The sequence below is a fragment of the Crassostrea angulata genome, chromosome 1 (genome assembly GCF_025612915.1).
Source record: "Crassostrea angulata isolate pt1a10 chromosome 1, ASM2561291v2, whole genome shotgun sequence".
NCBI lineage: Eukaryota > Metazoa > Mollusca > Bivalvia > Ostreida > Ostreidae > Magallana > Magallana angulata.
Genome location: NC_069111.1, coordinates 14,730,573 through 14,802,661, shown reverse-complemented (window position 1 = coordinate 14,802,661; position 72,089 = coordinate 14,730,573). Strand labels below are relative to the sequence as shown.

Sequence of the window (72,089 nt, the reverse complement as noted above, 5' to 3'; positions counted from 1 at the left end):
AATAAAGCTGGTGGAATTTAAATTGTCTATTCCGATGAAACCTATTCGGTTGTGCAAAACGATAAGGCATATTATCAGAAATAGAAAGCGAAACATTCTCCAGATTAATTAGACCGAATAATGTGTTCATCTATGACGCAGACGGCGAAACGTTCGTCGAATAGTTACATGTGTTGTTTAGCAAAGTCATTATTAAGAATTGTCGAAGTCCTTGTTTTGAAATGTTTTCATAAAAAACTGCTGTATCCAAGGGTACGCAAAATATTCAATCAGCTGGGTAGCAGGCTTTCATTTTGTAAATCAAATAAATGTAGATAGGATTTGGAATTACTTTCGTCCGTGGTGTACGCTCCACTAAGAATAAATAACATTTGCGAGAATTCAATGATATGATTACAACGTGATAATTTTATCAATATAACCATAAGGCATTTGAAATTTCTTTAAATTAGATTTTTAACTCTATTTAAAACCGTCTTTTTTATATTAAACAATACATCTTGTCTATTTTCTTATTTCAAAAATACATGCAGCACTCCACGCCCTGCTCGTTGGGACGCTATACAGTATCACTGCAGAACCTTTTTATCTTGATATTTATCCTTTTTATCGACGCTTATATTTTTAAATCCTGTAATCTACTTTAGTTTGGTTATTTGTGATTATAATCTGTTTTATAATATGAATAACGAAGTGATATGTATCTTTTAAGTTTAAAGATTTACACATTCGATTCACGATTCTATGAACCGATTTATGACATTTACACAGAGACTGGTGCAATTGTAGTATGCCATTTCCTTAAATCCATCTGACTGCCTAATATGTAGTTCATCTAGCAATAAACGTGTCTACAGGTATGATATGCTAAGAATTATATGTACAGCATATTTTGTAATTTTAAAGAATACCTTTCTAAACACGATTTATCACAAATTTGACGTAAATTATTGGAACACATCTATCCCCAAAAGAAAATCATTGATAAATGCTCACAGCTAATTCCATAAATCTAATTTACAATGGTACAAGTATAACGAAATATCTAACCTTAACAATTTGTTTAATCTAAGAAAAGTAATTTTTGAAGAAGAATTATCTTTTGTTTCGTAGAAAAAAATTACAATACAGTGTACTTTATATGGGAGTGCGCCTCGGGAACGTAATGGGCATTGCGCCCTGTTGATAGACGAAAATTGAGTACAAAGTGAAAATTGACTGTAATAAAGTAACTGATGGACAGAAATAGCCGAACAATTGAAATTGAGAGAATGTGATCAATTGCAGACTATTTCAATGTTAGGAGGTAACTACAGTAAGGAATATCTGAGTATCATTTAATATTTTACAAAATGACAGACAATGAATTTGGAAGGTAACCTTTGCATTCAATGAAACGTATCTTTTTGTACTGAATTTGCAATTGGCAAATAACACAACATCAATAAAAAAGGGCAAGAATAAATTAAATAACGATCAAATAGACGCGTGAATTTAATATTATAAAATAATAGTAAAAATTATTGCATATAATGTCATTTCCTCTATTCTTACAATTTTAAACAATGCTAAAGCCTCTGATAAAAAAGAAGTTAAGGTTGAAATGACTGAATTCGATACGATTTTTATCAAAATAAATGGCTGCAAAACAAAACAAACAACGTATCCAGCCAACGGAGAAGCATCAAGATTTCTTAATTGCTTGCGTAATTGTACGGATACAGCCACCTTTACCGCTGCCACCACTGCTGCCTATGATAAAGGTTTAGAGGCAATTATTCCTCCCCAACCTCGCGTCCTTACACTGTCACAGAAAATTAATACGGGCGTCCCATTTCACTTGTCAAAAAAAGATTTATGTGCACTAGTTTGAATGGTGGCTAATTATTATCTTTCTATATTCATAATCACATTTCATCGGTTCAGGAGAGGGTGTTCGAATCGCAGGAAATGATAGGATCACACAGTGGTCAGGTGAAATTCGTAAACAAGGCCAAAAACAACGAAATTGAAAAAATAATCCATACTAGGTAAAACATGCTATCTGCTAAAGTTAAAACTGTACAATTATTTATTTTTAAAAAGCATTTTTTATCTAATTTTTTTTTGGTTAAAATCACAAAACTACAGATAGTCAGACCAATTAAAGTTATTACTCATTATTAAGATATTTTGTTGATTCAATTATTAACAAATGCATGCACACGAATAAAAGTGCTGGTTGGGCACCTAAAGCCAAACATATTTTAACCGAAATATTGACAGTCATTTATCTTTATATCTATTTCAAGTTGTAGTCCCTTTGACGCATACTCAACTATAATCGCAAACAGTCATTGCGTGCTAATAAGCAGTATTCACTTCTCCTGTTACTAATGTTGACTAACCCTGAAATATGTGATCATGGCAAAATCTAAAATCAAGAGGGAATACTTTTTAATAAAGCTTCCGGCTGACTTACGATAATCAGTTTTTCCCACACAAATTAAAACGAGGTGATAGTAAGCTCCAGTATATCTAGAAATAAAGAATTTCTGAGACAAACTTAATTCCCAATACATTTTCAGCCAGTTTCGTCACAATTCTATGACACTATCAAATTACGCTAAGTCTGAAATCATGATTTGAAAAATTCCTCCAACTCGATGACACATATTACGTTCTCTGCTGAATAAGAAAACCACCTTTAGCTCTCTGAAACAAAAAGGGTGTGCGTGGCGATATGTCAGGTGGACATCTGCAATTTTTTTTTCTTATCCATAACATAGTACAAGTATAAAATATATTGGCGTGTGTCTGTGTCATGTTACAATGTATATACCCGGTACAATTGATGGCATTGTAGAATTTTTATAATTTGAAAGAACCAAATATGATATGAGTTAAATTTGGCCCCCATTATTTGCCATTTTTTAAGTGTTTCGGGTACAATAAAATGTTAACTTATTTTTAAGAAGAGTTGATATAATATTATATTTTTCAACTATTTATTTGATTTATTTGCACTCACTGGCAGTATATGACGTCAGAAGTAACATTTTTCTTATCTTTTTACGAATGGGGAACATAGAGCGCATGCTTGAACAAGATAAACATTTTTGTCATTTTTTAGTCCTGGTTAGATACATCTCTGATTAAAATATTTTGTTTGTTCAAGCATGCGCTCTATGTTTTCTGAAAGAAAAACTGCTTGAAAACAAGCTGTTTTATGCTAAAAATGCAAAAATTGCGGGAAAAGGTTGTCTTTACGATGTCATATTTCTAAATTGTGGGCACTTGAACCAAAATGAATATTATGTAAACACATCACATATATATCTCTACTAAAATAACAAAGAATTACAGAAAAATGATGATGTTCATTTTAGGGGGCAATTTTAGGCCCATATCATATATAGTCCTTTGAAATCCAGTTATAAAATGCAACGCATTCGATATCATGATACCACTTATAAGAATATTAATTGTGATATCAAACTGTTTATGTAATTGGGCATCAATTCTCGATTTTTTTTTTCAAAAGAAACATGCATGTTGTAAATAATTAACCCTTTTTTGTACTAATTTTTATGATTGCCAAATATAAATCCAAAGAGTTGACATAGGTTATTTTTTTCTTCATCTTAACAGCTTCAAATACATATTTCTTCACATGTTGAATTTAACAGGTCGAGATAGAAGCACGAGTACCAAAACACAATGAATAACGAGAGAGATACTGAAGTAAAAAAACGAATAACTTTAAAGAAATCTTTTATCATACATTTTTGCCGACAATGAAAACAAATTGAATAGGACCCAGCTTTCGCTTTTGTCACGTCCGGTTTTCTTTCACTTGGTGTGGAGGTTTGTTCAGCATATCTCCCAGAACTCATTGTTATTAATTGATTTCGAGAAATGTTGGTAGTCTCATGTTTTGAAACAGAATGCCCAATTAAGAGTCTTTTGCTACGTATTCGGTTCGTTTTACGGAAGTCATGAATTGTATGCGTTCACAATTTGCTTCGACACCTTGCCAGCGATAAGATGTTGCAATGCAATTTCATCTTTTCTATTTGTGGGTGGGAGATAAAGTCAAGTCTTGTACTGATGGTCAGTACTTTTCGCTGGTTTTTGGTTATTGTTTGAATAGCAAGAGTTCAGTTCTTGTGTGTTTGATTAACAAACTGTTATGATCTCAAATGCATCTCGGGATGGATAACCAGGAACCAGATAATATTAAGTAATTTCAATTCTATCAATGAAGCAGTATCAGCACTGCCAAAGAAGAAACTATAATTACCAAAGGGAAGTTGAACTCCTTTGTATAAGCAAAATACAGAGAAAAAAACAGGTTTATGGGCAAAATCGCTCACTTATGCAATAACGTGTAATTTCGACTAAAGTGTTAGCTAACTTGCTTTACGTAACTTAAAACACCCAATTCAAACCCCTCATTTTAAAAGTGGCATGTGCATATCTCTGCCCAGAGTAACTAAGAGCCTATGTTTACATTGTGCTTTATCATGGAAACTCTTCATACTAACTTACATTTATTTAACAAATCAAATTGTCAAAATAAATATCCTCTAAATTTTCAGAAAAAAAAATTTCCATATAATTTTTTTTCCCGAAATTAGACTTTACTCAAAGCTTTAATTCTACATCCATATTCGTCTCCAAATTAATTATATTAAAATGTAAATTTATATATTTTCTTCAAACACTAGAAGTGTTTTGTTCTAAAGGCCAAGTACAATTAAATTTAACATAATCTGACCATTACACGAAGTATTAACTGTGAAGCACATTTATACAAGAATTACAAACTTCATGAACTATGAGGAGGTGGTATTAGGCAAGCAAGGTGTGAAATAAATATTTTATAATCTATTTGGCTTTAATCTAAAATTTGTCAGATAAACATAATCAAAAGTTATTATATATGGTGTGTGTCTTTAAAAAAAAAATCAAGTACATGTGTTCATCATAATCTGATTATATATATATATATATATATATATATATATATATATATATATATATATATATATATATATATATATATATATATATATATATATATATATATATACTTTGGAAATTCGGATATGTTTAGTAGCATTTGTTATGGCTTGATTGACACGTCCTTAATACAACTCTGAAATGTTCTCACTTCCAATATACTTTTGAATGAGTGCTATGTTACAAATACATATATATATCTGATGTAATACTTATTGTGAAAGATAAAATTTCATTTATAAAAAAATCCTTTTAAATACGTTCAACCTGTAAATTGCATTTATCACTACTTTTTCATTACATAGCATTATGAAATATCGGGGTTTTTTTTAACATGAAGTAAAAGTATATAGATGTATTTTTGCATCAGAACATGTTTGACAACTTTATTCAGGACGACAATTTTGTATGGTTCATTTGAATTCCTCAGAAACATCTTCACTTAAATTTCTAATTAAAAATTGATTATTAAGCATAACATTTGGCACTACGGTGCAATAAACTTGTCATGACCTTTCTACACTGAAATTCAAACCTACCAATAAAAGGCTTTTTTCTCTGTTATCTTGTTATATAAAAATTCGTAGTACAAAATACAAATAAAAACCATTTTTTGTAAACTAAATAAATCACTAAACTCAAAATTTTTGAAAGAAAATAATTCACAGCACTCAGCCCGGTTAGTTAGGTAACATTTGTGGACCCATGAAATACCTTTTTAGCAAACAGATTTACAAGCAACGACAATTTGTGTTAGAAAAGTCTAAAGATTTACAAAGCTTATAACAGACTGCCTAGATAGAATCATTCTGCAGAGGAAACATATGAAAAACAAAGGAAGCGTGGGTAAATTTTGAAAATTACGAAAAATTGCATTATTATTGTGAAACTTTTATGAGATGTATTTTACGCTCTTAAATTATGCCGCAAATATGTGCAATCATGGTGATTCTGAATGTGACATAAATCATCATGGTAAATAAGGTGAAAACGAGTTAATATTTTAACAATAAAAAGATAACATACGATCGCTGCTATTCCAAAAAATTGACGCTTGGCTATTTTAACCCTTATTCATTGATCTTTGATCCTTTTATTCGCCCCTGTCATTCAAAATACTCACCTTTGGCTTGAATACACGTTTTTGACAATCAATCCACATCTGGAAACATTTTGCATGCTCCTTTATAGGGACACGCATCATATACTTTTAAATTGCAGACCCAAGGGCTTTTCGTGATTTGTATCTTTTGCCAGATAGGTGGAATTTAAGTTTTGGGAACAGAAAGAAATCGCACGGTAATCTTTTCTGCCTAAATACTTAACTCGGTCACAAGACTTATTTTGTGTGCAGGCGCATTATTGTGCGAATGTTGGAGATTCTTCATAACCGTTTAGGGAAAACTTGCGTATATTTTTTGTTTTTTAATAACAACCCTTTTATAGAAGTTATCTGTGACTGTTTTGCCTTTTGACACAGAAATAAGCATGAGAAAGCTTTTATTTTTTAAGAAAATAAAATATACAAGTTGCTGTCCTTTAAAAAGGGACCACAATACGTGGACCATTTGCATGTGTTTCCAACGAAAACGTGAAAGCTTTAAGATTATCAGAGATTCCACCGACTCTAGCCCTCTGCTTTTAACCACTAAATTTGTACGTTGTTTTACGTATACATGTATGTATAGCCCTGACATTTTACCTCAAAATTTAAAGGGTTCATACTTCTAAAATAATTATGATCTATCTATGAATGAAGTTTGCATGTATAGTATCAGGCATTCGGTGAATTCTACTATTTGCGCACACATTACGAATCGCACTACTTTGTTGACTATGCAGTGACAGCTTTGTGTAAATTAAAAGTTTCATATTTTAATGCATATTTCTTGAGATTTACACTTTCATACAGTGACATAATTCTGCAATCATACTTAAATGCTTAAAAAAATTAATGGGGAAGTTCTCTAGCCTCGCCTACTATAAAAGTAAAAAGTTAAGTTACATGTGTATTCGGAAAACAACAAAACATTGCAAATTATGATATTTGATGCATGTTGTAGTTTCGGTATAACATTAACTTATTTCATAATACTGATAGTTCATATCACATGCCAATCATTTCTTTAAAAGGAATACTTTGTTTCTGTACTGTTTACCGACAACTTTACAATTACAGCGCCTTTGAACTTATGTGTGCATATGGCACGGAATCCCGATCCCGGTTCAGGTAAACGTGTGCTAGCCTGGTTCCCAGAGCTACCCATTACGCACAGGAACCAGGCTAGCTCATGCGCAGGTTGAATTTTCCCCATAGCATCCGGTTTAACCTCGCTTATAAATATTTGCGTGGACCTCAGGGTCCACGCAAAAACCTTTTTTATTGTTTGTTATCCTTAAGCAAATACTCTATGACGTTATGCATTCTCTGATGCCTGGATTCTGTTAGAACTTTTATGTTATGCAGGTCTCATTACTAGGAACTAAATTATCACAACTCTTTTAGGTATATATTGATACAATTTTAGTAATTCCTTTGCAATTTTAACACGGACTTTCTTTTGTTCATCACTAAGTAAATGAGGTATCCACCGAGCGTTTATTCCTTTAAGCTTTAGATTTTTTTTCTTCAAAATCCCATGAACACGTGCTAACAACAAGTTTGTAATGCGAGCCAATATCCTCATGGTATATTTTACGTATTTTGATTTGGTAAATTTTTCATGATGACATTATATTAGTTTAAGCTCTTGTCAGTGCCATGCAAGGTCATCAACTGACCAAAGCTAGCTAAGTATCATAATTGAAAATCACTGGAGTGGAAGTCCCCACTTTATGTCAACCTCATTGACTATGAGAAAGCGTTTGACAGTTAGAACAAGAGAGGCTCTGTGGAAGATAAAGATAATGAGGCATTATGGAGTGCCCGAAAAAACTTGTTTCCCTAATTCGTATCACATACCTAGGCATGAAATGCAGAGTTACCCATGCTGGTCAGATATTTGACAGTTTCGAAGTCAAAACAGGAGTTCGGTAAGGATGTTTGCTGTCGCCATTTTTCTTCCTCCTTGTTATCGACTTGATTCTGAAGACTGCCACATCAGACAGGAGTGATGGAATACAGTGGACAAGAAAACGGAACTGATGAAGATAAACACCACTGCCCAGATACCAGTAACAGTTGGTGATAAGTCCATCAAAGAAGCTGAATCCTTCATCTACCTTGGGAGTGTGGTGAACAGACTGGGTGGCAAAGACTCTGACATCAAGTCACGAATTGGCAAGGGAAGAACTGCATTTTCCATGCTTAAAAACATATGGACCTCTAAGAAAATCTTACAAGCTGCGGATCCTTAACTCCAACGTTAAGTCCATCCTCCTACTGTATGGAGCGGATACCTTGAGGACAACTAAAACATCCCTGTAGAGGACGGATCCAGACCTTCTACAACATCTGTCTCAAGTGCGTCTTCAACATCAGATGGCCTGAGAGGATCTCAAATGAAGACCTTTGGAGGAAAGCAGGACAAGAACCAATGGAAATGCAAATAAGACGTCAGAAGTGGGGCTGGATAGGACACGCCTTGAGGAAACCACTGTCCAGCTCTACACGCCAAGCCCTTACCTTGAACTCACAGGGCAAGAGGAAAAGGGGACGTCCAGGAAACCTCTGGAGGCGGGATGCAGAGGCAGAGGTACAAGCACTAGATATGACTTGGAACGGTGCCGTCAGAGCAGCCCAGAACCGTGTTCGTTGGAGGACTGTTGTTTATGGCCTATGTTCCTCACTGGACGAGAGGCCAAAGTAAGTTAGTAAGTATTATATTGGTTGTAACTGTTACAAAGGCGACCTTTGCAAGCAGTATCTCTGAGGTGTTCGTAATCTGTTTTAAATTTAGCAACCCACCTACAAACAAACCTATGAGACATTTGACCATTCCCATAGATATCATAGACCTCACAATTAAAATCTGCGGGTTTAATGCAAAATAAGTACCTACCTTTTATATAGGCCCTAATTTCAAGTTAATTGTTTGCCCTTTTTCAGTAATTTTGAATAAAGTGTAATGAATACGCTGTTAAGCAAAGTACACTGTAGCTAGATCAGTGATATTGTGAACTGGAAATTTTCTTCCGCTTTGATTCAAGTATAAATCTAACGTATCAATGTGGTTTCAGAAAGATATTTACACGATTTTAACACGAAGAAGGTGAAATGACAGTTTTTTGGAACACTCCTGGTATGTAAAACCGATTTATGTGTGGAATGACAGTAATGAAATGTTGCTTCAATCTGTGCATCTAAATAGCTTTTCACACAAATCTATGATTAACAGAAGGTTCTAATCAACAATCATTTTTCTCATATAAGAATACAAATACTATTTAACGCTTAAATTTCCGACATGAAAATGAAAGCTCATATTGTATTAACTTAGACTGAAATTGGATTTGCTATGTACTCTCACGATATATTTAATGCTTTCTGAATGAGATTCATATGATAGTTGTTTGGTACGAAATTTGAGGTCAGGAAATGAATAAATGAATAAATATTTTTAATGAAATGTATAAAGAAGCCACACGTGCAGTTTTCTAAATATATTGTAATTACAAAAATTATTTATTTTTTTTCTCTAAAACTTTCGCAACAAAACATATGTTCTCACGTATTTCATTTCCTTCCAAGATGTCAGAGAATAAGTTTTATTTTTATGTCGCGGAAATATGGAATAAGTCTTTGTCATATTTCTTATCTAAATTTTCAGTGTATTTTTGAATTTGATAAAAATGATTTTGCTTGCAAAGGACACATGATCCTGACTAATGACAGCAGATTTATCAAAATTAAACATGATCATCTTATATATAACACTAGATAGAACTGCCAGCGACTATCTCGATTTTTTGTTTTTAAAAGTGCCCCTTATACACTTTCACGGGTCCCGAACCAGCCTCCAGTCCAGAGGAGCTGTCATAAATTACCATTAGAATTGTAAGTTTATGTCTAACCATGCAAATAATCACAAAGTTTCTTGGGGGGGGGGGGGGGGGGAGGGGGTCAATTATCTTTTATTCGAGTGAAATTTTGTGTTTTGTACCCAACCTCTTTTTCAAGCACAATACCAAAAGTGAAAGTTTTGGCCACAATTTCGCAAAAGTGCTACTAAAAAGCACTAATATGAAATGGACATGTGCTCCACTTCTCGCAAAATGGTTGATATAAATAATCTCATAATTTATACCCCTCAAATAACCATACAAACTTCATGTTCTCCTCTTATTTAAAAATTTTCAGCACTGCAGAATTCAAATATTTATGTTTGATATAGACATTTTTAGTCGTATTTTTTAAATCTTCTATAAGGATGAGGAACGAACCGCGTCAAAACGGATTTAGAATGAAACAAATTAAACGTTTTTGCTCTTGAACTTGGTTTTTATTGTTGTTGTTGTTTTTTTTTTTTGTTTTTTTTTTATTTTTCTGGTAAATTTTGAAAGAATCTAATCTCTTTTCATCATAAATACTAGTATTCAAAGGTATGAGTATTTACAAAGAGACCTGTAATGAAACAAAATGTAAACGGGATGTGGCACAGGCACACCCTATATCTAATAATACATTATGTCTAACACATAAAGTATTCTTATAAATTAAGACTTTTTGCAAATATACTACAAAATGCCTGCAAAACGTGTCAGATGATGTCCGTAAGCGATAATTGAATTTTATCTAACATTATAAAAATAAACAATTATAAAGTAATACAAATCATATTGAAATTTGACCTTAAGTGCCAAGTTAAGGGAGAGATACACTAAATACACACTCGCTGGTTTGATATGAAATAATAAAAAGTTTTATGTGCTCTTAAATCCTGGTAACCCTACATTACTATTACTGTTGAATATAACCTGAAGCACATTTGCAGCTCTGTTCTGCTGCTACCTTGATAAAGAAAAACTATGGCTTGTGTGAAGAGCATTTATTAAAAATGCCAGATGAAGTTATACTGAATATAAGAATGAAAATGTGAGACTGCATACATTTAGTAAATTATCAACAATGCAGCAGAAGGTGGGGCCCAAAAAATGATTTGGAGCCAAAATTGAAATATTTAGGATCAGGCTAATAGCCTGAAAATGCTCTTACCGGTATGAGTATAAAAACCCCAAAAGACCCTTTAAATCCTCATACTGTACAAATATGACTAATTAAATGTAACATAGTAGAAAACTATATAATACCTAAACTATAAGTATTTAGATCACATAAATTCCTTTATATACATGTACATAAATACACAACTTTTTCAGTCAGCTGCAACAGACAGAATTAGGGCCACGTACATGCATCTATTATCCATTTCAGTTTAGATTTCTCTTCCCTGTCCGCTCCTCTTAATATCCAGCCATGCAATATATTTTTTTAAATTAAATTTTAAAGAATAGGTTAAGAACGCAATTAAAAGGAAAAGTCGGAAAAAAGTATTTAAAAAAAATGAAAAAAGGGTTCAACATTTTTAAAAGCATTGTATCATATTGCTTATGAGCGGGGTTTCATCAATTAGGGTATATATTTTTATTATGAGAAAAATATGTGAGTCAGGTGCGTGTAGTTTGTGGGTTTCTTGTTTTGTTGATTCTCTTTTATAGAAAGAGTGCATTTACTATAAAGTTTTTATCTCATGATTGGTTGGTGTCTTTTTATTCGAGGGTAAGAAGCACCAAGCGCAAAACTTGATCAATCCTAATGATTCCATCATACCCCGTGAATGCATATGATGTTTTCTGGAATTTACCTGAGACAATAAATAGTAAATAATAGAGAGAAAAAAGAAATTATGTGAATATTTGTAAAGCAATCCTAGTAAAATTATTGATTTGTGTACGTCACATTTTGTCTTGGTGTCAAGGGAAAAGGGGGTTGATTTTATACCGATTTATTTTAGGAATTTCTTAATACGTAACTAAAGCAAAACAACCTTATTGCGTGGAAAAGGAATATATTATTGGTAATTTCATTGTATTGTTGCCCCTTTAGTCGTCATTGTTTATAAAATTCCCAAGGGTTGTTCATTACCTGAGTGGAAAGTCGAACTAACTTACATTGTAGTAAAAGTATTTATTTGTTTTAGTATACTGGTAATGTCTATCCTGAAAACGCCAGTACAACACTACGATAATCAAACTCTATTAAGTCTTTTTGCTATTTGTCTATGACTTGTATTTTCAAATGTTGTATCTGTTGAAAATCATAAATCGTGTTTTGCATTTAAAAAACATCGTATGAAACCCACGGGTGATCGCTTCTTTTACTTATCACTGTTACTGATAAGTAAAAGAAGCGATCACCCGTGGGTATATATTCGACGATGAAAAAAAATCATTTACATTTATATTCCATCTGTTAAACGAATGATTAATTGAAGATTTAATTAGAAATTAAGAGAAGGTGATGGAGATATAATATTTAGAGATAATAATTCAATTAAATAACGATGAAAATAAAATAACCGTAATGAATCCAAACAATGTGTTATTTTGTATTCCTTCGAGTTATCATATCCTTTGGTTTTTTGTACAATATAAATGCATCATTTTCATGTACATGTATGTTTCCTGAAGTGAAAGATTACATGACATTTAGATCAGAAAATACATGTTTCAATGATTTGTAAGAATAATCCAACCAATATAACAACTTCAAACAGTCAGTAATGTTTCACCGTGAATTTCTAGTATTTACCAAAAGACAACATTTCGATCTATCTTTTCGGATAAACTTTCTAGGAAATCAATCTTACTGCCTTTAGTTTCAAGTTACCGTTCTACTGCCTCCTAAGTGTTGACCAATCATTTGATTTCATTAATATTTATCGATAACGACGCCTTGTGCGACGCGCCTTCGCACTGAGGATCGTACGCACACTATGCTACCTTTGGGCACAGATATAAGAGCGATTCAGAAAGTTTATTACGAGATAATTTGAAGAGATTTTTACCAAAGATTTTAAGGTAGGTGAAAATGAAATAGTTCTTGCGTTTATGTTTCATGAAGCTTGGTACAGGGTTAAACAGAAACATGTTTATATGAGTGGAGTTTCAAATAAGGTAAGTAAAGTAAGAAATAAAGAATTTTCATCAAAACTTAAATCTATATTTTCGAATAAGGAATTTAAAATATAGCTTTCCATTTAACAATGATTTTCTATGTTAACTTATGATCGAGTTCATAAAATCATATGAAATAACTTCGACATCTTTGGTTTGCCACAGAGCTACTTCTAACTGTATAAATTGGATCTATCCTTTTAGGAGTTCATTCAAAGGCTTTTTAGAGAGATTAATGGCTGGTTGTCTTTATTCATTAACAATTGACACCATAACGGGCCGTGAAATAACTAATTTTCATCTTAACTTTTATCAAGAGCTTTATACCACATAATATGTACTAGAAAGATCGTTTAAAATTGGGACAAGGACTACTCTCTCTCTCTCTCTCTCTCTCTCTCTTTCTCTCTCTCATTTTTTTTAGTAAAATTTTTTAATAAATCAAACCCAGACAAATCTATTCGATTTAACAGGCGTCTGCATTTTGATAGAAATTTTGATAGAAAGTACAATGTGTTTAAATTAAGATGATTTTATTGTTCTCTTTTCGGTATAAAGTTGATTTTAATCTCTATTCGTAATTTCAATAACAACTTGTTAAAAGATGTTATACGATATTTGAATCATACAGTTTTGTTTATATTTTTTATTATACACAATGGTTTCAAAAGCCAGCGAAATAATCCATCTCATTTCACTCTACTTTTTTTAACCCCGATTATCAAACCTCGAAGACATATTTCTTTTTCATTTATGTTTGTCTAACTGTATGTCCGTCTTCAATAGTTTGGATATTTCGACATTATATTGTAACAGTATCTAACCAAATTTTCAGGTTTGGCAATTATAGTTTACAATATATGCAATACTTATTTAGATGATCTCACATCTGTCTTTTTTTATTCTACACTTATAAATCTTCCTTACTGCGATCCCACAAGATACATGCCTGACATTTCTCCTGATAAAACAAATATAGTTTTTCGAATATTTATCACACATTAGTTTAGTTTGCTGCTGTTGATAGGCAGTTCTATACGACAAACACTTAATTATTGTTGCTATAGACTAAGAAGGTTGGCAGCAAGTGTTGTTTTGTAATACTTTAGATTAACTCTGCGCTTCGCACAACCATTCAGTCGACAGTACCAGAATACGGTATATATATTATCATTCAAATAAACATATTATAACAAGTCTGTCATCCATATACGTCAATTATCCATGTCTCTGTAACTTCCGCATCCTAGTAAATGGAATAATGAGATCTTTTTTAATACCATTCGACGTTATTAATACTTATGGTCGTTAATTATGGTTTAAATTAGAGTGCGCCATAAGCTTGTCTATGATACACAAGCAGCACAATATACATTATACAGGAAAAATTTTCGCCCCGATTTATTTTCGCTCCTTAAAATCGTCAGCGGACGATTTAAGACTGGGCGAATTCGGATATCTTAAATTATCTCAGTACTTTCATTACGCATCTTAAAATCTCTTCTTTCAAAAGTCTGTGAAAAAGTCTTAAACTATTTTTCAAGAACAACGTACAAATCATTCAAACTCCATATACGTTTACTCCTATGATTTTGGTTTAACATCAGCACTAAATGTAGGCATTTTCTTAAAACCCTGTTCACGCACTTTACTTTTCATACAGAGTATCTACACATAGTATGGCTTTCAGTGAATTTGAAATTTTCAACACCACCAAATTCTAGTACCATACCGCTTTCAATATGATTTAAGACCAGTGAAATGTGACACCATTGAATACACACATTTATAAAGATATAACAATATAGATATATCGATCACATTGTCGTTCTGTGGTTTCGCACTTGTAACTCTATATTTTGATCAATTCCGTAGCCCTTGTCATGTACCCTTTATGCGATGTAAGTCTTAAAAGGTCACACGTGATCGATGACTAGGGGGGATGATAATTGCTAGATCTCGTTTCAAGACGCCTTGCAATGCGATATTCTGCAAATTGATATGCATCGACCAATTTGACCAACTGACCAAGTGCTTTAACATTATGCTTACTTTCTCGGACCATGATTATCAAACTGACACATTTCATGATATGATAAAAATAAAGATTTCAATTACAATCTTAATTGAATTTTCTCAGATTAAATATTTGTTTGCAAGTTGAAATGACTGATAATCGGTAGGACGTTTTAGAATGGACGGCAACGGTAGAGGGCTCTTGCATCGAAAGAAGCGCTTTCTAGTACATGTTTGAATATAAATTATTTCATGTATTGCAACAGCAAATTCTAATGAATATGTTTATTTCTTGTTTTTACAGTTTTTCAAATAGAGTTACCAAGCAAGAAATTTGTAGAATGGTGTACTTACAGCGAGCTCTTTTTTCCTTGGTGTTCCTTATTACGTATTCCGTGACGTCAGCAACCAAAGGTCAGCTCTGGGACTCTGTAGTAAGTAACATTCACTTCTTGTTCTTTATTGCGTTTAGCAGTTTTATATACGTGTACATCTACATATAAAATGGGTGCAATGGTTTCTTCTGCATTGAACATTCAAGATTTGGCCAAGGGTATTTCGAATAAGACCTACAAAACGAGTCAACCGTCTAAGATGAATTACGGAGATCTTAAAAAATATGGATTATTTTTATGCAGAATAGAAGAAAAAGACTTACAACGGTGTTCTTTATAAATGTGTCTTCAGATATTAAAAGATGCATCCAATTCACTGTCAAAATAAAAATGAAGACTTTCAATAGAATACCTGCTTCGTGTTTTCGTGTTTCAGCCGAGTATTCAGTAAGTTACATCATATAGGCGATCCTCAATGCACTTGGTGACGGTGATTTGAGGAAAACCTCAATTAAGGAAACCTCGCAACTAATGTCAGTGTTGGTCAATGACATTTTCAATATATCATAGAACGAAACATCACAAGTCCATATTACATGATTTGTAACAACATAAGACAAAATCACATGAATTTGGAAATGAATATTGTCAGCATTTTATTATTTTGGTTATTTCATAAACAAGATAAAATATGCTTAGCATCAACATGTAAAATGTTGTGCTACCCCTTTAATTATGTTTACATCGTAGAGCAACTAAACACTGTAATATGCATTCATATATATAGTTGTACATGGATAATTATTCATTTATTTTGCTTTTCCTTTAATCAAGTCTTCATCGGATAAATGTCAGCTATTATCCGAAATAGCTGATGCAAAACCCCTTCAATTTTGTATTTATTTCACATTAATTCGACCGATGCGTACATTTCCCTTATAATAAAAGACCGAAAAATCAATTCTTGAAAAATATATATACGATGTACTTTTTATCAGTGGAATAGACGCATCTGTCAGAAATGTTTTACTTTTTTTTCTATTTCTTTTAAAAAATGGAAATATTTATGAGAACGAATCCAAAGTACGATTTTTTAACAAAAAATTAAAATTTAATACCTGTGATGCAACCAAACAGCTTGTCAATATTTTTTATTTCATGTTGTGTAAAGATCAATTTTTCATCACTTATTCATGCATTGGCATCACACTTTATAAATTTGTGATGATGAAAGTGATAGGAAGGTCAATGATAATCGTGTAGTATGTTACATTTATATCGGATTTTATTAAAACCGTACTGATTGATCATCGATTTTATCACGTAAACTTGAAAGCAGATACTTAAAAGTCGTGTTTTGGCTCATCTTTAGGTGTCAAAATTACAAATGTTTTATTCTCGTCGACTGTATTTGTTGGATATCAAAGGACGAGAGAGAGAGAGAGAGAGAGAGAGAGAGAGAGAGAGAGAGAGAGAGAGAGAGAGAGAGAGAGAGAGAGAGAGAGAGAGAGAGAAATAGACGATAGGGCAAACAAAGTTAAAAATATACCCAGGATAATTGCAAAATTCAAACATTTTTCATAATGTCAAACGTTTAGATCAATTAAATGTAAAAAAATGTAACAATTAGATGATCACTTTCCTTCGATGTCGTCAAAAGGAGAATTTTTAAGTCAGTAAAAATGTCTACGAGATCAATTTATACTATAATCCTCGGGGTATATATAGTCTTTAAGTCATGTGCTTTGATCAAATCTTGAACGTAAAAGATTGCAGAATATGGTATTATAGGAATAATGAAAGCTATATCCACTAGTGCATAGTTCGGAGAACATAGTGCATAGTTCGTCGAAGACTTCTGAGCTAACAATTGACAACAGAAAGAAATCCTATAGTTTACATAGTTTATCCATAATCTCTACCAATAAGCTCAACTGGCCTCGAGGATATTTCCAGCCCACGAATAGACTGAATTTTTGCTCATTTATGTTCAATCTATGAGCAGTTATGTAATTTTTAAGATACAGTGGTATAGAAAAATATACATCACTATGTTATTAAGTGCACCTCTCTCTCTCTCTCTCTCTCTCTCTCTCTCTCTCTCTCTCTCTCTCTCTCTCTCTCTCTCTCTCTCAGCTTTACATTTCATTAAACATTTTTAATAAATCGAACTCATGCGATTCTAAACGATTTAACATAATACAGATTTCTTCAAATAGAAGATAATTGAACATAAAAGACCCCCAATTAGATATCATAGCGTAGGACAGAATAAAGCAACGTACTAAGACAGAAGGTAAACTGTCGTGAAATTCAAGCACTGATGAGGAAACCCCTAAGCAAATGATATAGTGTGAAAGTGCATTTTTGATAGCATACGATGGTGAATGTTCGAATATTTATCCTGGATGACGCTCTCCGTCATAAGAAGAGAAAAAGAGGAATCTGTTATAAATCTACTTTTACAAATAAGAAATGTTTTCTCGTTTTGTTGTATTTGGCCAATGCATCAAAAGTACACGCCAAATGCCTAGATGACCCATAGTATTTTCTTCTCCGCTCATAACATTTAGAAGAAACGTAGCTCTTATAAGTTCCAGACGTTTCTGGTTAACCAAATGATGTATCTTTTGTGACCTATGTGTCAAATTTCATCGAGGTTCCCGGAGAAAATATCCATTTTGCCAAATTATTCTTTATTAGCGTTTTTCATCCATTTATCATATCAATTTGATCAAATTTACCCCTTTATAAAATTTTCGAGATACCAGGACGAGTAATGTGTTTGACCGCTGACTCAGACATTGAGGGAAGAAAACAGTAGAAACGTTCAACAAAACCCCAGAATCTTTGGCCAGCGTTGATTTGGCATGAGTACATGTTAAAACTTTCCTAGCATATGTACATGTATAGACAACAAGAGCCAATTTCTTTACAATTCCATGGAAAATATATCTTAATTAGCAACTTATATTAAAGAGCGACTTGGAAAATGAAGGTGATATATTTGCTTCCGACATATTAGTCCCGGGTTTTTTTTCAGAATAGGCACCATATCACCATACCCAATTTATTAACTTCTTTCTACAGAAACACATTACCATATACAATTCTTTCTCTCTTTTTTTATCAATATAGGTCCCCACCATATGCCTGAGGTGAAGTTGAAAGCATCTCGCTTCGTTAGCGATTGCTCTTTCTTACTATAGGCAGTCCAGTGCTATTTAAACTGTGTAATTGTTCAATTACATGCACAATGTATCATCCTAATTCACCGAAATGAAACTCAGGGTTTCCTATTTGGATCACATACATTTGATGTAATTTCAAATTTCGCATAGTCTTTGTGTTTTTAGAATTAGTTACCCTCTAGTCTCTCAAAAACAAGCACATGTGCATTACGATATAGTACTACTTATTCTACTGAAGTTGGTAGGATGTATGTACCCACGTTTGTGTTTTTCTTTCTTATTCAGGAATCAGACTTAGATGACACGATTGAAAGTGGGGACCCAGTTCATAAACCATTAATAAACTTTTTAATTAATCCCAAAGACCTTCATAAGGCAGGCATACCAGAATCATCAAGTGAAGAAAAAAGATTTGGGTTTGCTCCAATGCGAGGAAAAAGATTCAACAACGACGTGGAATTCCCATTAGTTCGGAACAATAAACGTGCTCGCTTTTTCGGTCTTCGAGGCAAAAGAGTTCCAAGTCTAGAACAGAGGCTTTCAGATGAAGACTTTAAGAATATTCTTGGAAAACTATTGAACGATGCGTATGATTTTTCAACGAATTCAAACGATGCAGGTCAGTATTGAGTTTTACTCTATTTCTGTATTTTCAATAAACGTTGTTGTAAATATGCATGTTAAATAACCGATGTTTGGGTATTGGTTATTTAATACAACATCAAAATGCGAGTGGTTAATGTAAATTTAGACCAAGCCCAACATTACTTTGTAGAGAGTATAGCATATAAAGCTTTTAAGAATTAAGCATAAATGGAAACCTTTTTCTCACAACAAATATCATTTAGTTAATTGATAATTCTACCCTCAATATCGACCCAAAAACCTTTCTATAGTGCCATAGATCTAATGCATAGAATGGTGTAATCGGAAAACTCCAAAGTCACAAAATATGAATTAACACTCACCTATAGCATGTTTGAGAGAAAAAAATCTTCTATTCAAACAAGGTCTTTATTTGTGCTTAAGATCAAAGACACATTCAATGCATTGGGGGAGGATGGGGCAAACCCACCATCAGAAAAAACCGTGGCCACTCTTTCCATTTTAACGGTTGATTAAATATTTACACTCTTTCCTCGTCCTTATTCACCCGGATCAATGTGTAATTAAACGATGGTATCTAGCGATAATATGCAATCACTCCGACAATTTGGCATTTCAGATACGATTTTAATTAACGACACATTGAAAATTATGCTTTTCTAGATTAATATTGCTGTATGACACGTAATATGATTTGCTATGGCTCAATAGCAAAATAGATAAACCGTAGTCTAGATAATTTCTTCTGTGTTTACTACAGAAACACCCATTCCTGTCATTGATCGGCGTAAGATTCTAAAAACCGCAGTTATTATAAAACAATTTATTTCGAATTCCTATCTTCTTTGAGCAAGTACAATGAAGTTAGTCATTAAGAGTGAGATAATGGCGGCTTTATTAAATTTATATGGCACTAAATCTGCATCATATAATCAATTTTCTAATAATGTTTTGCAGTTAATGCTGAGAAGTTCATTCTGTACATTACATCATTCGAGAACAATTCATTATGACGTCACGAAGATTATAGAGACTTGATCAATTGATACATGATGATCATTCATCTATTTTTTTAACTACACAAATGAAGAGATCTGGAATTTATACTATGAATTCTTGACTTGCATAGATCAAAATAAGTCAAAATAACAGTCTAAATAAGGATAGACATAGTTTTAATGAAAATTAGGGTTGCATTTAGCAAGTGTTATCTTTGGTAAAAAACAAAATTAAGAATTCTATGCCCACATATAAATAAAGTTAATTTGAAAACATTGTAATCTTCAATATGTTTGCAATGATTTGACAGAGAAAGTGTTAGCGTCTCGGTTTAATTTTTGTTTTTAATTTTAAAACTTATCACAAACCACAAAGCAAATCACAACAAAGTGATTACAAAGTTCGCAGATAAACCATATCTGTTTGGTTTATTTTAGAAACATATATTTATAATTCAAAATAATTGAATTTATATTTATACCAATTTTGATTGTAATAAAATTACTTGATACGAGAGATGGAAAAGACTAAAACAAGCTGTGCCTGCTACTTGATCCAATTTGATCTTATTAAATGATATATTGTTTTAATTAAAATTAACTTTATGAAGAAAATAAAGTGACAAACGAAACATAGAAGTTATTGATCCCATACAATCGCAATTCTATTTCAAAGTGTTAAAGTGCAAGCACTGCATCGACCTTATCAACATACCACAGGGGTCAAGGATTGAGTGCGCATGTCAACAGCCCTTCAATAAATGACAGATTAAAATTCTGATTGAATAGAAAAATTGTAAATAACTCTCTTAATAGAAGCAAATAAATTTCTTTCTTATGGATGTTGCTAGCAAACATTTTCTTTTTATAGTTTGGGTTCAAGACATTCTCCCTTTTATAATTCTGTCAACTTGATTGGTTTTATATTGTTATGTAATGTTCTTTCGCGTTACATTTACGAGAAGAAAATGCTAATCGCATGGAAGACAATAGTTCTTTCTCCTTTCTCTCGCATTGTATCATTACAGCCGATGACGCAATTAACGTGACGATTGGGATACCGATATGCAAATTTTCCAAATTAGATAATTGCTGTCTTAGTTTCCGGATACCAAATCACTTTTCGAAATAGTCATAAAGAATAATTTAAACAAAAATATCTTTATTTACGGCATGTAGCAATTATATGATACGAAAATTGATTCTCTGTAAATATTGGCAAAACCGCGCCATACGCGTCTTATCTCATTTAGCGCTTGGGTGATATAAACAAGTAACGCAATTAGCTCAGAAAATAGATCCCAGGAAAATACAGGTACTGATATTTAGAAATGCGAGCGCAAAACCTTTCTTCTGCCAGAAGAATTTCCATAATGAATACGATTTCTTTGATTTATTTCGTGTTATAAGATTGTAACGATACTGCTTCGGCCATATTTCTGCTTCGTTATCCACTAGAGTTGTTACATCCGGTGACAGTGGTTTGGAATGCGTATTTAAACCAATATTTAAGCAATCAGGAAACTACTAGCTTTAACCTCGCTGTGTATAAAACACTCGTAAAAAGGGTAGAACCAACAAAGAGGAAAAGGGCGGAAAATGAAGCCATGTTAATTGAAACCACTGTATAAAGATACCTTTTGAATTTTTCATGACTTTCAAACTGTGAACTTGAAAACAGTTCTTGTTTTATAATTAGTATCCCCAGGCATGATGTTATAGTCCTCTGATGGAGTGGGATAAATTAAAAGAGATATTTAAATCAAGCTTTGACTATCGATAAACTACAAACTCGAAAATAATTGTGAAATAGTGCACAGAAAATAAAAAAAATCTAACTCACGATGACATCGAAAGATGCGTTGATGACAAAACCACTTTGTATGTTTAAGTTCAAGGAAGTTCCCCTATTTCTGGTTACTGCCAACGCACTCTGTGGGTGCCTTTGGAGAATTTTATCAATGATAAAAGAGACTGTCAATTTCAAAGCTTTTGCAGTGGATCTTTGACAAACACATTGTAATGAAAATGTATCTCTTTTGTCATTTTATGTCCCACTTTTCCTTTGTTTTAATCGAAATAAATGTGTTGGTTTTTTTGTTGGAGAGGACAAGTTTTGTACGTGGCAAAAGTGCAAATTATTATCAGATTCAATTTTTCATTGATCACATGAAAACTTTTCCTTAATTTAAGCTTTGTTTTATTTTAATGGTATATACTAGTTATATATGATCCGCCTTAGACACTAATAATACGTTTTTGTTTTTTGAATTGTGAGCCTGAGGTATCTTAGTAGATAATAGGATAAACAGAAAGTATTACATAATTTTGTACTATCAATATTCTATATCTTGTATTCACTCGCAAATGTGAAAATAATTGTAACATGTTGGCACAATGTGCATACAAATATCGCTAGCGCTTAGATTAAATTGCAACAGACCAACCCAGTTTATTTCATGTTACGCTTTTTACTATCGTTTAAGTTCTCTCTTCCACCCTATGACGTTACTCTAACTGTATTTGATTAATTGATTCTGATTTATTATCTTTTTCAGATTCAAGTCTTGAGAAAAGATTCCGCTTTACTGCTTTGCGAGGGTAACTAATAAAACCATCCCTGGCTAGAAAAGCAAAAAAATAACTTACTTTACAGAATATGGTGCATTTATCTTACGATACCATTGGAACGCTTTATTTAAAAGTTTTATGTGTGTTCGACAAGACATCTTACCACAGATGGCCTATAAAAGTCTGCAATCGAGGAAATTCAGGTTCAAATGTAATTGTTCACATTTTATAGTTCGCACAAGTATACTAGCATTCATATATATGTTATCAGCACAAACATGAGTCATTGCAAATACTGTTACCTTTGGTTTGTTTGAAATTAAATTATGCATCATTCAACTGGAGTTTATTTTTCATCTCTGTTAAATCAGAAGCAAGATATGACAGTTTATTAAATCAAATACCGCATTTGTAACAATGAAAGATAGCTGCGGACATCGAATTGGTCGATTTAATGAACTACGATTATATCTGCTTGCGGTTCTAAATCTAATGTTAATTAGACATTGGTAAAATGCAACAATTTATTTTGAGTAAATATCGACATGACAATATAAAATTTCAAATTCTGCTACCATGACAATTAAACTTGCTTGGCTGTTGGTAGATACATGCAAAACATTGTTCTCTGAACAACCTAAACTGACTTTATTTGAATGATTAAGGTCTTTAATAACAACTGTCAATCTTCACTTCTTTTTATAAGATACAGAAATATTGTGGTGTAACCAAAAAAATAAACATTAATTTTTTTTCTTCAACAAAATACATGTAACTGGGTTTTTTTTCTTCAAAATTCCAAATGGTAAAAAATCAAAATGAAACATGATGCAAGGTATAATAGATTTTCAAAGGCGGAAAAATGGTTTATTGACAAACGTATATATATATATATATATATATATATATATATATATATATATATATATATATATATATATATATATATATATATATATATTACTTTCATCTAGTAACAGCGTTTTTTGCAAGTTACAGGGTTTGCTAAGTTCTACAACTAAAGGGATTAAACGTCGGTTTGGATAAAGACCAGTGCGAATTTCAGGGCTGTAACTGTATAATAAAAGCTGACATGTCTCTAATCACGGGGTCCAAGGTTCTTGCTGATCACAAATAGATAGATAATCCAAGATCAGGTTCAAGGACCGAAGACATGGAAATAGAATCGTGTCGTGTTTCTTTTACCAATTTCTATTGTAAGGGTATCGAGAATGAATCAATCCTTTTTGTCATTATGATTATGAATTCATCTTTTCTCTATTGCGAACGTTTTTGAACGAAAACACGCGATAAATAACGTAATATCGTATCAGAGACACGTAACATGATTTAAATCGTTTTGTAGATGATAATGATTTTGAAAAAATACGTTTAGAACAATCGATGCCTAAATCATTTCAATTTGCAACATGTGCAATGATAACATAAACAGAAATGATTTAAAATTATATCTCATTTTAAAAATGTACTCAAATGGAAAGAAAAATTAAAATTTTCAACAAAGTTTATAAATCATTCGCTTTATAACAAGCTTATAGATATGCATATCTAAGGTTTAAGGAAGCTGTGTCGGGTTTTGGTACTGTTTTATATATCGGAAATTTAAAGGGGTATAATCTCTCTCTCTCTCTCTCTCTCTCTCTCTCTCTCTCTCTCTCTCTCTGTTCACACAAAAATGGTAAATACTATTTTTCCATACTATATGGATTCGTTAGAAAAATAAACTTCTGAAATCGAAAGAAATGAATTTTCAAAAACAATGAAGAGAGTCGGATAATAACGAAAGATGACCTTGACCTCTAATTACGACATGAAAAAATCTTTAAAACGCATGGACACTACAATAATCTTAACAATGAGTTTGATCTTTAACACTTGATAACATTTAGGTATTTACATTGACTAAGTATTATACATTTTACTTTAGGGAAAAATACTCATCAGCTTTTTAAAACAGGATGTAAACTAACTATCGCTCAAAATTGTTAGAACAAGAATTTTGTAAGCTATCTATTTCATTATAACGTAATTATGTGTTTGTTAAATATATATCATTACTTGTGATGATTGCTTTTCTTTTCCGTCACCGACTGATACGTTTAATCATAAAATGGCCCCAGATAAAGTGTATTTATACCAACTTTATCTTTGGTTTTTACCATTTTTCACCTGCCGGTGGATACAACTTTACTTTGTATGTAACAACCTTTATATGAATAATGTTTTTGAAATGCATGTACCATGAAAAATTAAAAAATGAAAAGTTTACAAATTATGAATCTCAATTTTTTAATTAAACATTCAAACAAATTTCGAAGTCTCAAATTAAAAGTAAAAACTGAATACAACCTCGGCGACTATTACTTTTGTCTTTTTAAAAAAGCCAACACAAGCAAAATGCAAGGGTTCTATTGAAATAAAATGAGTTCACGATGATAGTGAACAAAGAAAACATCGATTTTAGAAAGGCAAGCATCACAAATGTAAGTAAAAATAGACAAAGTGTTATAAAATTAGCAAACACCTCTCGTCTAGGATTAATAGTTGTATAAGAAAACGAACCAAATTTTATTGCGGGCGATTCATACGATGAAAAATGTTTAATTAGCACAAAAAGAGAGCAGAGAAAGGAAAGCTAAAGAGGAGAGACTCTTTGGGAGTAAAAAATCACTGGTTATGTTAGGATGCCTGTAACTGAAACCTTGTTCAGCATGAATACCGTATGAAAAGCTATCTATGCGGACGAGGAAGCTGTCTATGATATAATAGTTTGGTAATGAGGAAAGATCAAAATACGATAAGTAAAGTTTTACTACGATTTTCAGAATGTCCAAAGTCCATGACAATATTTTAGCAGTTCATAATCCGGTTGGTCATTTAAGGTCACGGGTGAGTGAATGGGGCGAAATTTGAGCGATATTAAAGCTTTCTACAATTGATTAAGATGAGTTACAAAATAAATCGTTAACATTATTACAATAACAAAGGAAACAGAAAATTTATCGAAAGGAGGTTCATTTTAAAGGTTTGAATATTTTCCTCAACTTTTCTAAACTTTTCAACCTCCCTGGCAGTGGCAAAACGGTAAGCTACAGTAAGCTTTAGGACGAAGGCATATAAAGCCACATTTACATAAACTTAAGTACAGATTTAAGATGCTTTGGTAGCAAAAGAAATGATTCAGAAGGGGGATTTATTTTCACGTTTGATCTTAAATCATTTTAGACTTACCATCATATTGAAATTTCCAAAGAATACATAACAGAGATATTCTTGGTTTGTCAAGAGTTGAAGGAAATGCATAATTATGCGTTTAATGTTTTGCATTTTCGTATAAATATTTATGAAAGCTCTCAGAGGGCCGGTCAGATTCTATATCAAAAGATATCAAAAATCACTACATTAAGGGTTTTAGATTTGGTAAGAAAGTTTAATCTCTTTAAGCAAAATTGGTTTCCTTATTGAATTTTTTATGCATCAGATGTATGCTATTAACATTTATTTTGTTATGCTTCGTTTGGCTATGGTGTTGTTATTAAATGTACGTCGGACTTCAACAAAGTTCACAAAGGTGAACACGGCAAGCGCTGGAAGCTGTTAACAAGCTTTTCAAGAGCAATATGGTAAATTTAAAGGGGCATGGTCACAATTTTGGTCAAATCTTATTTTTATATTTTAATTGTTTACAATGCTTTAGTAATGCATTTCTAATGGTCAAACAAAACTGTGCATGTCAGTCGTACAATTATTAGCAACAAAGCTCACAATTCTTTATTATGTAAACAAGGCTCGTGCCATGTTTTTGTTTACATTGGTTCAATATACCAGTAAAAGTTCTTTTCAAACTGATTTCCCTATCTGCTAATTTGTTTTGAAGATAAATAAACAGTTCCTAGTGTTTGCTGTATTCATCTTAGGTCTAAACCTGAAATTCATACTTTAGTATTCATAATGTAAACAATAACAAGAGTTTTGTTTACAAAACAAAGAATTGTGAGCTCTGTGTCTCTCTTATAACTCGACGACTGACACTCAAATTTTGGTTGCTTATTCGAAATGCCTTATTGAAGCATTGCGAGCATAAAAATGGAAAAATAAATTTTGACCAAAATTGTGACCACGTCCCTTTAAACAATGAAGTAAATAAGCTATGTCATATAATAAAAATGTTTCTGGGATTTTACAATTTGGCAGTAGAAATCCTATTTGCAAAATACTGCTGATGATACTTAACATACATCCTTAAAGACGATAATTAAGTAACTCTCATTTGGAGTCATATGACTTAAAATAAAACAGATTTGCGACACATTGCAATTAAAGTTGTATTAGAATTGGTGTCCTGGCACAGTTTACATAAATATTTTGATGCTAATGATATATGTTGGACATAACTATTGGTTGGTTTTACCTCGAAATTTGAATCCAAACGTCATATAAACAACGTTTCTGAAAGAGCATATGCAACATTGATTATTCCAGACTTTAATTTGACCGATGTTGTTTGATGGTAAATCATTTCTAAATTTTGTTCAGTGGAGGAAAAATTTACCAGAGTAAAGACGTCTTACTTGTAAAAAAAAAATCAGTATTTGTCAAATTTCCTTGGATTCAAAATGAGTTAACACTGAGTCAAATTGCTTATGAGTGTTGAAGAATATCTTTTGTGCATGTATGTATTTCATTTGAATGTATGTATTATTTTTTTTTTTAATTTTAGGATTAACTTTACAGTCAAGTGTAAAAAGGGCAGTACAAGATAATAGTGTCGCTTGAAAAGCAGCATGAGAAACCTTACTAATCACTTGGCGAAATAGTGAGATTCAGCTAAGACTGAAATAAAATGAACTTTATTTATTTTACAACGATTGATAAACAAGTTCGCCAACTAATATTAATATTTTTCGTCGGCACGGTTGTCAGCGCGAGGGGGTCATTGAGAGGGCAAAGAGATTAGCTATAAATTTTGAGCGACTGTGTAACTTACAGGTTAATTTTTCATAATCAACTTTGATACATCTTTGCTTCAAACTGCTTGCTTTAAATTAAAATCTAAAGACAATTAACATGTTTACATCAGAAGCAGAAAAATAACGCAAAAATATATTTAATGGAGAAGCCCATGAAACACCTTTGGCTACTAATCTCTCTGATGCTTTTCTCTTAATTAAAATATTTGTACTTTTCTCAATGAAAATTATCAAATACCCAGTAGTCATTTTTAACCAATTTTAGAAAATTAACCTGTGATTAAAAAAAAACAATTATGAGTTAACAGAAGGTTAGGTAATAAAACATAGGGCAAGTGATCAGTAAAGCTTCATTGATATTAAGGTGAGCTTATAGAATATGAATGGTTCGAAAAATTTGTGGCATTTCCTCACCTTTTACTAATATATTTATGAAACATCGGCGAGAGCTTTGGGAGCAAATCATTATCAAGAACCAAAAACACAAGAGAAGAAATAGTTCGAAGAAAGTATCGCACGTTTAGATACGAAAATATCAAATGGAAACCATTAAAAAGATTAAAAGGATCTAAATGAAATGGTTATATTTTACCAATGACTTTCTCACTAATTAAATTCCTGTGCTCACAATAGGAATACTTGCGTACGGCAACGGATTTTCCTATTGTTGCTTTTCAATGTTGCATCCAACTAAGTTGAATTGCGGAGCGTATTTGCAAAGTCGATTTTGCGCTATTTAAGAGACTACATTGATTTGTAGATTAATTGTTAAACTGAGATAACGCGATCTCTATAATATGAACAAAAGTGATATAAAGTTTTGGGCTGTGGTTCACAGACTGCCATCAAATATTATTGGTATTAGGTCCTTGGTGCTATTTCAAGACACTGAACCCTAACATCATTGACACCTACAAAAATAGAACAATATATATTTCTCAGAATACTTTGAACTGCGTGTACTATCATGTTCATTTTCATACGTATTTTTTTCGATGCTTCCTAATTCCAGAACGTGGTCGATCCTCGCCAACCCAACCATCCTCAGTAAATATCAAAATGGGATCTGAATTTCAAACAACACGTTATTTCTTGGAACTTTACAGTCATTAGCCGTCTCATTTACACAGTCCAAAAAACTCAACTGTGAGTTATTTACTAGTAATTGATGTAAAACTGTTACTCATTAATGATTAAGTGCGTTAATAATTGCGTTTGAGACTGGCGTTCTTTAATCACTCACTACAAAATTCAAAAGTGTTAAACATTGAGAATTTTTACTTTAAAATTCGATGTCTTTATAAATGCAAATGATAAGACCATACTTAGTTAAAATGTTTTTTGTGCATTATTGATGGCAATTTTAAAATTAATTCTAGAAACAAGATTTTTATATAGAAATTTTGATTTACGCATTTGAAATGATTCAATTCTTTTCATAATTCATTTTTTTTAAAGAGATACGTGTCATTTCGACATATTAACAATGAATCTTGTTATTTAGCACATGACGATACGTACACGTAAGCAAAGAGTAAGCGTGTTTTGTTGTTGAAAAGACCAACTTCAATTAGCACTTCTTCTACAGGGCCAAAAGATCGCGCATATCAGTGGTTTGTAAGTGTTGTTCACATGATAAATTGACACAGTATAGTTAGAGAAAAGGTTAAAATCTTGCTAATACTTGGTTTATATCATATTTGAGACAATGTGGCAAAAATCAATATTCCAAAGAGATACCAATCTTTTTTTTTAAATGTAAGAATACCCAACAATATTTCAAATCTATACTTATATCTAAAGAGTGCATAAAATAAAATCATTTGTCTTTAGTTTATGTGTGGAATGCAACAAAATGAGGTTCAAGTAAACTTCGAACGTGTATGCATACATGCAAAATCATATTAGACAAGCATTAAACATGGATCAGAGGGATGAGAGAGGTGTTATTTGTATTCATTTAAGAGTCTTGGTGGGTGGAGATTTCATGTATAGTCACTTTAAGCATTTTTGCTTTCATCTAACAGCAATTAAATGTACATTATATGTTTCTTTGTTTCATGGTCACTAATTTACAATCTTCTCCGGCATAATTTAAACCGCAATTAGTGTTTTGATGTCAAATATCTGTCGTCATATTAATAATAGAACGGTCCACAAACACAGCTGTAAAACTACTCATCACTAATAATTATATGCATAATTAAATACGTTCGTCACTGGTGTTCTCAATAATTCATTTGAATTTTCCCCTGGTGGTAGGTAACTTTATATATATGCAATTTTTATTTATAAATTTTGTTAATCATTGACCTGATTTTTTTTACAGTGTCATCTTTTTTTGGAGTTACTTTTATACCACATTGCTTAACCCAGAAACCTTGCAAAGTAGGCTGTATTAGTGCTTTTTTAATTATCGAATACTGGAATATAGATTGACAGTGCATAATTTGATATGTCTTTCAAGAGACCATAAAACGTTAATCTCTGTTTAATACCTTGGATTATAACATATTTGAGAGACAAACTCAAATCAATTTCAGAAGAGATACCTTATCTCTCCAAACCAGTAAGAAGACCCGACAGAATTACTCATTTATGCAAAAATAGAACAAAGACTATCAATCGACAATAGCTTCGTTGAGTGTTTACATGGAATCGCAAGAAAATTATAATAGGCCTATAGTGAAGTTCTTAGGTTTTTCAGTATAATGACAGTGCGGGGTGGGGGTGTAAATTGCACAGATTTCGCAATTATTCAAACTGTGAGAAAAGTTGCGCAAAAGCCAGACAAATCTTGTTGATTTCAGAGAGCCATGGCTGAGTGGCTGACAATGAGATAGACAGGCCTATATCACAATGCTGTTTAACACAACTACCCAAAGTCCAAGCTTTTGATGGTCGTGGCCATTTTAAGGTGAAATAACCCTCCTTGAAAAAGTCACTCAAATTAACAGTGAATTATTTGATTATGAACGATATAATGATGAATAAACTGTATACATGTCAAATAAGCAAAAAATTTGCAGTTTTGGGATATAAAATGAATATCTAAAAAATTCAATTCAGTAAGTAACGACAAAAGCCCCTACGGGATTTGAACTAGGGATGTACGGATCACAACCCCGACACTTTATCCACTCGGCTATGGACTAAGTCACATGTCATTGTCGATTAATTCCTTTTAATAAAACGAAATGTCGTTTCGATCAGAGGTCAGCCATTTTGTGATGATGTGTCATTCCACCTTAAGACTTCATTAATCTACCTTAGAGGGAGGGCTTTGTATAAAATTTAGGAAATTGTTTCAGTTTTAATGCTGAAATACGTTATCTAAACTTTTCTGTGGATACTTGTAATAGTTTGTGACAAAGAAATTTAATTCTAATATTTTTTTAAGGTTGACCACTCAGCCTCCTTAAAAATCATCCAAAGTGTTGTAGATAAATTTAAATTGATTATTTCTGTTTTAAGATCTGCACCATAAGACTTAAAGTATGTATCCTAAATAATGACCAATGCAATCAGCACAGTATTACACATGTAATAAAATCTTAATGTTTACTGACCTTCTAAGAAGAGAGATATAACTCTCAGTTGGTGTGAATGACTATTGTAAAGGCAGAGTTTTACATGTTTACATAAACTAAGACTTTAAAAGTTTTGAAAACATTTATATTTTGATAAAATGTAAACTCTATTCTAATTTTTATTTACACATGTATTAATTCCAACACATGTAGAAATTGTTTAGTTGTCTTAATGTCAAATTTGTTAACAAAAAAGACACAAGTATGTCAATATATGAATGAAAGAATGTTTTTAAAGTGTTATAAATTGATTTGTCATAATTAAATTTTATATGAAAAACATGCAATTTTCATGTGAATTTTGCATGAATTTTATATGAATATGACACAAATATCTAATCGCATGAAAAACATACGAAAAATTATTCGCATTTTTCATGCGAATATCATGCGAACATATTCGCATGATATTTGCATGAGAAACTTTTCATCTGATTTTCGCATGATTAGCGCATGATTTTCATGCGAAAAGGAAATCGCATGAAAATTATGCGAGCCACTTTTCCCTGTGTATATACCAGTTTGTTTTAATGTTTTAATAATGATTTTATTGCAAAACGTATATTTTTTAAGTACATGTAGAAACGTCAAAATCAATATTTTGGTGATGTTGAGAACGGATTATTTTTTTATATCTTTCTACAATGAAAAAATTAAGTTGCACTTTGTCACTCGTATTCTTTACAACAATATCTTTCAATTAATTTAGTTTTTAATGACAATTTTCATAAAGTGACCAAAAAAAGTAAAGTTAGCAGATGCCCTCTTTAACATGAAAGCATAGAAAATTCTGGGGTCAGCATAGATGAGATTATTTGATTTGAATTTACTTGAAGAACTTATATAATCCCAACAGTCACGAAAATTTCGCCTTGTCTATATCAAATTTTAAAAACTGCTGTCGTGTTTTATAAAATAAGCTTATAGGGTGAAAAAACTGACATGGGGTATACTTAATAACCAAAGGAAAATGTGAAGTCTTTTAGATAAATAGAGCTCGAGACTAGAGAATTTGTGAAAATCGTTAACTTTAGATATGCATGTTTCACAAGAATTTCATAATGAAAGTAATATTATGAAACGTTTTGATATTGAGTATGCTGTATTTTGAGCTGAGAGCACACAAATACAGGGATTGAAATAAGCCGTGATTTTGACTTCTCTTGCAAATGATAGCCTTGTCAATAGTCAGTTTTTGAGATGTTTCATTATTTAGTACTGTATGCTATGAATTAAAATAAAGGAAATTTCTGAGTGTGCAATTATATCGAGTAAAGGCTACCTAACCAAAGAATTAAAATTGCACATATCCAATGCATCGATTCTAACCATTTCTAGGATTGGACATCAAAATAATCTTTAATAGTGGTAAACAATGACGCCTTAGATACATGTATATTATGTAGCTCTGACGTCAGATGAACGTACAATACGTACCAGGCTGCGATTCTGATCCGTTGAAATGATTATCGGACAACACACCCATCAAAATCATAATCTCATACTTTGGTAAACTATAATTCTTTTAAATCGTGCTCCTTTCTGACCCCCCCCCCCCCGAAAAAAAATAATACTTGAACACTCACCCCGACCTTTTTGCAAGTTTTGGTCGCTTGCTGTTTTTTGCAGGTTGCAAGCGCGTGGTTTTTGTGTAATTTTAACCAAACTTCTTGGACTACTCGTGCAGATGTGTGCACTATTGTTTTCCTAATATTTAACTGACTATTGGCTTGTATATTTATATTCTTTATCGATCAGAAATATGGGTTTGCAATGAATAATTCTTTTAAGTTAAGATTCACGGTGATAGAAACATACTGTAGACTTTCAGTAGGACATAACTATTTCTTGCGTTAAAACAATTTAAAAATGACGCTGGATTCAAGCGAAATGTACACCGATTGCGTAGTCTAAACTCAATAGCCAGACAAATCTTGTTGATTTCAAAGAGCCATTGTTGGATGGCAAGTAGTGAAATATACAGGCCTACGTCACATTGCTGTTTGACACAACTACCCAAAGTCCAAGCTCTTGTTAAAATGCATAGTTCTAAAAACCAGAAAATTCAAAAGTTCAGTTCACTTTCATAGACAGGTTACGTGGAAACGTTGATTTCTTGCAAATAATGGAATTGATTTTTTTGCTAACTAAAAAAAAATAGTTGAATAAGACAAGAATATGGATAAATGGTAATCATTATATAAAAGCAATTACATAGAAAACTCTTAACTCGAACTATACTTAAAATAGCTAGAATGTTGGCTTCAAGTGTGTCTTTAAACATTATAAAGTTTCTATAAAATTTTGAGGGGCTCGAGTTGAAGTATTTTACAGTTCTTCAGATATAATTGGCAAAGAAAGATAACTTCTCAAATGCTATTCATCAAGTATGACTGGGGTATTGAATAAACAATCATGTCTGACACAAAAAAGGTATTGTTTACACTTGAAATATACATGCGCGGGTCTAGAGGGGGTCGGTGGGTCCTGACCCCCCCCCCCCCCCCCTGGAAAATTCAATTTTCTAAAATTCTAATTTCTGAATTCCCAAATTCAAAATTCACACAGTAAAATGACCGAAAATATGCCTCGGACCCCACCCCCGGAAAACTTAAATATCCAAATATCCCTTGGACCCCCCCCCCCAACAACCCCACCCCTCCGGGAAAAAAATATGGATCCGCGCATGATATACTCTTTCCTGTTTTTTATTCAATTTGTATAAAGCAAGAGAATAATGAATGGCTATTATATACATGTATATAAAGTTTTAACACTGATTGGTGGTCAGCACTCAGCATTGCTGGTAGTAAAACAAGTACCATAAATTAAAGTCCCACGACAAATGCAATAAATTATTGTATATAAACAGTATATTGACACATACAAATAATCACACAATAAATACATTTTACCCTTATTTTTAATATTGGATTTTTAAAAGCGTTAAAGGCAACGATGATTAAAACCGCACCACGTGCAGAACGATGTCACTCTTTGTCCCCCTACCGAATAAATATATCAGAAACTCGTGCATTTTTATTGTCTATTTATTTCACTTGATAAAATTAAAACAGATCATAAAACATTTCCTTATTCAACTTCATTTATAAATTTAAAAAATCGTGCATTACTAATATTGATTATTTTCATTGCCATTTTTTAAAGACACTTATCCAGGATTAAAAATGTTTTTTGCCAACGTTCAGCACATAAGACATCCTGAAATCACATGTAACAGTTCATCTATATTTTTCACACTTCATAGCCATCCTGATTTGTGAATAATATTTTCTTGTTGCAGTCTGGTTCAGACTAGTTCCGTCAGCTGTCCAGATATCCCATTTTGGCACCATCAGTCCACGGGTATTCCAAAACTGTACGATTCTGTTGGCGGAATAAAACTTTTGAAGGAATAGATTTATCTTGTGTACTTTAAAGTTATAATCTTCAGCCGTTAATCCCCTGGATTTATTCCTACGAAAAAGGCTTCCAATGACGACATATTTCAAACTATCGAATGCCAGAAGACTGCAGCCCACCACTATACGAATTGCTTGAATTATATCCATAATTGTTGAAGTAGTCTGTCCGACGTCATCTTCCCCAATTTGGAGAAACACTTTGGTAGGATGAAATGCCTTGCATTCTTTAAACTCCTTACTGTTTAAAAGGTTGTTTAAATTCGAATCTCGTACTCCAAAGTATTTTACTGTGAAGTTTTCAGGAAGGCCAAGATCGGCGTGAAGTCCATCAAAATGTCCATCCGCCAGGTCCTGCTCTAGACGTGCCACAAAACTATGTCCGAGAATTGCAATCCTCTCCATTTATGTAATTTTCAAGAGTTTGACTTCACGTACAACGACTTTCCTTAATAAACTGCCTTTAACTTCTAGTTATGTCATCAGTGTTTTAATGAGTGAAGTTTGAAGCTTTGATCCCTATATATGTGTGTACGAACACGTATTTACAATGAGTGATATTCACACAGCTAACTTGAAATATGCTCACTGACTCTGCTGTTCGAAGTTAATATGGTTTGTTCCCGTTTTGCACACATTTGAAAATTAGGTATCGAAAAAATGTGTGCGAAACGGGAATTTGACCAGGTGAGATAATTGCTTAATTGCTATAGTCTATATCAAAGTTCCAGTTAGGCAATAAAATAAATAAAACATATCTACTCGCAATTGATATTTACATTTATTTTATGTTACAACATAATATAATTTGCATAACAACACATTTACAAAATAATTGAAATCCATGTTCTTGAATCTAATTTCAGACGTCAATTTGGTCATGAACAATTTCATTAATTTATTTAAACAAGAAAGATTATTGCAAAACTATTGTATATGTAGTGCTTTTGTTTAACTTGCTGTCTATAGGAGGTACATGTACATGTAAGTTTGAAGAGAAAATATATTTTAATATTCAATGATTTCTTTTGCTGACATAAATGGAGGAAATGTGGCTAGTGAAAACGCTGCTTAATATTTTTTATTTATGCTGTGGCTTGAATAATCGAATAAAATCGACAAACTGTATGAATAGAAATCGACAATTTTATATGCTTCAAAAACTGAAAAAGATATTTTCACAAAACCTATCAAATGTAGACCTAATTCATGCATGGTCAATCTTCTTCAGTTTGAAGTACATTGTATATCGAATCCCTATTAAAATTATTTAATTCAATTCAATGGTTTATTGACATCGCCATGTTGGCATACAGTCAAAATGATACAATACTTCATAGTCCCTGGAACTGTTTTCTCTGCATAAAACATTTATCCAAGTAGATACATAGACGTTTTGTAGTATTATAATCACATGGATTAACAATGTCTTTTATGGGATCAATACCAAAGTACAATTCATCATTGAAAATATCACAATAATGAAATCGAAGATTGTCATACACAGGACAGTAAAGTACAAAATGTTTTTCATTTTCGACTAATAATTTACAAGCTTAGCATAAACGTTTTTCCTTTGGAATAATTGGTTTACAATATCTACCTGTTTCAATGAATAGTGAATGTGCACTTATTCTTAATCTTGTTAGCTGGGATCTTTCATGCTTTTTCAAGGAAAACTTTAAGTAATCTTGCAACTTGTACTCGTAAGTATTTAAATTAAATTTTACTGTAAAAATGAAGTTTTCCTGAGTCAGAGGATGAGATTTTGTTCAATTGCTCAACGATCATATCAACAAAAAGTTTATTTAACTTAAACCTCAAATCCTTATGGGAAATATCTAAAGATGTTAAGTTTAGTTTTTGTTGGACAAATTATTATTTTAGTCGGAATTTTTTGTGCTTCATGTATTTAGTTACTGATTTGGAAAAAAACCCAGAAAGTGGCCTGCAATATACATGTACTAAAGCGATGATGTCATAAGAACTTACCGAATCAATATTAAAATTATTATTTTTGTCGAATTTTTTTGTGCATGTATATAGCTACTGAAATTGACCTGCAATAACTACTGTCAAGTTATAGTACTCCGTGTCTCTTTTTACAACTTGACACTAGCTATCTTATGTCCCATGAGTTTTACTTCATCATCACGTCCATAACGCATGTAATTGCTTATTGCAACATTTTTTCTTTTAGAAAAGGTTATAATTGTTAGTCGTTTCAATTTTGAAAAAGAGATATCGACATGTACTGTTAGATATATGTAAAGTCACGCTTTATATAATGACTGAATGATATATTTTTTATGGGATATTAATTGACGCTATTTGGGCCATAACTAAATGTTAAAGTTTTTTCTGTGAATTTGAATAATTCATGAAGAATATACATGAAGTTGTCATATAATTCATTCATTCATTCATTCATTCATTCATTCATTCATTCATTCATTCATTCAATTAGCGCAGACAGGCTTTGCCCCCTCAAAACACCAATAGAATAAAAAGAAAAATCGTGAAAACTTATTCATCTATCAGTTGTATTGATTCTTTCTGGGGGATCACACACAAGAAACAGATCGCATGTGATCATGTGGCTTGAATAAAGTATCCGAAATTTTGATATACGACATAACAACACTCACGACTAGAATTAGGACAAATTAGCTAATAATAATCCAGATGATGAAATGAGATTTCTCAATTTTCTGCTATAGTCTCGAGAGATAAGTTATAGATTATTGACATAAAGGTACTGAGAAACAAATATATCTTAGTATTTACATATGTGTGTTAATTGGGGGTTATTTTACATGATGAAATAATGTGTAAGCTAAAATTGCAGTTCGAATTACCTCTGGTCTCATGATATTGTTGCACAGCTGTGACAATCGTCAACCATTATAGTATTATTGTATTAAAAGTCTTAAATAGGTGGGGTAAAAGGAAGTTATCACAAAAAGAAATTGGTATTGTGAAATATCTAAGGAGAAAATATAATGTAGCAAGTCGGAAGATTATGTTATCATATGTTTACAAATGTACCAGTGTGTACATGTGGACTTTATTTGTAATATTATCAGGTTTAAGACAGTTAAGTTATTAAGTGCAAAGAAATAGTTATATTCTGCTGTATTCATTTAGATTTTGTTAAAATGGCTGATAAACCAGAAGGAACAGTTGAGCCACATGTTGAGAAAACAAGCCCTGCTGATAAAAAGTCTAAAAAAGATAAGAAAGCAAAGAAAGAGGGAAAGGAAGTCCATCAAAAAGAAAAGCCGAAAGCAGATCCAGATCAACCTCAAAAAAGTAAAGCAGAGCTCAGAGCTGAGCGACGTGCTAAACAGGTATTCATTAAGTAAACACATTTAAGGTTTGAACAATCTGGCTTCATGTCTTTTATTGTCAATGATATAATTATACCAACAATGAAGAGTGGCTTAAATTGAAAAACAAGATATGATTAAAAGTGCAATGTATTTTGGGTCATGACAAGATTTTTTTGTTCTGTTTAGGAAGCTCAGAGGGCAGCAAAACAAGAAAAGAAAGATGCAGGGTCTGCATCGGGGGGTAAGCCAGAGGCCGCAGGAGCAAATATAAAGAAAGAGGCCTCATCAAAAGATCTCTCTGCTGCATCAGCAGTGAAGAAAGAACCCAAAAGGGTCCCTGACCATTTAAAAGCTGACGATGTAGAGACACAAAAACGAATTGCAAAGAGACTGGAGAAACAGCGCCTCCCTCAGAGAACTGTTGCTCAGAGAAAAGTTCGACTGTTCAATCATCTCCATCAGTATGAGAGAGAGGTTTCACTAACAGGGTCTTTCTCGTAAGGATCTTTTTTTCCCCTTATTTCTCCTCTTATATGAACAATTAGATATTGAAATTTACTTCCATACTTTTAACAAGATTTGCCAGATAGCTGTCTTACTCTATAAATGATAAGTTACAACATGTATAAGATGTTTTGATATGCTTTACTTTAAATGACCACCATTATACCCAGTGTTTGATGACTGTTATTATTGTTCTTAAAGCTTTTCGTCTGGAGGAATACATCCGGTTATCATAAAACTAGGTCTTCAGTATGCTGAAGGAGTGATATGTGGATCTAATGCTCGCTGTCTGGCTATGTTAGCAGCATTTAAACAGGTAAAGTCATCAGTTTAAAAAGGTCATGATTGCTAGATGTACATTATTACTTATTAGGTTTGGTACTGACCGTTTACAGAAATTTGTGGGGTTGGTAAAGTCCATAGACGGCGAGGCGGAGCCGAGCCTTCCATAGGCTTTACCGACCCCACAAATTTCTGTAAACGGTCAGTAACAAACCTAATAAGTGTTTTGTTTTGTCGAGGACCTAAAAATTGATAGGTAAACAAACAAAAGATAATACATGTATATAACAATTAAATTCATAGCTCAATTCTCAAATTTGTTACCTTTCTCATCAGTCATCTGTGCAGACCTGGGATCCATTGTAGGATCATAATATTACGTCAGAGGCAAAGGGGGTCACTCTAAATATTTTGGGGCTTAAAAATTAAAGGTATGGTTAAACGTTTGTGTAAAAAATCAGCTCAAATAAATTAACATCCGCCATGTTGCCGTATAAATTTTGACACTTGCAGTGTAAAGAAATTTATAAAATAATCATGTGACGCGATTCATCCAACGACGTCGAGACATTCTAGTCCGAGGCAAAACAAATTTATATAAATGTATATACCCCACCCAATTTAAAGGAGAGTTCAAGTACATGTGAATCCAGATTTGGAATTTCTTTTGTTTGACCAATAACAGTGAAAAATGATATGAAACTCCAAGAATGCAAAAAACCCACTCTTTTGGTGTTCAGAGACTGCATCCTTTTTGCAGGTGATTCAAGATTACACCACTCCTCCTCAAAAAGAGCTCTCAAGAGATCTGGAAGCCACAATAAAGCCATACATAAGGTATGCATGTATGATTCGTATTACAGATTCACAATAACAGATAACAAACTAATGATGGTCTGTGCATATACATGTTTAACTAGATCAAGTGATAATCGTTCAAATACCTGTACAGTAATATGATAAGTAGAAGCAGAAAATTTTACATGGGCATAGAACACGTCATTTTTATAGTACACCTTAAAAGTGTGTATTTTATTCCCAATTAATACTTTTTAAAGTATTATGGTTTGCATTGTTATTTATGCTTAATTTAAAATGCTGTTTTATTTTCATCTTTTTAATGTAATTGGTTTTTCTGAAAATGTATACCTTATTTTTTTCCAGTTTCCTAAATCAGTGTCGTTTGATGTCAGTGAGCATGGGAAATGCGGTCAAGCATCTGAAACACCACATAACTCACATGCCAAATAATCTAAAGGATTATGAAGTTAGTGTATTAATTTGTATTTTCTCTGGTATATTATACACCTAGCTGTATTTTACAGCTGTACATTTATTCCATTAACAAAATACTCTAGTTCATTTAGGTAATTAAAATCTGATTTTTCAATTTGAATAATTGGTATGTTTTTACATAATTCCTAACTGAAATTATACTCTACTAAATATTGTTGATCTAAAATACTGGCATGTGTTTTGTTTTTTTTTTTTGTTTTTTTTTTTTTTTTGGGGGGGGGGGGGGGGCTGATGTTACATAGGAATTCTGGACATATTTGAATTAACACATAGAAATACATGTAGAAAACTCAGAATCATCAATGGTAATGATTAAATGGGAGGTTTAGAAAGCCCTCTCGGTTATTCCTTATACAATGAGACAGTACTCAAGCTTTAATATATATACCAGTATATTACAATTACAGAGCAGAAAAAAATGTTAATTAAATGCACCTTATCACTAAAATGTGGACGAATCCCGATTTGATTTTGATTGAAGGTACATGTATGTGTGTAAATGTAGATTTTACAAATTAAATCTTGACTATGCTAAATAATTTTATTGTTTTATTTTAGGCTAAGAAGAAACTTCTAGAGACTATTGACAGTTACATAAGAGAAAGGATTTTACTTTCTGCAGTAGCCATTTCAAAATATGTGCAGGATGAGGCAAAAATAAAAGATGGAGATGTTATTCTTGTGTATTCATGGTAAGGTTCATTAGCAGTACCGTATTATTATCAAATAGATATAAATAATTATTCATTAGCAATAAGTATTGCATGTGTGTTGTTTCATCCTTTGATTCTGTCGTCTCTTATATTTAAATTGAATGTATATCGTGAAAGGATACCCTTATTCACACACAACAAATTATAAAATCCTCTGTTTGGTAATTGCAGTTCGTCCATTGTTCGCAAAGTTCTCTGCGATGCCTGGAATCAAGGGAAAAAGTTCAAGGTCATTGTGGTAGACGCTCGTCCTAAAATGGAAGGTAAATGCATATTTCTCTGAATGCAAATATTTCGAAGCCGTTTTTTGATGTTTAGGAAAATGATGTTACATATATGAATTGATTTCTCCCCCAGGGAAGGAGATGTTGAGGAGACTGGTGAGGGCTGGTATCCCTTGCTCCTATTTCATGATTAATGCAGCCTCCTACGCAATGCAAGAGGTGGGCATTTCACAATGATTTTAACCATATTTTTGATAGTTACTGTATCATTTAATAGTCATTGGGCATTTGAATTTCGCATTGCTGGTATATTACTATTTCTTATTGCTATCATCTTTTTTTCAATTATTAACTGAAGATTTCCGTGTCTTTGAAGAAATTTTTAAAAAGTAAAGAAATATTCATAAAATCTCTTAGTAATAGCAAATTTCACCATTTGAACGCGATAAAAAAAATGTTTAAGTTTTAATTAAAGTTAAATTTTAAGTGCCCTTTGACATGTGCATCTACATCCTAAATAAAAAAAATCCATGTATTACCTGGTAATTTTTGTGGACAGGCTACTAAAGTGATGCTGGGAGCCCACGCTCTATTGGCCAACGGCTGCGTGATGTCCAGGGTAGGAACCTCGCAGATCGCCCTGATAGCCAAGGCGTGCAATGTTCCGGTCCTTGTCTGCTGTGAAACGTACAAGTTCTGTGAGCGTGGACAGACAGATTCCTTTGTATATAATGAATTGGGTCAGTGCTTTCTTAGATCAAACATTGTTCTTAATTTATAGAAGGAAAAAAAAGGTTTAAAAAAATTGTGTTTTATTAAATGGTTCAAAAAAAAAAATGGTTAAAAAGAGTTTTTATCAATTGTATGCACTGGCCACCCTATTTTATAGATCTAATACATTTACAAGAATACTGTCATTTGGTCTTTGGCGATGTTAAATTCCAAGTGTAATGAGTCATGCTATATTATTCATCTCAATACGAAATGTACAATGCAGTTTGTTATATATACACAGGTGACCCTGATGATCTGGTGTTTATCGGCAACAAGACGCCGTATCTGAATGACTGGAGGGACTACAGCTCACTGACCCTCCTCAATCTAGTCTACGACGTGACCCCACCAGAGTTCATCTCCTTAGTGATTACTGAATTAGGACTTATTCCGTGTACTTCTGTTCCTGTTGTGCTTCGTATGAAGCAAGCTGAAACTAATGAGACATAAGACTTGTAAAATAAATACTGTGACTGGCTTGAGATTTTAGTGTTACTTCTGAAATTAACTTTTTTTGTACACTCTTACAAAATTCTTTACATATTATTTCTAAAGAAATTAAAAAATCACTGCATTGCATAACTTCAACATACAAAGTGGGCAAAATTGGGCAAATTGCCTCTATACTGGTCAGTTTTATAGATCTCGATACTGGTAGTCATTTATTGCTGCAAGACAAATCTAATAAGAGAGTTCCAGTATTGATTGGGAGACTTGGCCCTAGGATCATAAGGCAATCTTTGAAAAATGAATAGTCTTAATGTCTCTTAATTGAAAACACTGACAAAATTGAAATGCTATCAAAAAGTGTATAGATATTACATTGTTGATTACAAATTTCAATATTGATTTTATGATATGATGAACAATCATTTTATGACTGATTTAAAGTACAAATTTCAATAGTATTTTATGATATGATAAACAATCATTTAAGACTGTTTTAAAGTTTGATTTAAGTCTGAGATTGCTTCATGATCCTCAGGTTCCAAATGTAAATATTAACTGGTTAAATTTCATTACATGGATAAAATATATGAATTGTCACCACCATTGTACACTATGTAAATTTATCACAGATACACATTTGATCTCTCTGAATGTTAGAACTGCAAATAGGGAAACATAATCAACACAAAGCTCTGGGTTAAAAATAAATTTATTTTTGGAAAAAGATATAACATATACATAAATTGCAACCTTGATTCAAGATTTCCGGTAACATGACAATTTTTTTCTAACTTGGAGATAATGTGTTGTAAAGCTTTATGATAAAAAGTAAAGTGAATTCAATTCACTTCTAACAATTTTTCAACAAATGAAATCCTTGGGATACCATGCATATAAATTTCATCATTCATTCGATTTCAAAGATGTATGCAAGTACGTCTATGAAAAAATAATTTATGTCAAGGTTTGCTTGAACTAAACGATAGATGGCGTTTCAATGTAAAAATGATCTACATGTAACTATCCCTGTCCAAGTAGTCGTAGTTTATCTTTTCCTTTCCCTGAGAAGGCGGCCTGAATGGCAGCAAAGACAACGTTGGGTGGCTGCTTGGCATCCACGGCCGTGTGGATCCCTTTCTTGCTGTAGTAATCTACGAGAGGACTGGTTTGTTTGTGATAAGAGTCCAGTCGCTTCATCAAGGCTTCTTCATTGTCGTCTGATCTTCTTATGAGTGGTTCTCCAGTTTTCTACAGAGATATAACAAATTCTAAACTGTGGATGATAAAAAGGGATTAAAACTTAAAGATCATGATTTAAAATTCCTTTTGCGAGAAATTAAACATTCATGTATTATTGATGAAATTAGAGCCAACAGAGAAGAAAAGTCATATCAAGTGTTGAAGATATCTTTTTATGCTTAATATAGGCTTACATCATCTTTCATGGGAACTTTGGGTGGATTGAACTCCACATGATATGATCTTCCACTTGGTGGATGAATGAGACGCCCGGTGATGCGCCGCACCAATAAAGAATCATCAATTTTGAATTCCACACATGCAGTCAGCTTGGATTTTCTCTGCTCCAACAGTTTGTCAAGCTAAAATGATGAGAAATTTCTATTCAGTAATCATTTTGTAATTGAACATGCACCCCTTTATCAGGTCAAAATAGTAAAATGAGGCATAAAACCTGTTTACGGGGAACAGTTTGCACAATAAAATGCTATCTTTAGCATGGAAGGTAACTTTGTATTCATCTTAAAAAGAAAAATTCTAATAGATCATGTTGATGTTTAACAGGAAAAATATTGATTCTTTGAAAAACAAAAAGTTTTTCTTTTTAAACAATAATCTCCACAAATCCTTGTTAAACATTAACAATATGTGCATCATATTTTTAACATTTTGAGGGTATTCATAAAGTAAGCCATTTTCTTACAGCAGATGCTTGTTTGATGGTGCGAGGGAATCCATCCAGCAGAAATCCATTGGCACACTCTGGTTTATCCAGGTTTTTGTCAATCATTTCAATGACCAGGTCATCGCTCACCAGTTGACCTTGGTCCATAACACCTTTAACCCTCTTCCCCAGTTCTGACCCCGAGGCTATAACTGCCCTTAGCATGTCCCCTGTAAGTAGAAATCAAAATAAAATGTCCTAAAAACATGCAAATTGCTGTAGATTCCTTATTTCATACAAGTACTTAGGTAATTTTGCTCTTTAGTACATATATCAAATTTCAAATATATTAAATTTAAGCCCTGAACATTTCCTAATATATGCAGACATTAATTTCTAATGTTTTATTCAGAATTCATAGTAATGGTATCTTGAAAGCATTGCAAGTTCAGAAAGAATAGAAAATATTATTTTAATTTTTTTTTAACCTACCATTTTAAGGTCAGACGACACGTTCCTCGAGCATCTTTTTTGTATCTCCTCGTAATAAAGAGTTCCATTTAAAAAATATTACTTTTATAATTACTTTAAAAATGATCAAAATTTACTTGGAATTGAGCATATGTCTAGATGGTCGAGTGGTTAGAACCGTGGCCGCTCACTGCCAGAAGCGTATAGGTTCTAGAAGTCGTGAGTTCGAAGCCCAGCCCCGGCGGAGATTTAGTTCTAATATAGTGAATATCGCTGTGCTGTAGATGTATTTATTTTTATACCAGAACTTCAAGTGTATTTTCAAGAAGATTATATTAAGAAATTGCATACTCTAGTATTTTGAAGAAACTATGCCTGGTAAGGTACCCTAATTTTTTGCAAGAAAGCTTGTCAAAGTAGTAGTAAACCATTAACTATTCCTGGAAAAAGTTATCTAAAATTGAGGAACGTGTCGTCTGACCTTAAATATAAGTATGTGAAAAACTTTTTTATTTGCACATTAAGACTAATGTATGCCTTCAGAGTGAATTTATAGTGTCAAGGATTGTTTTCCAAATATGAATTACTGAATAAGCTTACCTGTTGAAAGATGACATACTTTGTATTCATCTACTAATTTTGGTGCCTATAAAAAATCAAAAAATTAACAAATAATTATTGCTTTAAAATTAGGCCTATAAAAAAAATTTGTGTGTTTAGGGTAACACTGATGAAAAAATTAGGTTAGGTAGGTAGGGATTTTTTTTTATTTTATCATATTTTTTTATGCATGAATCCTAAGAGTGTTTGTTTGTGTCATATTTAAAAATGGGTTTTTAATAGAAATGATATAAAAATCACAAACGGATAAAAACAGACATCTGAAAATGGTAGAATTGGGGCATTTTTGTAGGTTAGGTCGGGTTACCCTAAACACACAATTTTTTTTTTAGGCCTTACAACAACTTAAAGTTTGTAATGAATTGGTTAAATTAAATCAAACAAAAATTTATAGAAACATGGCTAGTAGATGAAGGCTAAGCTACATGTATGCCCCAAAATGTTTAAGCAATTTTGGCTAAATCATATTCAATATTCATTGATACTTGTATCTCCTAGTCCACTTCCCTGACTCCCCAAGAATGCATCAGCCACTTATAAGTTAAGCACTTTGTTTGTATTTAATAAGAAGTTAATAATGAAACTCCAGTCGAGGTCAATGAAACTAAACTATAAATTTTATTTTACAATAATTTATTTGAACTGTTGAGTATTTCTGTCCCAAGTAGCCTAATTCAATTGAAAAAAAATGACAGTTAGATATTCTTAATGTTTATATCCATATTTTTGCGATTCATCAAAACAATATCCGAACAATAATATGGCTGTGTGATAGGAGACGTTATCTAGTGTCAATATGACACATATTTCGAGGAAATTCGAAATATACCACATGTAACTTCATAAACTTGGCAGAACACCATTAACCATCAAACTTGCATTGCAAGATTAAAGCTATATAGTTTGGATAAAATACCTGTGTGCCTTTTCCTGAGCCAGGGGGCCCCAGTAGCACAGCGTTTACTTTCGGTGGCACTGGAGGCATTTTCTGTGACGATTGACGAGTCCACTTTACAAAAGGAAATTATCGATCGCACATGCGCATTGTATCATACTCCATATCATAGGTGAGCGGATCAAGTTTTTACACATCAAAGGATTCTTCGTCAGCCAAGGGTCCCGATTCGTTTATACTTATCTAGAAGTACATGTATGAGAGTCTACACTTAAAATTTTGTAACATTAGGAATACATGCATGTGAAAATTTCTCTACGTTATCTGTAATTCAGTCTTGGTAGACTACCTCTTATAAAGAATATTTTTCAGTGAGCACATGTGTACAGTACATGTATATTGATTTGTAGAATGTCGGTCTAGACACTGAGAGCAGTATACTCTCAAAGTAAAGATTAATTAATTGCAGTAAAAATATACAGTTGTACCACTCTGATATACATGTGTATGGATCATTTGGTAAACTTGTAGAACATTAATTAAAAAAAAAATTCGAACAAATTACAAACTTTAAAGACAAAATGTAGAAAATAAATAGTTACTGATATAACATGAATAACTGCGGAATTTAATCAAACTGTCATATACGAAGGTTATCTTTTTTAAAAAAAATACATTAAATATTGTGTTCTAATATAGCAATTTTTTTAAAAAATTGAATAACAACTTAAGAATATCAAAACCTTTGAAATATCGGTCTACATTACAGGCAGTAAGTTCTGATATTTTTTTTTGATATTTTTATTGTGAATCTTCAAAATAGTGTTTTTATATATAAACACAATTTATTATCGCTAATTTTGGATTTTGGTTTAAAGGGGCGTGGTCACGATTTTGGTCAAATTTTATTTTTCTGGTTTTATTATTTGCAATGCTTTAGGAATGAGTTTCTAATGATCAAATAAGTTTTGGTGCCAGTCGTTGAGTTTTAAGCAAGAGACAGGGCACACAATTCTTCGTCATATAAACAAGGCTCGTGCCCTTTTTTTGTCTACATAGGTCGAATATACCGGTAAAAAAATGTTCAAACTGGTTTGTCTATCTTATCCTTCATTTTAAGCATAAATAAACAGTTTCTAACGATTAATACATTCATTTTAGGTCTAAAACTTGAATTTTAACTTCAACATTCAAAATGTAAACAAACGCTTTGTTTACATAGCTAAGAATTGTAAGCTCTGTAACTCGTTTATAACTCATCAAATGACACTCAAATTTTGGTTGCCTTTTAAAAATGCCTTACTGGTGCATTGTAAACATTAAAATCGAAAAAATAACTTTTGACCAAAATCGTGACCATGCCCCTTTAAAGCCACAGACCGAATTAATAATTCCTATATAAATCCATCCTACTCCGGCAAAAAGTAATGAATTTAGATGCCAAAGGGTTTGACTATTGAAGCCTTCCTTAACTCTAGCTTTTCTAACATGACTGATAAACCAATTAAGACACAGTACTGAATACATGTATATCAGACAGTCATGATATCAGTCTTAAGAATTATATAAAGATTGCGCCTACAGTTTGACTACGTGCGCTACTTTCCTTACGATAAATGCCAACACAATATTATTCTGTACTATAAACCGAAGAAAAAAATATGCGTAAAACCTATCTACTAAATAAAATAAAAATCTTGGGGAAAATTTAGCAGGTTATGTAAATTTCTCTGCAATGATCGCTTCCTTCATAACCCACATGAATCATTAAAGAAAACATGTTATTGTTTATATTAACATCTTTCTTTAACTTATTCAAAAATTGAGCGAAAAAAGTAAATAAAATTCACTAAATAATTGTTAATGTATATAAGTACGTTAGCTAAAAGAAACAACCAATCGTCTCCTGTGAGACTTTGAGTCTGACATCATCATGCTTATTTCGTGCAGTCCGTGATTTTCCTTCGGTAGTTATAGGTCTCGACCAATCGATAAACTGGGCGTGTCAATTTCAGTCCTGTCACTTTCTTGTCAGTTTCAGCCGCTGTAAAATTCGACCAATCGATAAACGGTGCGTGTAGATTTCAGTCTGGCTGTTTCTATGGAGCTATGAATTAAATATAAGTTTCCGTAAGAAATAGAGGGAATAATACTCGGTAGATGTAAATATATATTTTTTGATATTGAAATCTATAATGAAAACAAATAGAACAATAATGTAATTATATAAATTCTTATGTATAAAAGATGGATAGGAGAATACATTAAAGTGGGTTCCATTATCAATGAAATTTGGGATATAAATTTGGCCTTTAAAGTAGCAGAGTGCGGGATACAAAAACACATTTAGCCATCACACCAGATAAGATCGTGTTGTAAAGTTATCTTCGACATAAAAAAAAATTTAGAGGAGAATTGCAATTATATAGCTTGAGTTGAGGATCCAATCAGCTGGTGCGCCAAGAAAACACGTTTGTTTGATATCTTTATTTCAAAGACAATATACATGTAGATATAAAATGATTTTCTTTAACAATTCATTGAATTCAATCATTTTATTTTGCTTATCATTTGTCGTGTTTCTTTCTTTTCTTCTTCTTTTTTTGGACCTCTTTGCAATAGTGGAATAGATCAGCTTGTCAAGTACTTGGTCTTGAATCAAGGGGAAAAAAGTTAAATCAACAATCAAAAATAATTTACAAACAACAATAAATGTAATCAGGAGGTTTACATTTTAAATTAAAAGATAAAACCAGGTCAGTGTTGCAAATACCAGTGTTTGTTATTTTCCACGTCCTATAAGACAACACACAGCAAACATGTTCTTTCTGCCAACACACGCGTAACCATACGGGCATCTTCTTTGACTGCACGTCACTGCGTCACCATTCACTTTGTGGGGAACCCCTGTACTGCATGGATTGCCATCTGTATATAGAAATAAAATAAAATATCGATCTGAATCTGGACACATAACATAATCCAAAACATATTTTTTTCTCGTAAAAATGGGTTTGTTTGACTTTTATGTCAGGGTATTTGATATGTAATATTTGCTTTTGGTATTTTGATAATGATAAAACAAACCATAGAAATGAAAGAAAACTTCAACATATATCATATGTAGACGCTTACTCATTTGTTGGGGTTTTGTTTTGGTAAGTCGAGTACAATTTGATTGTTAAGTAACTTTACAAAAATTGGAAGTGCACGTTGTAGACATTGATCAATTTTTTAACTGTTTTCTTGATATTATAATATTTATACATCATTAAGTCAAGCAAACGATACTCAGTTCACAAAATATTATAATGTCCATACACTGTACTTAGACAGCATGGCCCCTCTCCATCGGCCGGGCTATAACAAAAGAATCCCTTTAAATTTAAACAATATTTTATAATGTAAAAAATATTACATAATAGGATTGGGCAGCAGGCAATCTGCCTATTTGAGCCCTCTCCTTAATCCCTTTGAACAAAACCGGGCCGGGCTATAACAAAAGAATCCCTTAGAACAAAACCGCGGGCCGTTAGGCCAAAACATCTTTGGGTCAAATGACGCCCAAATTCGCATTTATTTCAATCGCTGTTGAAATCTGGGGGCTAATGAAATATCATTTAATAATAAACGCTTATGTAAAATATTAAATTGTGATATTTGTAACAAATTTTTAAAACTTTATGATATAACCATTTGTTTTATAATACCTTTTTAAATCGTAAGGTAGTGCATGTAGATGCAGTACTTGACAGTAAAAACACGCGTAACTTTTAAAACAAAGGTGCAAAAATATTAAACTGCATGTTACATATAGAGTCACATATGATAACAGCAACGCTATAGGAAAACCAAACAAAAAATCATATTCGAAAAGATTATCTTAGATTTGATGCAAAAATAAGTTTAAAACTTTAACTGACCATCATTGGCTTTTACACATCATAAAACCCAAATGGTGTCAGCGAAAGCTTCATGGTCCTGCCTGTACAGCAGGCATGTTCACGAAGCTATCTTAGGACTATGGTATGTCCTAAGTACATCTTGGGATACGTCTTAGTCTTAAGTCTGTTTCTCGAAGCTCTCCTAAATTTAGGAACCGCCATAACTTTGTCCTAACTTTAAGACATCACCTACCTTGTCCTAAGACCATCCTAAAGCTATAAAATCACGTTTTTAGGTATATGGGGATGTTGTGAAGCCTTTTCTAAGACTTGTAGAATAAGGCAATATTTTCCACAGTTCCAGCATTTTCGACAAACACCAAATTCCTAATCGGGAAGGGGGGGGGGGGCACAGTCAATTTTCTATCATGTATGTTCATTTTAACAAAATGATGTGGAGGGGGGCCCCGAACTTTCACCACTTCCCCGTTGCTACATGCCTGCCTTGGAGCTGACAAATTAAGATTTTTTTTTTGCAAATACTATCTCTGTTTGACGAATGAAAGTTATTCACTTATTTCTTTTTTATCTACATTGTACACTAAATGAGTTACATTCATTGTTTTGATTATAATAATTTTGGATAACAATTATTTAAATGTCCTTTGCTATAAAAAGTAAATTTACATCGGGTTACATATACCATGCATGATCATTCCTAATTTTTATCACTTTAGTCTGAAAAATATAATCTTTAAAACATTTGAAATGTTGAATGAACTGTATTTATATATTTTCGAAATATATTACAACTTATTTCTTATCTAACATGTTCGTGTATTCTATATATTGCAGATTAAAGGGAAATTGGTTGTGTTTGTACGAGTACATGTGTTTCCTCATGTAACGTTTCAAATTCTATGAAAATCGCGTGTTTATATATTACATATACTTGAATGACAAGATTCTCAAATGTTAATTATGAAATGACAATACAGACGTCTTGTTTACATAAATATCTACTTGTAAGCCAATTATTTCCTGATAAATATTTAAAAAAAAACAGTTATGTGAATTTGTTGGGGCTTGTAATATTTTTAGTTTGTTTTTCTTTAAATTACCCCCATTTAAAGAAAAACAAACTAAATTGTTATTGGTAACTGATATATATTTAGGTAAATGTAAAATTATTAAAATGCATACATTAAAATTACTGGTTTTAGGCATTTTGTGTTAACTACCGAGACGTACAATTTTTTCTTGCAAAATGTTTAATGATTCATCCCTACACAAGTCTCTCAAATTCGATCTGAATGAATAATTGTGAAAAATAAGTATTGTTGTAGAAGGTTAGGATATCCTAACTTAAGATGTTCCTAAGTAACCGTCGAGCTACATCTTAAGACGTGTCCTAAGTTGATCTTAGGATGTTCCTAACTTTTTTCCTAAGTCATATCTTAGGAACACACTTAGGTCATATCTTAGGAAAGTTTCGTGAACATACCTGCTGGTCTGTACGACTACTATGACGACTGCATGCGTTGTCTTAAATTTAGTCCGACACAGAAAAATCCCAAGGAAATATTAAGAACCGTCTAAATTAACGTCATAAATGTGTTTAATTTATTAGCACAACACCACTAGTATGATTTACAGACAATGCAATTATAAAATTACAAAATAAGAAATATATACAAGTTGTTTAACAAAGTATGCATACATAGTTACATACAAGCAACAATTAATGAACAATTTAACATATGCACGTTTTATATGACAAAAGATTCGTACAAAGATTGTTAAAAGTAAATTTGTAAGTGTCTAAACATTAACTGTTTCAATAAATAGTGAATTATTAATGGAAGTACATAAAATTTACAATAATAAAATTGATATATTGTTTCCTACTGTTTGCAAACGAGCTGCTTGACAATTTCAGATAATAGATCTACTTTCTGATATAGATACAATGCATGTGATGACTATTTTAGAAATAACTTTAATGAAAGGAAATTCGTCTTCCACTTAAAGAACACCATTAACATTCTATACAATAGACGTGTTCAGTTCGATTATACACAACCCAGAACTCAAAAGGAGATGACGTAGTAGTGTCAATGCATGCTTCATGTTCCTGTCTGCATTTACTTCTGCAAAGACTATACCTACATGTATATGCGTTGTGTCTCAAATTCAGCCCGACACACAAAAAACAAGGAAACTTTAAAAAAAACCAACAACCCATGTAATCTTAAAGTAATGCACAAAAATAGATGGTTTATAAGTAAACTGTTGCAAAATATTAGAATGCAAATCAATGAGAAATAGTTTAATATGCAAATATGCAGACCTACCATGGAGCTGCAAGCGACAAACACCAAATAAGTGTATCATGTTTCAATTAAAGTGCGTCCAAACTTGAATTGTAATCACTATGCAATTAAATCAAAAACATACACATTTGTCAAACCCTGTACTTTTAGATACTTAAACAACAGCTTAATGTAACATTTCTGAATTACGCATTTACTTGTATACACAACTTAATAATTTTCTCAAATCAATATCATTTTAGACGTTTTTTAGACCTTAAAATTAACGTTGAGCATTTGTCTCGGAATTTGACATCGATCCGTCCTAAACACCGCTCTGTATGGAGATTTTTCTCAAATTCATGATACGATTTGATTGAACTTGGTTTACAATAAGCAGGATTAGGTCACAAAACGTGCCTATCGAACAGTTGATTAAAAAACATTTCAGTTTCACTGAAATTCGTGTAGAGTTAAAACTTTGAATAAGGTATCAGTTAAAGCTATACACGCTACTGTAATTGTATAATTTGCGTCAATTTTGAATAACGTGGAAAATGTATGTGTTTGATTACCAATAAAAGTTACCTTTATGCTGTTAATTATAATGCTCAATTCGATCACGTAACAAATATATCAAATATTAAACAATAAAAAATATTTATTTTCCTGCCAGGAAAGTAATGCCTCCTCGTGAATATCAATCTATCACGTGATATCGACAGCTAAATTTAGCCTATCATACCAAAACTTGTGAAGGGTCAACATCTTCATAATTGTGATAGTTTCACAAAGGAAAGGATATTTTCAGTAAAGCATAAATTTGTCCGATATACGGGCACAAACAAAAGAAAAAATTACAAGCCTGTGAGTAGATATAAATACTGCCTTTAAAAAAATGACGTAGACCTGTGTTTTCCCCTATGTGCTATTTATAGATACTATAAGTGTTAATGCAGAAGTAAGGGTATCGTGTATGACAAACGTATTTTACTCATTATACATGTATGTATTTCAAATTAACAACTGTTCAGCATATTAAAAATCAAGTTGGATATTTAATTAGGCAAATAATAACGACTACCTAGTTCTCCGCGGACATGCGCAATGAGGTCGGTTTGCTCTTCCTTTATCAATATTCATGAAAAGGTATATTTTCCTGGCAGGAAAATAAACAATTAAAAATCTATATCTTTGTAACGAGATGGAATTCACCATTGTAATTTACAGATTAAGGATAACTTTTATAAATAAACAAACACATGCGTTTTCACTGTCATTCAAAATTGACGTAAATTATAGCGTGTATAGCTTGATGGCATCCCATGAATTGTAAATAGTTGACAATTCTTAGGTCGTTTCTATGAGATTACAATAATGAATTAATTATTAAACGGTTTTTTTTTTGGTTTTTCTTGGGGATTTTATTTTTCTGTTGCGCTGAATTTAGGCCAGAACGCACGAAATTGTCGATATGAAGTGTTTACTTTCAACGCTGGTCATCTTTGTTTGTTTTTTGAATTTTGTACATGCCTATGGGGGTAAGTTAAATTAAGGTCAATTTTGAATCTGGTCAAACATGGATTTAGATATACTTTAATTTTTATTTTCTTGTTTTTACAAAGTAAATTACTTGATCATAATTGTTTCAAAATGATTCCAACACTAAATTTTTAATTAAAAAAAATATATCGAACACCGAGGTAAATATTGAAGCATAATTACTGGGTTGCACCTTCCAGCTGCTTCCCCGGATCCAAATAACGGTTTTGATAAATGCGACTTTGGGCGTCATTTGACCATGAGATGTGTGGGTAGGACCTCGGACCCACAGCTTAGATGTCCCGCAGACTTCTTCTGTTACACCCCTTTGGATAGAGTAGGACCTTGTTGTCGCAGTATGTATTCTCTATTGCAAAATCATAGGAATAACATCAAAAATAAAATTTATTTTAAGCTTTAAAATTAATGATATTGCAAGGTTTGAGCTTTAAGAGGTCACGCTTAAGATACCTTAAGAAAATGTACACATTCGACGTTTTTACTGTAGTGAATTATAAGGATTAGCCAGATAAATTTCATATTCCGTCATCACATTTATTTAGCTTACGTCAAGAGAGTGAAGAAGTTGCTATTTATATGGAGTTTGTTAGTTTGACTGACATTTGCGGACTTTACAAGTTTCTTTATGATCTGTACTTTTTATCATTGGGGAGAAAATTTTTTACTGTTTATTCCTCTGATCAATTTCATGTGTAAATAAAGTAACAAATATTGAATTAATAATTGATTATTACTCTTATTTAGGTAGAATACAAATTTCACTATCGCTTTTATTTGCAAATTAAAGGAGACAACCCATGCAGCACGGGAGTTCCCTACAAAGTGAACGACGACGCAGTGACGTGTAGTCAGAGAAAAAGATGTCCTTCCGGTCACGTGTGTACCACTGGCAAGGACTATGCCGTGTGTTGTCCCAGTAAGTACATGTCGCAAAGACGAAACTAGCTTGAGAAACATTGAAATTATATTACTATTTAAAAAATCATTTAATCTTATTTACTTTGTAGAGTTCTGCTATGTGTCAAAAATATATATTCAACATATTAAAACTGAAAATTTGTAATAAAACAGAAAATATCAGAAATTGGAAAATTCTGTCTGCTCTATTTTTTGTAAACCACATTTTCGTCTCTTTAAATTGAATATTCATAACAGTTTACTTTATTACGTAACGTATGATTTTTTTGGGAGGGGAGAAGGGGGCAATTAATGCCCACATTCGTTTATGTGCTATTTTTGTTTTTTGACAGTTCATCGACTTTGTCCTAGGCCTTTTAATTGTCCGAAAATTTCTCCATACTGCGCAGTACCTGACACTTTTCTTTACAAGGGCGGATTGACATGTCCCAAGTGTGACAAGGACATTTGCAAAAGTTCCAAAACAAATTAAAAAGAATAAAATGTACGATATGCATTAAAATAAAAAAAAATACGTATGTATGTCTTAATTATCATATTTGTGTAAACAAAATATTAATTTGATTACCTTTTTCATTCATTGTACTCTTGGCTAAAATTATGTTTAACATTTAATCTAGATGTTAAATTGGGTATGACCTTATATTTTAATACATTTCAAGTTTGAACGAAAACTCTACTAAAAATAAAAAAAAGATCATAAAATCAGTAAACTTATGTCAGTGAAAACCAAAGTAAAGATAAAGGAGAATGTAAATTACAAAACAAGTAGTCTATTCTGCATTCAATATGTCTTCAAAATATTAAAAATTATTCATAATAAAAATAAGTATTTTGTTTCTGTAGACTTTTCGAAATTAATATTGCTTATCAAATATGACACAATTTTCCAAAAGTTATGTAAACTATCAATAACTTATATTCAATTTGTCCATGACCTTCAACAAACCGCTGTTGACAATATTTTCTTACATTGTTTAACAAATTAAGGTGGAATAACACACCTTGGAAAAGTCACTCAAATTAACAGCAAGTTATTTGATTATGAAAAATGTAATGATAAATAAACTGTACAAATGTCAAATAAGCGACACTTTATCCACTCGGCTATATAGTAAGGTACATAGGTGTCGACAAAATCCTTTTAATACTATGCAATGTCGTTTCGATCAGAGGTCAGCCATTTTATGATGTGTTATTCCACCTTAAGAATCCTATTTCCATCACTGATAAAATGATAATGGGCTTAGATGCAGATTCAAATAAATATATTAGAGATCATGATACACGTGTATTTTAAAACATGATTTATTATTTTAAAAAATTTTTGATTCTCTAAAATAAAAAAAACATCGTTTTCATCTTAAAACGCACTTCGAATCTTTTAAAATATGGGTAGCGTGGTCTTTCTTTCTTCTTTAAAAATTGTTTTCTTTTTTCTGAATATGCATGATATTCGTATTTTTCCAGCTTTTTGGATGTTTCTAAGGGCCATTGTTTAATACGCATGCATGCATAATATAACTATCATTCTTTCGTGATTTAAGGTGATAGCTGTTACAATAGTGTAGGTATCGGAATTCATACACCAATCCACCTCCAAATCTGATTGACTTTCTACTCAAAGTACAAACTTTGTAGACGATTTTAATAATCATGCATAGTGAAAAATCTTCATTTCAATACATTTTCCAAATTTAAAAGTTGGAATTAATTTTGTCACAGCTAAATTAACTAAATTCAAAAGGAACTGCTCTAGCCGAATTTTATATACATTGTATATTTTTGGGACTCATCCATTCTTTATTTCTTTGATGTTAAAACGGGCTTGGCCCCTGTGATACAAATTAAACATAGTAAAGTACAGAAGTGGGTATTTTACAGGAGACGCTGTTACATTGTACATACATAAATATGACAAATTGACATAAGTAAAGGCGAAAAGAATCCAAAGAACAACAGCTTAAGTTAATTACATATATCGTTTCTTAATTTCATACTTTAGTGAATGTATTTGCCGAAGTTACAATATCTTTAAAAATTTTCGTTATTAAACAATTGCAACGGCTTGAAAATCGATGGTTTCTCATAAAAATACTTTTTAATATATTTTTGACGGTATTCAATACATACTGGACACACTATAATAAAATGGAATTCATCTTCAACATAATTTTTACCTTTGGGCGCTGTGTGTATTATTGTACCTTCCAGTGTCGATAGCTAAACGATGAGAGGACAATCTTAATTTTGATATATACTGTTGAAATTTTACAGGAATTGACTTTCTAAGGTAATATTGAAGATAAAAACCATCCACTAAATATTGATAAAAATGACATTTCTGCGAATTTTCTATTTTACCAAAAATATCTTGTTTAGCCAGGTCTACGATTCGTTGATTTATGACTATTTGAGTAAGTGAATCAATTGTTTCTTTATTCCAAACTTCATTGAACCCAAATTCATTTAAAATTTTCTTTACATCAGAAGCCCAGTTTTTATGTCCATGTAATTCGCAGTTAATGTACATTTCTTCGTAACTTTTTTGGATAATACAATTGCTGCTAAATAACACATCCTTCCAAAATTTTAAAATTGAACAAAACCTTTTTGTAATAAGAGGTAATCTACCTAACTCTGCATACACAGCAGCATTAAATGAAGACCCTTTCTCACCTAGGGTTTGCTTACAAAAATCAAGGAGCAGTTTTTCAACATTGTTACCTTTATGAGAGCCCCAAATTTCTGAAGCATAATTAATAATGCCACCAACAGAACAATCAAAAAGCGATAATAATGTTTCATGATTAAGTATCATGCCTCTAATATTTTTCCTTAGCGCAAACATTGCCTTTCTACCTCAAACCTTTTGGGGCATGTATATATGATTTATAAATTCGTGTACTATTTAAAGGGGCATGGCCACGATTTTGGTCCAATTCTATTTTTCTTTTTCTTTTTTTATTATTTACAATGCATTAGAAATGCATTTCCATAATAATCAAATGAAATTTGAGAGTCAGTGGTACAGTTATAAGCAAGATACAGGGCTCACAGTTCTTTGTCATGTAAACAAGGCATGTACCCTGTTTTTGTTTACAAAGGTTCAATATACCAGTTAAAAATCTTTTTCAAGATGATTAGTCTATCTTCTGATTCATTTTAAGGATAATTAATCAATTCATTAATTAAACATTCATTTAAGATCATAAACTGGAATTTTTACTTCAACATTCAGAATGTAAAGAAAAACGAATGACAAATTTTGGTTGCCTGTAAAAATGCCTTACTAAAGAATTGTAAACATTAAAATGGGACAAATAATTTTTGACCAAAATCGTGACCATGCCCCTTTAAAATGAAGATAAAAGACCAAATCATGATAAAGAGAAAAATGCTTTCTTAGTTTATTAAAGTTAATGATACTTTGTCATCATGCATATTTCAATTTGATTTTACACTGTTTATGCTTGTATCGTCCAAAAACATTTATAACATTTTCGAGTTCGTGTACATCAATTTGCAATGTAATATTGTGAATTCTAGAATCAGTTAAGGACCGTTTAAATATACGGACGACGACAAATGTCCCGATCACAGCCTCTACAGATTCTTCCATTGTAACGAAAATATGTTGGGTAAGCACATCCTCTTCTGACAGGCAGACACCGAAAGACCGGACATCCCAGGTTAGGATAACCTAAAAATATACAAAAGGATGGACTAAAATTACTAATACATTTTGTAGATTTTTTAAGTATTGATTCTAGCTTTGTCTCAAGATTCAAAATAGACCCCTTCACGGTAACTGCAGTACTGATCTTTTGCAGGGCAAAATGACTTAGTTTGGTGAAATATGACTTAACGTTAATTGTTTCATTTACGTCATTTGATTACTGAGTATCTACCTACTAAAACTTCCGCAAAGTATAACAATTTGCCCTGCAAGAGAGCAGTACCGCAGTTATCTTGAATGGGGTTAATTAAGTTCATATTAAGGCGTGGTTTTGTGAGAGAGAGAGAAAGAGAGAGAGAGAGAGAGAAAACAAAGTATTTATTTTCAAATTTCAATCTTTTTTCAAAATGTAAGACTATTATTTTATATATATATATATATAGAGAGAGAGAGAGAGAGAGAGAGAGAGAGAGAGAGAGAGAGAGAGTATATTTTCAAACAGAATTGAATTGTTCCAATGCTTTTGTAATTTTGGATCTAGACTCCTATGTTTAAAAATTTTAATTTTGAATTAATTTTATGTTGAAAATCTTAATACGTGTACAATACAATAGTAAATCTTACCTTGTGTGTTTCCTAATGTAACACATTGAAATAAAACCAAAAATAAGAACGAAAGTATAATCAGCTTCATGATGAATTGATGTTTGATCTCATGAAGTGAATTTTGAAAGTTTTTAAACGTTTTCTAAAACTATTCATAAATATTCCGACGAATATTGGGACAGGTACATTGTATTTGTAAGCAACAATTTGATTCATCATTCATTATTATGAAAATGCATATTATTTTCAAGATGCATACATTATTTTGATTGATCTAGAAATTCCGGTTGTTTTAATTAAAATGCAATTTGTATACATGTATTACAAATGAAGATAATAAAACAAATCGATTTCATAAGATTTTTATCTTATCACAAATTAAAAATTCCAAATCGATAAATTTGTTCTAAAATTAGATTTTAAATCGACAGCATTAGCATTTTTGAAAAACAACTTCCTCAAAGTCTTCATTTATATTCAGTGCACTTCTCCGTTGTATTTATTCTCGTCAATCTTACAAGAAAATTGATGAATACAAAGATTTTCGGAAGATAAAAACATTAAATACATGCATATAAGATTATTTATTTTAAAAGTCACAACAAAACACATTGCTAAACTAATAAATTCAGTCCATTTGTAAAAACTAAAAATGCTGAATTTAATGCAGATTGGGGGGTTTTTTTTGTCTATAGTGCAAGTCTTAAGTGGTAGCATTATATATATATATATATATATATATATATATATATATATATATATATATATATATATATATATATATATATATATATTTTAAATTCCGTTTTATTTGTCAATGTCCTAAAAATTTAGTCACGTGGAACGAATGCACTCTAACAGTTTCTATATCATAGGGAACGATGACTATGTTGATCAATCCGCATCGTCTAAACTCTATTATTTAATTCAAAAGATACTAGTAACCTCAATATACGTATTATCAAGGCATCTTTAATATTGTTCATTGATGGGGCTCTCCTCAAACCCTGACATGGAGGAGTAGAGCGTAGATGGAAAAGGTTGCAATTTTTTTTTAAAATGCTTTTTTGGCAATTTATTTGGGTATGAAGGTATCGACATTGTAGAAAAAATACATTACCTGCGTTTTGAAGATTCGATCCTGACATAGTCGAGATTTTCTTATGTTGCTGAAGGTTTCGACAAATCGATGAATTAGTTAGAACTGGATAGTGGAGATTTCAGTCCTGTATTTTTTATAGAGCTATGAATCAGAATATGTTTCCATAAGAAATAAGAAATTTCATATGATACGACTGAAATGTAAAACAGTACTGAACTTAGGAAAAAGTTCTTTCATAAGATATAACGTAGTTAAAGTATGCTTTGTGAAGCGGGTCCCTGGAGAAGAACATGTACTAGTATAAGTTTTGCATATAGTAGTTTAATTACGTTATCCACTAAAATTATTTGTTGTTTTTAGAAATTTTAGTTGCAAATAACGTGTGAAGAAATAAGGAATAAGAATAGGTCAATTCTCAGACCATAATAAACTTGGTATAATTACTTGTATACCAAAAGCAGGAAAACCTAAACAGTATTTGAAAAATTGGCGCCCTATTACCGTTTTAAATGTTGTCTATAAAATAGCATCAGGATGTATAGCAGAACGTATTAAAGTACACTTAGATAAACTAATAAATACAGACCAAACTGGGTTCATTAAAGGAAGATTTATTGGAGAAAATATAAGACTAATCTATGACATTATACAATATACAGATTATAAACAAATGCCTGGACTGCTTATGCTAATAGATTTTGAAAAGGCTTTTGACACAATTTCTTGGGAATTTATCAATCAAACATTAGATTTTTTCAACTTTGGTAATAAGCTCAAAAAATGGATTAATACATTTTATAAAGGAATAAAGTCATGTGTTTTACAGAATGGGCTCAGCTCAGATTACATATACCCTCAAAGAAGTTGCAGACAAGGAGACCCTATATCGCCCTATCTCTTTCTCCTATGTGCAGAAATTCTTGGAATAATAATTCGAAATAATAAAGACATAACAGGTATTAAAATTGGAAATGTAGAATATAAGCTGTCCCAATATGCAGACGATACATCCCTTATTTCTGATGGCTCTCCCCTAACACTTGATGGCATTCTAAGAGAATTAGACTTCTTTGAAACTATATCTGGTCTTAAAATTAATTTCCAAAAAACAAAAATGGTATGGATAGGTAGCAAAAAATTTTCTAAAGATGTTTTTCACCATACTCGATGGAAGCTAGACTGGAACAACACAGCCCTTCTCGGAATTAAATTTTCAATTAACCTTGAAGAAATGTCCGAGCTAAACTATTCTCCTAAATTATCAGAAATCAATAAAATAATGAATCAATGGAAACATAGAAAGCCAACACCGATAGGGAGACTTAAAATAATAAAATCATTAATTATACCAAAATTAAATCACTTAATATTAAGTATACCCAATCCAGATACAAACTTGATAAAAAAAATTGGAAAACGATTGGTACCACTTTCTATGGGGATGCAACATGCATAAAATAAAGAAAAACACTATAATACAAGATTATAAATGTGGAGGGCTAAAAATGATTGATTACCCAGAATTTATCATTGCCCTTAAATCCAGCTGGATAAAAAGATTAATTAATTCTAATGCAAAATGGGTAAAACTTTTAGAAACAACCTTAGAAATTGAAATATCAGATTTATGGAAAAGAGGATTAGATTTTACTTTTGAAATGATTAGAAAAATACCAAATCTATTTTGGAAAGAAGTGTTACTTAGCTGGGCAAAAGTACTAAAATCAACAAGTAAACATACTGAAAAACAATTTAATAATGAACTTTTATGGGACAACCCAAACATTCTGATAGGAAATTCCTCAGTATTTTTTAAAAAATATTTTAGAGTAGGGTTTACACTAACTAGTGATCTGTTTGACTGTAATGGGAATTTTCTTAGCTTAGAAATACTAAATAACATGAAAGTGAATACAAATTTTATTGAATATGCAGGTCTAAAAAAGCTGTAAAAAAAACACATAGATAATACAGATATGAGCAAAGAACATGGACCTAAAATTCCAAACTCTATTTATCTTTTTTATAGGAATACAAAAGAATGTAAGGAAATGTATAACATTTTAATTGAAAATAAAAAAGAACCGATAACATCATCAATTAGATGGAGAGATCTTGGAGAAAATTTCACCGATTTAGAATGGAATAGAATCTACTGTCTCTGTTTTAAAGCGGTCCAAGAAAGTAAACTCAACTGGCTTCAATATCAAATTTTACATAGAATTATACCTACAAATTATTATCTGCACAAGTTGAAATTAATTGATTCTCCCTTATGTAGCTTCTGTAAAACAAATATTGAAACAATTGATCATCTGTTTTATGAATGTTTCTATGTAAAAGAACTATGGTGTAATATTGAAGAATGGTTTTTAAATCAATTTGATATTTCCATAGTTTTTGATAGGAAATCAGTTTTATTTGGTAAATTTCTAAAACAAAGCATCTATAAAATGTATAATTTAATATTGATGGTTATTAAATGGTATATTTTTGCTACCAAATATAACAAAAACCCTCATCTAAGTTTTGAATTAGTAAAACAAATAATAAAAAACAGGATTCTGCTTGAAAAATATATGCTATTGAAAAACTGTAGATACTCAGATTATGAAAACCACTGGCAAACAATTTGTGAGAAATTATAACAAGTTTTAGGACATCTGTGATTGCTTAAACTATTTCTTTCTTTTTAAAATTATATTGACTTGAACAAATATATTGATAATGTACCCCCCCCCCCTTTTTTCTTTTGTATTTTTGTATCTTCTTCTGTATCTCCCTTTTTCTCTTTTCATTTACTGCTATCATCTATTTATTTATTTATTTTTTTTTTCAAAAAACACGTTTTTACACTACACGGCTAATATGTTTTCTTTAGATTAATAAGTTATTACAATATGTAGAATCTTGAAATGTATGAAATATGTCTGAAATATGTGTGTATGTGGATTTATGTGTAAACAAAAATAAAAAAAGAAATAAAAAAAAAAAAGAAATAAGGATTAATCAAATACTTTGAGGGTTATAGCGATCTAAAGAATGTGGAATTTTCTTTTAAATTTTTGTGAATAATATAAAATACATGTAGTACCAAATAATACAAATGATTCTTGGTACGCAGAATGTTATATAGAAGGCAACCTTTATGAGACATTGTGATGTTCGGGTTCTTTTTGCTTGAGCTTGTTTGTGTACACAATCCCTCGTGATTTTGAAGATCAGCACGTGTTTTAATGAATTTTTAATTAAATATCAATGACAGGCCCTAAACGGTGACGTATTAATTTTAACATGTTTCAGATTCTAGTTATTTTGAGTCTTTGTTTCGTGCACATGTATATCATGATTAATTTCAGAAATTGTACAATTTCTTTATCCAAAAACATTCGCTCGGAACAGAGAGGACGGGTGGCCCTTTTGATTACAAGAAAAAAATGTAAAACAATTAAAAGTTGATCAAGTCTTGCAATTGTATTTGTGAAATATGAAATAGCAATAAAAACCCAAAAATATAAAACCAAATATTTTTTCATATATACATCTATTGTTTACATTTGCATATATATATTGAGGTAACCCCTTATCTACCACATATATCAATGTCGCAAGCCTGTCACCCATTGTCAAAATAGAAAAAGGCAAGTTTGGTTTTAAAATGTAGTTATTGTATTTCGTATAAATAAAAATTACGTGGCGTATAATTTTTTAATCAAATTGTTACTGAGAATAGAACTTGTGCATAATTTAAGTTCAATTTGAGCTAACTTAGTAAGCATGTTATTAGAAAATATCAGATGTATAAACGAAGCAACTAAATCACCGAGCTCAAAACATTTTTATTTAAACTTCAGGAACAGACCCAATTGATGACATTTTCCAAGCGTTAATCAAACAAAACAATACATCATCAAAGACTCTCTTAACATTCAATAGGTCTGAAAACGGTAGTGCATAACATACAATCACACTGAAAACACAGGAAAGAATCCTGTACTCATCATGCAATTACATTTTATTTTTTGCGAAATAAAACTTCTTATTAATAAGTTATTATTTTTTATTGGAAACGTTCGACAATAGATTATTCAATATACATGCATTCCTTTTTTCTCTATGTCTCACTATGTAAACCATGTGTTTGTCTGATGCCTATCAAATTATTTCACTTGTTTTAGGACTCTTCGAGCAGACTGATCGAACTTCATCGTTTTTCCGTCTCATGTAAAAAGTAATGCATATCATTATTTTAAAAGAAAAGAAGCCATATTTGATTAACAAACAATGAAGATTTTTTGATATTTAAATAATGCACAAAACAATTTGTCTTAAAATCACATTTTACATACAAGTAAATATGAACCAGAGTATCTAAAATTGTATTGCATAAAGGATATACATCGATGTATGTTTTATTTTTTGTAGTGATTTTTGGAACGTTTACAGACGTTCTTGTCACAACCGGGACATATAAGCCCACCCTTGTAACGGAAGGTAGTTGGTCTGGCACATCGTGGAGGTGAAATTATTGGACAGTTGTTAGGCCTAGGACAGAGTCGATGAGCTTTCAAAACACCAACAAAAAACATAAACTGCACATGCACATATACAATGCATAGGTGTCTAATGTTGATTCCTTAACATATACTTCAATAATTAAGTTATCAATATTTAATCAAAAAGACATTAACTTTAACACATAGTAGAAAAGTAAAACAGATAGAAAAAATAAGGAATTATATAAATTCAGGTGATCAATTTTTATGCCTCAGAGTAACTACTAGTACTCAAATGGTTCCTAATTTTTACAGCGCCTAAAAAGCAAACGTAAACTATGCTGTGTGCTTTGTGCGTATTACGTGTAATTACCAGGACAACACACGGCATAACCCTTGCCAGTGGTACACACGTGACCGGAAGGACATCTTTTTCTCTGACTACATGTCACTGCGTCGTCACTCACTTTGTAGGGAACTCCCGTACTGCAGGGATTGTCTCCTATACAAAAAGGAGAAGAATCGTAATTAAACACCTGAATAAAGAGGTTTTCACTTTTAAATATTTAGAAATCTACAGCTTCCCGTTAAAGTAATTCAGTATAAGTTACCTTAGTTCGTATGACATTTGTGGTCTGCAAGTACGATCTCTTTTTCGTTAATTTGAATTTTAGAAAAGAATTAATTTTTACTTTATACGCCAGAAATAAGGATTGACTAAGACATAAGGATATTTTTTGAAAACAGTTCATATTTCACTTTCTTGATGAGACAACAAGGTACTGTATTTACTGAGCCATGACATTCATCGTCAATCGTAAATATTTTTGGCACTCTTAACACAATTGACTGCGCTTTATTCTGAGGCAGAGTGAAAATCAGTTAACGTAAACATTTATTTCGTAAATAGTAATTAACATGAGTATTTGTAAAGTTTACATTAAACACAATGTTATATATAATATACATCAAACTTGTTTTATAAGTAAAAGGTACACACTACGACAACAAGGTCCCTCTCCATCGACGGGGGTGAAACAGAAGAAGCCTGTGGGACAAACACTGAGCTGTGGGTCCATGGTCTCACCCACACATCTTTTGGTCAAATGGCGCCCAAAGTCGCATTTATCAAACTCGTTATTGGGATCCGGGTTAGCAGCTGGAAGGTATTCCAATTCTTATTTTATGTTGCACTGTACTTGTGCAAACGATGCTTTTTTGCTATGATAAATTTTGACTTTTGAAATCTAAAACATTTTTAATTCCCAATTCCTTGCAAAAATATATTTCATTTTTATACACTCCTACTATATTTTTTTTAATTTGATCATCTATAAAATAAGATTTATAATCTTACCCTTTTTGCACCTAAATTGTATTTTTGAACTATGCATATGTGAATGCTAAAACGTACATTCAAAGAAAATTTAAAGCTGTAATTATGCTCAATCTGAAGACGCATATATTATGGATTTTTTTTTAATTAAAAGGTATATAATAAACTTACCTTTATAAGCTTGCACACAATTGAAAAAACAAAAGGAGATAAGCAGCGGTGTTAGTAAACACTTCATGTCGACAGTTTCATGCGTTATGTCCTAAATTCAGCCCTACAGACAAGAACTTCCCAGGATATACCAAGAACCTGTAATACACAACGCATAATTGTAATCTCATTTTAATTAATGAATAGAAATGACCTAGAATTAATTAACAGCTGTTTACTGGGGAAAGGCGTCAAAGGATGCCTCCATTTTTTTTGATATTTTTAAAGTGTTTTGACAGGGATTTTGACTTAACAAGCTAGAATGTGTCTTAATCTGGTTTTGATAAGGTTACTTTTTTGTCCAGACCCTACTTAAAAGATTGTAGATAGCAGCATTTGATTGAATTAAAACAATGTCCTTGACTTGGTTTGAAATTTGTTTTTCCGTTAAGTTATACATTAAAAAAATGCTCGGGATTCCTTTTAAATAGCATTTTTCTTTTACAATTTTCAAACTGATGTCTCTTATTTGTATCATGCATCATAACATTGCAATTTGAATTTGCAAGTCGTGTCATCTGAAACTCCTTGAATAAGAAAATATACTGAGAATACAGATTTATGGATAATGAAAATTAGCCAAGTTTTGGGTTACATTTATTTCATTGAAAAAGATGTGCCAAATTAACCAGCATTATCAAATAACGCCACATCAGATGCGCTACTCAATGCTTTAAAAAAAATTCTGAAGTTTTCAAAGACACACGATTAATGTAAAATATTATAAATTTAAACTAAAACACGATGAACTAACTAATATTCCGGATACATAACACAGAAATGTCAAAAATACCGGCTTGTAATTTCCCTGTTATCATTATTCTATTTTAAGTCATGTTTCAAATACAATCGAAAAACATTTTTCTAATAGAACTCTTACAGGGATGTTTGATATGTCCTTGCATTACATTTAAGACTAAAAATTTAAAAGTTATCAAACTTAATAAAAAAATTTGCTATAGATTGATATTTTTGCATTCTAAATATGTATATAATAATTCGTGATAAAGCAAAGCAAGATTTTTAAGAAAGTTATTATCTAAAATTTTTCTTATACTTCACCTTACTTAAGCTTATAAATATATTAACTTTAAATACATTATTACATAACATTAAAACGACCTGCATTGTAAAAACTGAAGTACCTTAAGGTATTTTATCTCTTAATCGCAGCATTAAGCATGATACATGACAGTGACATTATGGGGACAAAGTACTAGGTTCTTAATGCATGTTTTTTTTCTTTGTACGTATTGCAAACATATCAGATAAACGGCTTCACTGAAAAGATTGTTTCTAAGAAGATTGTTGAAAAGAACATTCCCAACTCAAAGAATAGGAGTAGTGTTGACAACTTGTCCATCATGGTTTTAAAAGAAGTAAAAATACAATGTTAAATGTGTCAAAACACATTAAATGACCGACTTCCTTTCAATAGGAATTGTTTTTTCTCTCTTTTTTAGCAAAAAGGGTATAATAAAAATAATCGTAGTTCTTGGTAAACAGTTCTTAATTCATCGTAAGACCGTGTCAGTACACCAATAAAACAACAAATTAAATATTTTTTTGTATTTTTTGACTATTGTAATGTAATTTCATGGTTTTTTTAAGGATTTAAGAGAAACGTCTTCAGACAACGTTATAGTACAAGCTGACAAAACAATGGTACGTTCCGTCATACTAACTTTCCTCTCCGTTTGTTTTTCCAAGATGACATCTGCATATTTGAGTAAGTTGAAATCTAACTATGTATTTTGTGAATTCAAGTTGACCAAATCATAAGTGACCATTTGGAAAATTGTTGCTCTAAATTACATCTCAACTGGAGAGATACGTCCAGCATCGTTCGCTCAAAGTTTAAATACAAAAAACAAAATAAATCAAGTTTTTTGAAAACCAAACATCTGTTTTATGAATTTTGAGCTTTTCATCCATATGATTGTTGTTAAAGAGTGTTACGGTTCACCCCTGCGAATGTGTTCGGAATGTTTTCTTTATCGTTGCTAAGTACGTAATAAATCCAGAGATGCTTGAATGAAAGTTCACGAGACTTCACCGATATTTGTTCAGTTCCTGTGAAATTTCGAGCGGAAGTACAAGTGTTCGGATAATATTCTCAAAATACGTAAGTACTGGTCGTTTTTCATATCATATCCTACTTTGATTCATGTTAAAACGGGAAAAGCTTTCAAGATGTATGTCTTATTTCACCATCTAGCAGTTATTTATTTTAAACGATAATATTCAGAACAGAGTTATCCTTCGTGTTCAACCACGTGTAGAGTAGTTGAAAATATAAACATTGGGTTGCTTAATAAAATCATAGCCATGTTTGATGCCTGTGGTGTGCAATACCATGTTTTAAAAAAAGTAATGGGTGTCTGTTTTGTATTAAAACATAGTATATCGAGCCCTTTTCAAGGAACATTCTGCATAAAATGGTATAGTTTGTTTCACTATTGATGTTATTACTAGGTCAGGCGCGGATCGAAAATAAATCCTCAGGAGAGATCTTTTGTAGGCATGTTAGTTGTTGCAACAGCAGACAAAAACTAATTTTTGTATAGTCACATTTATTTCTAGAACACATTCTATTCACCAGTTAATGAAGATAAAGTTTAAAATCAATAAATCTCTAGATTTTATATTTGACTACAAGAACGTACTAGTAGATCTGCTGTGAAATAGACTTTATACACGAGGTACGATTTTTACTGCGAAACTGAAAGGGTCAAATAAAACCACGTGGTCTAAAATTTGAATGACAATAACATTCGCAGGGGTGCGGTTTATCAAAACCAAAAATAGTATTTACTTAATAAGGTTTATCAAACTGAAAAAAGTGTATACTTATGAATAATAAATGAATTTTATTACCAGCAGCTACTCCATATCCCCACAACCCGTACGATAAATGCGACTATGGGCGTCTTTTGACCAGAAGTTGTGTGGGTCTGACTCCAGACCCAGCTGGCACATATTGCCCAGCCGGTTACTTTTGCTATGTCCCAACCGATGGAGAAGGGCCTTGCTGTCGACGTTAGTGCCTTAACTTGATGTCAATATGTAATATATTACATATGAATTAGTAATGGGCAATTATAAATGAGTTACAATTAATTTTTACAAGATGCCTTAATTAAAGGGTCATGGTCACAATTTTGGTCAAATTGAATTTTAATGTTTTTATTATTATCAGTGCTTTAGAAATGTATTTCTAATGATCATGTGGAATTTGAGAGTCAGTCGTAGAGTTATAAGCAAGATACAAGGCTCACAATTCCTTGTCATGTAAACAAGGCTCGTGCCCTCTTTTTGTTTACGTAGGTTCAATATACCATTGAAACCCCTTTTTAAGCTGATTTGTCTACATTCTTATTCATTTTAAGCATAAATCAACAGTTCCTAACGTTTAACACATTCATTTTAGGTCTAAAACTTGAATTTTCACTTCAACATTCAGATTGTAAACAAAAGCTTTGTTTACATAGCACAGAATTGCAAGCTCTGTGACTCGCTTATAACTCAACAAATGATACTCAAATTTTGGTTGCCTATTAAAAATGCCTTACTGAAGCATTGTAAACATTAACATGGGACAAATAATTTTTGACCAAAATCGTGACCATGCCCCTTTAAGCGCCTGATATAAAAAGATAAAGATTTGAAAAGTAGTATAGTCGTCTAATTAGATAAAATATATTCTAGTTTTTCTTCTTTCTTTCCACAAAACAATCCGCGCAGTACAGGAGTTCCCTACAAAGCCAATGATGATGCAGTGATATGTAGTCAGAGAAAAAGATGTACTTCCGGCAACGTGTGCACCACTGGCAAGGGCTATGCCGTATGATGTCCAAGTAAGTATGTAGCAAAAATACGATAATGTGGTTCAGCATGTTAAACATTAAAAAGATATCATTTTCAAAATGTTTACAATTTGTTTGTTTACTTACTTGCTATGATACCTTTGATCTTTTAATGTGTATGGGTAGGTAGGTGGGTGCGTGCGTGCGTGCGTGCGTGTCAAAAAATCGGTAAAGACTTAAAAATATAAAAACTTTGAAACCACCGATTTAAAAAAAAAATAAACAGAATATTAATAAGACGACGGTTTTTTATTTCTTTAAAAGAAAAATAAATTTGTAGATTGAATACTAGTACTCTTCAGTCTACGTCCTTTAAGTTTGATTTCAGGTAAATCTTTCCAGGGTTGTCCGGTTTATAATTGTCCGCCTGTCAGACCAGGATGTGCTCTTCCAAGATATTATCTTCTCCAATGAAGATTCTGTAAACACTGTGATAGAGACATTTTTCCTCGACCATATATGAACGGGTGTCAACTGGTTGTAAATAGTGCTAGTGCATGTATACGATGTTTTCATGAACCTTCCTTTGCAAATATACATGTGCAAAAAGATGATATAAATTGTTTACCTGCGATACAAGCATTAATGATGTAATGCCATACTTAAGGAGGCATGGTCACGATTTTGCTGGATGATTAGAAATGCATTACTATAGCATTGTAACCAAGAGCTCGAAAATTGAGGTTTAATAAGCGTTGTGATTGTTTATGGTTTTCTTTAAATATATCTTTTTTGAATGTATTTTGTTTAAATAAATAGAACAAAAAAACCTTAATAAAATTAAAAGCTTTTATTTGACATCAAGAAAAAGGGACTGGCCCTTCAAATTAGGGACCGAAAGGACTCTAAAGTATAGTAATAACTTCTGTGAAATATTTGAAATACGTTGTAGAAGCAATTATGCTCATCATAACGTTGTTTACCTATACATGAAAATTGGTTTCGTCTGTGTTTCGTAATTAGGGGTTTTAAAGGGCCAGAAGTCCGAAATGTTTGAAAAGCAATATTAGATAAAGATGTTCAGAATAATGTGCTTAACAATACACAACCATAATTTTTGTTATCCTTTCCTGAAAGGAGTAATAAGGTCGGCCCCATAAACGTTCTTTTCCAGATGTCTCGACAACGGTACTTAATTTCTAAACTTTTGTTGGAAAAAATGTGTTTGAAATGACAAGAGCTTTTTTGACACCAAAGCACTGGCCCTTCAAATGTACTACACAAAGCGTATTTAATATATTTAATATTTCATGTAATAAAGGAAAAGGGCTGACCCTTCAAATCAGGGACCCAGAGGGATCTGTACCCCTTCACTGAGGATTGTTTTAAAATATAATTTAGAAGCAAATTATTATTTACAAATACAATAAGATCATTATCTCGTATATTGTGTAAATCAGGGGTTTAAAGGGAATAAAAGTCACAAATTTTAATCATTTTAACTTTAAGTAAGAGAAATACATGTATTTGGAAAAGCGATAATGAAGAGCATTTAGATCCCACTCCCATTTTCAGATATGTCTCGTTGACGAAGATCAAAGGCACGGTCAATTTACCTACTAAAATTCACAACGAGATCGTGTCTAGTTATTATAATTTTATAACAAAATCTCTATATATCGTAATGTTGAAAAAATGAATTACGTTTTAGTAATTTTACACTTTATTGCATGATAGTCTGGCATGCATATGCAAGAGACTATATCATGATAAAATTCAGAAATAGTTGTACTTTTTCATCCAAGGACATCCACCCGGAACAGAGCAAGCGGGTGGCCCTTTGATTACAAAAAAACCAATCAATTAAATTGAT

The 72,089-nt window shown here is 31.9% G+C and overlaps 5 protein-coding genes across 5 annotated transcripts; 3 read left to right on the top strand and 2 right to left on the bottom strand.

Annotated features, from left to right (window-relative positions):
* Window positions 1-12,884: 12,884 nt before the first annotated feature.
* LOC128189483 (uncharacterized) lies at window positions 12,885-23,175 on the top strand. Its single transcript, XM_052861114.1, has 4 exons — window positions 12,885-13,023; window positions 15,440-15,569; window positions 18,947-19,280; window positions 22,824-23,175. Exons 2-4 carry the CDS (start codon window positions 15,477-15,479, stop codon window positions 22,868-22,870), a joined length of 474 nt encoding a protein of 157 aa, XP_052717074.1. The 5' UTR covers window positions 12,885-13,023; window positions 15,440-15,476; the 3' UTR covers window positions 22,871-23,175.
* Window positions 23,176-37,473: 14,298 nt separating this feature from the next.
* Window positions 37,474-42,448, top strand: LOC128156840 (translation initiation factor eIF-2B subunit delta-like). Its single transcript, XM_052819152.1, has 11 exons — window positions 37,474-37,594; window positions 37,987-38,189; window positions 38,358-38,668; window positions 38,877-38,991; window positions 39,718-39,794; window positions 40,122-40,224; window positions 40,812-40,945; window positions 41,138-41,229; window positions 41,324-41,409; window positions 41,750-41,930; window positions 42,206-42,448. The coding sequence occupies exons 2-11, from the start codon at window positions 37,998-38,000 to the stop codon at window positions 42,412-42,414; spliced, it is 1,500 nt and encodes a 499-aa protein (XP_052675112.1). The 5' UTR covers window positions 37,474-37,594; window positions 37,987-37,997; the 3' UTR covers window positions 42,415-42,448.
* A 657-nt stretch (window positions 42,449-43,105) lies between these two features.
* Window positions 43,106-46,456, bottom strand: LOC128156850 (adenylate kinase 2, mitochondrial-like). Its single transcript, XM_052819164.1, has 5 exons — window positions 46,326-46,456; window positions 45,389-45,434; window positions 44,357-44,547; window positions 43,848-44,015; window positions 43,106-43,662 (listed from the first exon to the last, which is right to left on the bottom strand). Exons 1-5 carry the CDS (start codon window positions 46,392-46,394, stop codon window positions 43,435-43,437), a joined length of 702 nt encoding a protein of 233 aa, XP_052675124.1. The 5' UTR covers window positions 46,395-46,456; the 3' UTR covers window positions 43,106-43,434.
* A 7,458-nt stretch (window positions 46,457-53,914) lies between these two features.
* Window positions 53,915-56,299, top strand: LOC128163713 (uncharacterized). Its single transcript, XM_052827360.1, has 4 exons — window positions 53,915-54,041; window positions 54,243-54,398; window positions 54,851-54,979; window positions 55,314-56,299. Exons 1-4 carry the CDS (start codon window positions 53,975-53,977, stop codon window positions 55,451-55,453), a joined length of 492 nt encoding a protein of 163 aa, XP_052683320.1. The 5' UTR covers window positions 53,915-53,974; the 3' UTR covers window positions 55,454-56,299.
* An 8,335-nt stretch (window positions 56,300-64,634) lies between these two features.
* LOC128166378 (uncharacterized) lies at window positions 64,635-66,506 on the bottom strand. The gene is made up of 4 exons (XM_052831498.1): window positions 66,372-66,506; window positions 65,865-66,023; window positions 65,238-65,366; window positions 64,635-64,932 (listed from the first exon to the last, which is right to left on the bottom strand). Exons 1-4 carry the CDS (start codon window positions 66,436-66,438, stop codon window positions 64,781-64,783), a joined length of 507 nt encoding a protein of 168 aa, XP_052687458.1. The 5' UTR covers window positions 66,439-66,506; the 3' UTR covers window positions 64,635-64,780.
* Window positions 66,507-72,089: the final 5,583 nt, after the last annotated feature.

Excerpts from the sequence above, each read along its gene's own strand:
- LOC128156850 (XM_052819164.1), bottom strand. The coding sequence starts at position 46,394 with ATGCCTCCAGTGCCACCGAAAGTAAACGCTGTGCTACTGGGGCCCCCT. Across the intron at positions 44,548-45,388 it reads AGTATGTCATCTTTCAACAG|GGGACATGCTAAGGGCAGTT; the intron begins GTAAGCTTATTC and ends TTCTACTTACAG. Across the intron at positions 44,016-44,356 it reads CCATCAAACAAGCATCTGCT|CTTGACAAACTGTTGGAGCA; the intron begins GTAAGAAAATGG and ends TCATCATTTTAG.
- LOC128163713 (XM_052827360.1), top strand. The coding sequence starts at position 53,975 with ATGAAGTGTTTACTTTCAACGCTGGTCATCTTTGTTTGTTTTTTGAAT. Across the intron at positions 54,042-54,242 it reads TTTTGTACATGCCTATGGGG|CTGCTTCCCCGGATCCAAAT; the intron begins GTAAGTTAAATT and ends TGCACCTTCCAG. Across the intron at positions 54,980-55,313 it reads CTATGCCGTGTGTTGTCCCA|TTCATCGACTTTGTCCTAGG; the intron begins GTAAGTACATGT and ends GTTTTTTGACAG.
- LOC128156840 (XM_052819152.1), top strand. The coding sequence starts at position 37,998 with ATGGCTGATAAACCAGAAGGAACAGTTGAGCCACATGTTGAGAAAACA. Across the intron at positions 38,669-38,876 it reads TCACTAACAGGGTCTTTCTC|CTTTTCGTCTGGAGGAATAC; the intron begins GTAAGGATCTTT and ends TTGTTCTTAAAG. Across the intron at positions 40,946-41,137 it reads GTTATTCTTGTGTATTCATG|TTCGTCCATTGTTCGCAAAG; the intron begins GTAAGGTTCATT and ends TGGTAATTGCAG.
- LOC128166378 (XM_052831498.1), bottom strand. The coding sequence starts at position 66,438 with ATGAAGTGTTTACTAACACCGCTGCTTATCTCCTTTTGTTTTTTCAAT. Across the intron at positions 66,024-66,371 it reads TTGTGTGCAAGCTTATAAAG|CTGCTAACCCGGATCCCAAT; the intron begins GTAAGTTTATTA and ends AATACCTTCCAG. Across the intron at positions 65,367-65,864 it reads AGAGGGACCTTGTTGTCGTA|GAGACAATCCCTGCAGTACG; the intron begins GTGTGTACCTTT and ends CTTTTTGTATAG.
- LOC128189483 (XM_052861114.1), top strand. The coding sequence starts at position 15,477 with ATGGTGTACTTACAGCGAGCTCTTTTTTCCTTGGTGTTCCTTATTACG. Across the intron at positions 15,570-18,946 it reads GTCAGCTCTGGGACTCTGTA|GAATCAGACTTAGATGACAC; the intron begins GTAAGTAACATT and ends TTTCTTATTCAG. Across the intron at positions 19,281-22,823 it reads AACGAATTCAAACGATGCAG|ATTCAAGTCTTGAGAAAAGA; the intron begins GTCAGTATTGAG and ends TATCTTTTTCAG.